General features: G+C 36.9%; 2 protein-coding genes and 1 long non-coding RNA gene across 20 annotated transcripts; 2 read left to right on the top strand and 1 right to left on the bottom strand.

Moving 5' to 3' along the window:
* Nucleotides 1–23,523: 23,523 nt before the first annotated feature.
* Nucleotides 23,524–30,664, top strand: LOC130739115 (uncharacterized). Of its 16 annotated transcripts, XR_009019783.1 has the most exons (15): nt 23,524–23,839; nt 23,931–23,976; nt 24,070–24,195; nt 24,804–25,002; nt 26,157–26,251; nt 26,392–26,556; nt 27,222–27,323; nt 27,461–27,508; nt 27,597–27,795; nt 28,248–28,384; nt 28,744–28,857; nt 28,969–29,207; nt 29,546–29,588; nt 30,046–30,121; nt 30,228–30,664. It is a non-coding gene; the product is annotated as an uncharacterized LOC130739115 (long non-coding RNA). The 16 variants fall into 16 exon arrangements; XR_009019782.1 differs by lacking the exon at nt 27,222–27,323 and having other exon boundaries at nt 23,526–23,839; XR_009019776.1 differs by lacking the exon at nt 27,222–27,323 and adding an exon at nt 25,718–25,833 and having other exon boundaries at nt 23,526–23,839; nt 27,461–27,795.
* Nucleotides 30,665–36,163: 5,499 nt separating this feature from the next.
* Nucleotides 36,164–39,057, top strand: LOC130739104 (glutathione S-transferase TCHQD). Its single transcript, XM_057591338.1, has 3 exons — nt 36,164–36,318; nt 37,123–37,448; nt 37,835–39,057. Exons 2-3 carry the CDS (start codon nt 37,240–37,242, stop codon nt 38,427–38,429), a joined length of 804 nt encoding a protein of 267 aa, XP_057447321.1. The 5' UTR covers nt 36,164–36,318; nt 37,123–37,239; the 3' UTR covers nt 38,430–39,057.
* Nucleotides 39,058–57,985: 18,928 nt separating this feature from the next.
* LOC130739068 (histone-lysine N-methyltransferase ASHH2) lies at nt 57,986–70,529 on the bottom strand. 3 transcript variants are annotated; one of them, XM_057591294.1, is made up of 18 exons: nt 70,327–70,523; nt 66,883–70,137; nt 66,471–66,693; nt 66,029–66,195; nt 65,807–65,886; nt 65,441–65,572; nt 65,225–65,341; nt 64,389–64,481; nt 63,984–64,061; nt 63,600–63,656; nt 61,927–62,731; nt 61,794–61,849; nt 61,410–61,489; nt 61,184–61,266; nt 60,991–61,070; nt 60,088–60,167; nt 59,426–59,471; nt 57,986–59,212 (listed from the first exon to the last, which is right to left on the bottom strand). In XM_057591294.1, the coding sequence occupies exons 2-18, from the start codon at nt 69,902–69,904 to the stop codon at nt 58,133–58,135; spliced, it is 6,279 nt and encodes a 2,092-aa protein (XP_057447277.1). In that variant the 5' UTR covers nt 69,905–70,137; nt 70,327–70,523; the 3' UTR covers nt 57,986–58,132. The 3 variants fall into 3 exon arrangements, 2 of the variants coding, with proteins under 2 accessions (XP_057447277.1, XP_057447286.1); XM_057591303.1 differs by having other exon boundaries at nt 66,471–66,690; XR_009019759.1 differs by lacking the exons at nt 57,986–59,212; nt 59,426–59,471 and having other exon boundaries at nt 60,101–60,167; nt 60,991–61,062; nt 70,327–70,529.
* Between the last annotated feature and the right edge of the window lie 1,560 nt (nt 70,530–72,089).

Raw genomic sequence — 72,089 nt, 5'->3', positions numbered from 1 at the left:
ATCTCTGTAATCAAAAGGAATGGCTTGGCTGTATCCAAGACAAAGGTCAGTTTGTTCCAAACCAAAATCAGATTTCTTGGTCACAACATCCACCAAGGAACCATCATTCCTATCAATAGAGCCATCGAGTTCACGGATAAATTCCCTGATCAAATCATTGACAAAACCCAACTACAAAGATTCCTGGGTTGTCTCAATTATGTTGCGGACTTCTGTCCTCAACTCAGTACCATAATCAAACCCCTTCATGATAGACTCAAGAAGGATCCTCCACCTTGGTCCGATATTCATACCAATGTGGTCAAACAAATCAAACTTCGTGTCAAGAATCTCCCTTGTCTTTATCTCCCTAATCCTCAAGCTTTCAAAATTATTGAAACTGATGCCTCTGATATTGGCTTTGGTGGTATTTTGAAACAAAAGGTTTTTGACAAGGAACAAATTATTGCTTTTACTTCAAAACATTGGAATCCTGCTCAACAGAATTATTCTACTGTCAAAAAAGAAGTTTTAGCAATCGTTTTATCTATTTCAAAATTTCAATCTGATTTGATTAATCAAAAATTCTTAGTCCGTGTAGACTGCAAATCTGCGAAAGAAATCTTACAAAAAGATGTCAAAAACTTAGCTTCAAAACATATCTTTGCCAGATGGCAAGCTATTTTAAGCGTTTTTGACTTCGATATTGAATATATAAAAGGATCTAACAATTCTCTCCCTGATTTCCTCACTCGTGAATATTTGCAGGGAAGATCATAAGATGTCCTCCAGAGGAGGATCCTCCTCCTCCCGAGGAAGAGGAAGAAACAAAGAAAAGAGCAAAGGTATTATAATCTCTGACTCTTTAATCTTATCTGGGCCCACTGCCCATCAATCTGGACCCACTGTCCAAAAATCTGAGCCCACTACTCAAAACCAATCTTCACAACCAAAACAAACCAAAGGATTATGAGAACAACCGTCTCATAAACAGGACAGATAAAAAAACATAACCCAACAAAACCACCCCAAAGACCACACCCAGGGAACGTGCCTTGTTAAAATTTTAGTAGGAAAAACTCATTAAGATAAAAAGTCTAGTGAAGGAAAAAGATTACAACATCCCCTAAAAGAGCTTTTGAGATACTCTAAGCAAAAGAGTAACCAATACAATAAAACATGAACAACTCAAATCTAACCGAAAGAAGTGTTGATTTCAACAATATAACAAGGAAAGCAATAAGATGAGTAAATAGTAAGATTAGTTAATAGTATTTAATAATTACTAGTCTTATCATTTTTCAATCATGAGTTTTAGCCACTCAAACAATATCGACATTATGGTTTTAATTAAAAAAAAGTCTATAATTTTTTGCCACATACATGACATCATATATCACTTTCCAATCTTATCTTACCTTCTCACTTAATTTTTTTTTGTTGTGTACACTCATTGATAGCGTAAGGGATTGTTTCACTCGAATATTCGCTCGTGGGGGCCTCTCCTCCCCATTAATAGCATATTATAGGCAACTTTCGGCTCACTTTATGAAAAAATAATTGATCTTAGAACTCATGCATCGGCGGAAAACATGGATTTTTTTACAAACAAGGAAAAAATTGACAAAGTTCAAGGACAAATTATGTGTTAGAATTTCCTCATGAATCCAGTTTTATTTACAAAGGATTCTCACACCGCACTTCTAGTGTGATAAAACGTGAAAGGAGTTTACATCCATTTTCTATTCCGCTTATCCCCTTTGATTTGTTTATGTATAAAACTTGGAATGTACTGACACCGGAAAAAAATGTGGGGGTGGGACCATAGGCAGAGGCACAGGGAGCCCATTGGTTCCACCCATCTCATTTCAAGGTTTTACCCAATATATTTGTGTATTTTTTGCCCCCCAAAGGGTAATTCTCGGCTCTAATGCCCTTTGGTGGGGTAAATAACGTGACAATGGAAAATTACCTTGCAAAACTCTATAAAATTAAAATTTTCCAACCACATTATTATGGAGATTACCTCTCTTGTCAATGATATTTTAGAAAATATAATCAAAATAAAAAAAATGGTTTCATTTTCGGTGAAAATGAAAACAATTGAAAGTAGCGAGACGAAAAACAATGGTGGTGGTGGGGTTGACGACAACGGTAGTCGGCCACGATGGTGGTGGAAGCGATGATGACAGTGATGGTGGTGGCTGTAGTGGAGGTTGGTTATTTGATAAGTGTCAATTTTATCCCTCAATTGATTAATTTGTTAAATACTTAATTTTAGTATAGATATTATGTAGAAATCATGTTTAATGGAGTTTCGCCATGTGTTGGGTGTTCAACACCAATTTTAGGGATCTCTGCCTCTTTGGCAGCAAGGAAACCTTTTTCATGAAGGAATGCCAAGCTTGAAGGTCATCCCAGATGTGGTATCATGTAGTAAAGTAGTGTGTAGCGATAGTATTGAGTGTTTAACGCCAGAAGGCAGTTACAAAACCGCCCCTTCGAGGAAAATGGGGCGTCGAGCGTCTAGAAGAAGAAGAATATGACCAACCAAAACATCATCATATGTGGGAAATCATATAAAAAAGGAAGATCTTGATTTCTTTTAGTTGGAGTCACTCATCGCTCGTCCTCCACCATTGTCACAGTCCCATTCACCTCCCTTCGCCACCTTGTTCCGCCCTCGTTCATCCTCCTTTACCATCCTTACCTTCTCCCTTGGCAACTAGATCTAACTTTTTTAACCTCTCCTTCCCCGGCCGCCACACCCATGTTGCTCCATTGCCGCATCGCCTCTTCGCCCCACTATTGTGTCGTTACTGTATGCTCTAAATTGTACCGGATTTTATGGTATACTCTATTCTCATATTATTTGTTATCTCTCATATTTGTGTGTTTTAACTTGCTGACATTTCTTAGTTATATTTTTCCAAAGTACAGATCAAGGGTGATTTGTAAATTGCTTATGAATTGGTCAGATTGTAGATTGTAGTCTGATTTATTTTGCTAGATTATAAATAAATTTGTTTGAGTCTAATTTTTTGTGTTTAATTTTATTAGGTTATGGCGGGATTATGAATTTATGTGTTTAAGTGTAACCAAGGCATTGAGCTCCGAATACCCGCATTTCATGGGAAGGGACGTTCCGTTGGACGCCACACAATATATGGCAAGGGATTGTCACAAAGCTACGACCAACTAGCTATGTGTTTCTCATTTACTTTTTTTTATCGGTTGTATGTAAAAGTCAGAAGCACTGTATAGAAATTATAGTATTCTCATGTTTGAATGTATTGTGTGTAAAGTAAGAAGCACTATGGGTGCAAGCTCTTTCCCAGAAATACTTGAAATCAGAACTCATTCTTAACAACACCTGTAAGAATGGGGACTCGTACATCTGGAGGAGTATTATTAGAGCCAAAGAGTATGTTGGAGGAAGTTTCAAACCACTGCTTGGGAATGGACACTCCTCTGTTTGGTATGATAACTGGCTTGGGACAGGAAGAATCTGTGATCGAGTACCCTTTGTCCACATTACAAACACTAAGCTGCAAGTTTCAGATTTATGGAGAGATGGGGCTTGGCAATTGGGCTCCTTGTTCACTGTTCTGCTCACAAGTAATGGAAGAGATTCGAGCTGTCTCAGTTCCGTCATCAAGGTTAGAAGTTGATACCTTGCGTTGGATTCACACACCAGATGGGTGGTATACGCCTAGTTCAGCATACCATAGTCTCACCCCTCATACTGATGATTCCCATGGACCATGGAGATTGATATGGAAACTTAAAGTTCCTGAACGTATCTGCTTCTTCCTACGGCTGGTAGGGAAAGAAGACCTGGCAACGAATGCGAAGAGGAACCATTGCCACCTAGCAGCTAATGCTAGTTGTACTAGGTGTGATGCGGACCTGGAAGATGTGGATTATATCTTCAGACAGTGCCCTGATTCATGCAGCCTATGGTCACACTTTCGCCGATCCTTACCATCTATTGATAATCACATCCCGTTTGATGCTTGGTTTCTTGGTCTGCTGCGTCACCGTGAGTGCATTTTGGGCGTAGCGGTGCTTTGGTGGATGTGGAGGTGGCAGAATCATCGAGCCTTTGATGACAACCGTTGGACACTAAATCAGATTCTGCGAAACATCCTTCGAGATGTTGATCTTTGGAAGAAGGTGTTATTGCATCAACCTACTCACCATTCAATCCCTGCTACGTCTTCCACTCCAAGTAGTACTGCTGGTGCTATACGCCTTACAACGGACGGAAGCTGGGATCCTTTGCTTAATCAGATGGGTTGTGCGGCGGTTCTATGGTCTAGTAATGGGGATTGGCAATCTGCTATTTCTACGAGTGCAGGGCCTGGGAGTGCTTTTATGGCAGAAATTGCAGCGTTGGAGTTGGGTTTGAAACATGCTCTGGATTTAAAAATCAGCATTTTAGAGAGTTATAGTGATTGCCTGAAAATGGTGACTATGTTACAATCTGGTAGCGACACTACTACTTATTGGGCGAGGGATAGCATTGCTCGTATTAGGAGCATGATGGCCAGGTATCAGAGCCTCAATGTATTGCATTTCCAGTGGGAGAAGAATAATACTGTTGATTGCTTATCTCGTGAAGCGGGGAAAAGTGGTACACCGATCCAAGTTTGGGCGAGACCGCCGTCTTTCGTTTATGATTGTTTGTATCTAGTTGCGGTTAGCTAGTTCTTCTATCTTTTAGTTACTTTTCCTCGTGTAACCAAAAAAAGTAAGAAGCACTATATATGAATTTTGTAAAAGATTGTATCGATGTATAAGTCCTATTGTAACCATATGAATGAACTATTGTAAAAAAATGAAATGACAACATTATATAATATTTTAGTTATTGTTTTTGTTAAATTCAATTAGCGGCAAATCTAGCCGATGTTAATTTGTAAAAAGTAGAGCCAGCCTACTTGGCAGAGTAGCGTCGACCACACTGGCTACTAATGATCATATTTTAGAAATGAAGCAAGCATTTCCCACAAATGCAAAATGACATCAAAATCACCTTAGCGGTAATTGTAAGACCCGGATTTGCAGAACTGGATTTAAAGTTTAATTTCCGACTCACGCGTAGAATCAGTGTAAGTGTGACAGGAGTTTACAGTTTGGGAAAGTTCAATGAAGAAGAAAGTTCAGGAATTGCTTGAGGATAGTACCATAGTTGTTTTAGGAGTTAGTGCGAGTCGTCTGCACACCCGCCTTATGGCGAGAGTGTCCAGAATAGGCTAATTCCGCTCTTAAAGCAATGTTTAAGCGATATTTCAAATCCTTGGAAAAATAAGAAGTTCTCTTTATTTTTCCTTCGACCAGTGTTTCATTTCGGAACCCTGGACTGTACGCACGATAGGATTCACTTCTCGGAAGTCCGACGACGCTAATTTCTTTGCTTCAAAAACCCTAAATTCAATCACTGAATGAAGACTTTTTCTATTCGGAGCTTTTAACGAAGTTTCCATCCGCGTTGCCAGATTTCTTTCGACGTTTCCAATCGTTCTTCAGAACGAAGTTTTGTCGTCTGACCTTCACAGCAAAAAGTAGTTTTTCGGGGCAAATTAACTTATACCACTTTTGAATCGTTTTTCCCAAATTCAAGAAACCTGTTTTGAGTTCTGGAATTTTGTCGCCAGAATCTCGCTTAGAATTCACCGATGAACGTGCTGCAAAAATCAGAATCGCGAAATTTTTATTTTCCCGCGATTTCACTCTCCTATAAATAGTAAGAAAATTAAAATATCTCCCACAACTTCCATTAGAGGCCGCGGGTTTGAAGGAGAGGAGAGGAGAGAAGAACTTCGCCGATTCTTGACCGATCTTCGAGCAGTTTGTCTCTATTTCACGACATCGAGGTAACTTGCTTGATTCTTACCTCTGATCATTCTTTTTGTCGCGTTTCTTTAGCTATTTCTGTGCTCAAAGTTTCGAGCTTTTCATAAAACTGTCCGATTTTCCTGATTTTTCTGTTGATATATCTTCTATGCTTGCCCAACAAACTAGAACACTCGCCGTTATTCGCCGATTTCGATCGAGTTGTCAAAGATCTGAAAAACTGTGTAAAAACCCTTTTTGCGCACATATTGATACTTTAATGTCGAAAAGTCATAATCCGACTTAGTGCCTTTAGGATTAGTTGCTACAAATGTCGTTGTGAACGTTCCCATCAAATTTGTTTTCTGAAGTTTTAACTTTGAGTTTTTGAGCTTTAATTTTGGACCAAAACGCCCCTGAGTAGTCGTATTTTGACCAGGTCGTTCTAAAATTTTTCCGACAGTTTCTTTACCTTAGTTTTACCCTAAAACTACCTAGGAATTAATTTAGATCGAAGAAAAAGCGTCGGCACCCTTTTTCTCTTAGGGCCGTGAGCATGTTTAGGGGGGGTTTCGTTTTTCGATAACTCGTCCTCTCGTGTTCGATTGTTGTACTCTAAAGCTTTAAATGCTTTGTCTATCGTTAATTAGTTGTGTGTGATCGAGCTAATCGATTTTGTATGGATTTCAGCTTTGTTTTCTCCGAGGTTCAGTTGAAGGAACTTTGGGATCTACGGAGCAATTGTGTGAGGAGAACCTATACCGCGAGGCTGGAACAACTCGAGGTTAGGGCAACTTACATATTAGCTAAGATTGCATGATAGGCGTCGATAAATTCGACTTATGTATGATTTTGATATTGGTTATGATGATGATTTATTGTTAAGTCGTTTTCATAACTTATGATATTGATGTTGTATTGAACTGTGCGTATTGACGCGATTTCGGAGCAATGAATCACTGAATTGATTCCTTTTGATCTTTCGGGTTGAATGAACAACCCTAGGCAAGTCCAAAACGGGGTTTGAGACTTAGTCATTCGTTTGTATACTTAGACTTTCCCCGGGATTTACGTTTGATGGATTTTCGGCAAACTTAGAAAGAAAATAGAATTTTGGAAACTAGAGACTTTAGGAAACTTAGACTTCGAGAATTAAACTCATAACTTGACTAATTCAATTTGAAACGTTTTCATTAACGAATAAACCATAGGGAATCTAAATGGGAAAATGATTTGCGAAAGACGGGGAAAAGTCGACTTTGTCGTGGGTTCGGGAGAATTGGTGGACATCACGGGGGTGAGCCACGGTGACGATTGAAAGTCACCGAGTACTTGGGTACTCTTGTTGTTGGAGTTATGTCGTAGGGTCGGCATTAAACTCTTGGGTTTTGAATTTGAGAATTAAAGCTAAACACTTGCGTTGGGAGGACGATTCGATGTTTGGCTAACCATATTGCATCATGCATACATTCGAGGTTTGTACGATCGAAAGATTGGGCCTCGGTGAAGTTGGGACGGCTTCACGAAGGTTGGGACGGCCTTTATCGAAGAGCACATGGATGTATCTTCGGCATAGCAGGCAGAGTGGCACGACCCAGGGTGGTTGGGGCTGATCTGACTATGCATGGGTTTGTAAGCGACACCCGAGCAGAGTTGTCGACACTAGGCCTGTGTCGGGCAGACTCGTGGTGCCCATCCCAATTGGACTATCCAGATCATATTGAATTGCATTTCACGCATACATTTACCCTGACTGGAATTGTATGCTATTTGAATTATCGAAACATTGTTAGAGCCGATAACATGCTAGGATTATTTATATATATATATATATATATATATATAATCATCATTCTGAATTTGATTTAGGTCTTCAGAGACCTCAGAATCCGAAGGATTAGATTCTTCTTCATCAGAAGTTTGAATGAGGAGATTGTTGATCTTGTCCTCGATCTCAGGTTCAAGATGAAGCTCAGAGATTCTCCTTTTGAGTCTGCAATACCTGCTAATATGGCCCGGCTTGCCGCATTTGTAGCAGGTAACATCTTTTCCTTGAGAGGGTCTAGTCTCAGGAGGGTTCTTTGGAATTTGCGAAGATTGGGGTTTTGATCTAGGCTTGGGTTTCCTATGATCATTCCTGCTAGATCTCTTTCTCCATTGTTGTTTGAAGATACTTATTGGTATAATTGGATTGTTCCATGAGGTCTTTGATATTGGTATATCCCTAAAGGATCAGATCTTGACCGCTGTCAAGACTGATGAAGAAGGTAATCCTATCATGGAAGATGGCAAATTCATCTCTGATGCTGTCAACTCCTTAATCTTTACCATAGCCCAACATTTTGTTGGAGATCCTTCCCTCATCAAGGACAGATCTGGTGATCTTTTGTCCAATCTGAAGTGCAAATCTTTGGGTGATTTCAGATGGTATAAGGATACCTTCCTGACCAGGGTTTACACCCGTGAAGACAGCCAACAAGCCTTCTGGAAAGAGAAATTCCTGGCCGGTCTTCCTAAATCTTTTGGCGACAAAGTTCGTGAGAAACTTAGAAGCCAAAATCCGGGGGGAGAAATCTCATATCACACCCTTAGTTATGGACAGCTCATAGCTATCATTCAAAGAGTTGCTCTCAAAATTTGTCAGGATGACAAAATCCAACAGCAACTCACTAAGGAGAAGTCTCAGAATCGCAGGGATTTGGGTACTTTCTGCGAACAATTCGGAATTCAAGGTTGTCCCAAGAAACCTAAACCCAGAAAGCAAGATCCTCCTCCCAAACAAGGCTGGTTATTAACTACAAACCTCTCAATCAAGCCCTTTGTTGGATTAGATATCCTATCCCCAACAAGAAAGATCTCTTAGCCAGACTGCATGATGCTAAGGTCTTTTCAAAATTCGACATGAAATCTGGATTCTGGCAAATCCAATTGCAAGAGAAGGATAGGTATAAAACTGCTTTTACTGTTCCTTTTGGGCAGTATGAGTGGAACGTTATGCCTTTTGGGCTAAAGAACGCCCCATCTGAATTCCAAAGGATTATGAACGAAATCTTCAATCCTTATTCCAAATTCACTATTGTCTACATTGACGATGTTCTAATATTTTCCCAAACTTTAGATCAACATTTCAAACATCTCAATACGTTCATCTCTGTAATCAAAAGGAATGGCTTGGTTGTATCCAAGACAAAGGTCAGTTTGTTCCAAACCAAAATCAGATTTCTTGGTCACAACATCCACCAAGGAACCATCATTCCTATCAATAGAGCCATCGAGTTCACGGATAAATTCCCTGATCAAATCATTGACAAAACCCAACTACAAAGATTCCTGGGTTGTCTCAATTATGTTGCGGACTTCTGTCCTCAACTCAGTACCATAATCAAACCCCTTCATGATAGACTCAAGAAGGATCCTCCACCTTGGTCCGATATTCATACCAATGTGGTCAAACAAATCAAACTTCGTGTCAAGAATCTCCCTTGTCTTTATCTCCCTAATCCTCAAGCTTTCAAAATTATTGAAACTGATGCCTCTGATATTGGCTTTGGTGGTATTTTGAAACAAAAGGTTTTTGACAAGGAACAAATTATTGCTTTTACTTCAAAACATTGGAATCCTGCTCAACAGAATTATTCTACTGTCAAAAAAGAAGTTTTAGCAATCGTTTTATCTATTTCAAAATTTCAATCTGATTTGATTAATCAAAAATTCTTAGTCCGTGTAGACTGCAAATCTGCGAAAGAAATCTTACAAAAAGATGTCAAAAACTTAGCTTCAAAACATATCTTTGCCAGATGGCAAGCTATTTTAAGCGTTTTTGACTTCGATATTGAATATATAAAAGGATCTAACAATTCTCTCCCTGATTTTCTTACTCGTGAATATTTGCAGGGAAGAACCTAACATGGCTTCCAGAGGCCCCTCCTCCTCCTCCTCACGAGGAAGAGGCAAAAGCAGAGAAAGGAATAAAGGTATTGTAATCTCTGATCCTTTAATCTTATCTGAGCCCACTGCTCACCAATCTGGACCCACTGTCCAAAAAATTGAGCCCACTGCTCAGACCCAATCTTCCCAACCAAAACAAACTAAAGCAGATTATGCTTTATCCATCCCAACACTCCTTGCCTTCAAACAAGCAGGCTTAGATGAAATACCTCAAGGCCTCACCAAACTTCCAAATAAATCTTGGGCCAGCATCGCCGACAAAGATGATGACCAAGAAATTCAATCCCTCCAAGCTTTTATTGATAGAACCAGAAGCTTAGCAACTTATGATGGGAAAATACCTGTTGTTGTTGCCCAACCTAGCCCAGTTGCCCGACCTAGCCCAAATTCAGGTTACTTGGCTAAAGCAGATATGAAATTCCAAACCTTCATCGAACCAGAATGGTGGGACAATTCTGGAGGAGTTAACCTGGCCAATAAAATTGGTACCAAGCTCTTCCCAAGTCATCTTGATCCCACTCACCCAATCAAAAACCAAAGATTCTATGAGTTTATTTTGGTTGACACAAACAGTGTGGAAATCAAACATTTTAGGGATAAAAATGATAATTCCCTAATTACCCATTCTACACTACAAATCCTCCGTGTCCTTCGTCCCAAGGACTTTGGACCAAATCCAAACAGTTACAAAAAGTTCTCCCAGAATTTCGACCCAGTTGGTTTTAATTATTGGGACTATATCAGGGCTTGGGATAATATAATCCTTGGTCTGCAAAACAAAAGTTTCAAACATTCTTGGCTCATTTATTTTAAATGGACCAACAAATATTCTTTTCCAAATTGGTTTCATTCATGGTGGAGCTTCTTTGGACCTACAGCTGAAATTTTCCCCTCTGAAGTTCTTGAGGGATACAATCACTTCATTAAACACTGGAACAAAGAGTTGAACAATTATCCAGATTGTTTAAACTTTTTTACAATCTTTTCCCTCTCTTGGGTGTTCTCTTGGCGTTATGGTCTTAAGACCAAAACCCAACCAATCCTTTACAAACAGGCTCTCATCAAATGGTGGAAAATCTTTGATGCGACAAAAGCCCACAAAGAAAATGTGAGCCAATGGTTCAAAACCAATCAGAAATATCTCAAGCATGCAAGTCCGCAAACCAGCCTCTTGCTAAATCAAAAGGCCCACATCACAGCGGCCCTTGCAGGAGCTTCAACAGAAGAAGACTTGCTAAGAAATCTTCAATCTGCTCTTCAATTATTGAAGGAGCCAATTGAGCAGGCCTCATCTTCAAAGGCCCCTCAACACAAAGTCTCCGAGCCATCCTCTCTTGGGTCGACAGATTTTGTCCAAACCACAGAATCAGATGATGATGACTTCTGCTAAGTTTGTCGTCTTGTAATCATTTTATTCTGTAATAATTCAATTTTTGTACTGTAGCAACAGTAAAATTGACTTTTTACTGTAGCAAATAGTGCCAGTCAAATAGTACCGTCTACCGGAACTATTCAACCGGAACTATTCAAACAGTGTCCAATCTTTTCTTTAAATAGGCTCATTCTGAACCTTGTTAATCAGAGTTTGGTAGAGCTTAGATAGAGAGTTTAGAGAGAGAAACACTGAGAGAATTCCTTCTGTAAGTTCTCCCTCAGTTTTCCTTTCTTTCAATCTTTTCTGTTTTTAAGTTTCAGTTTTTCAGTTTTTAAGTTTCAGTTTTGTAATCTATGTTTATGTAATATATATCTTGTTCAAGTTTTATTTTTCTGTTTATGGAAGGCTGAGCCTCCTGTTTTAATTATTCAAGTTTTATTTTTCTGTTTATGGAAGGCTGAGCCTCCTGTTTTAATTCCTGTTTTTAATTTCTGCAATTTAATTTTCTGCAAGAAGCCCCTCCGTGGTGGCGTCCTACTTCTCTTAATCCTCTTCTCATCCCCCTCCTTCTGCTTCCGACCCCCTCTTGGTATCAGAGCCTGATGGGGAAGTAGGAACATGCTAAATATGTTAGATATAAGTTGTTTCTCTGTTCTGTTCTTATATAATTAAGCACTATGGTCGGGATCTGGACTGGTAGTACACTTTTGAACTAAACTAAAATGAAAGCTCTTTTGAACATCTTCTAGGATTATTACTATTCAGACTTATGATCATCTCTGCAACGGAGGCGTTGAAGGCAGTAAGTCCCTGTGTGGCAGTAAGTCTATATTGGCCATACTACAGACATGTTATTAAGTTCTGAATATTTTTAATGTCCTTGTTTAGTTTCTTTTTGTGGTGGCTTAAGTCTGATCCAGATCTATACTGCTCAACTATTAAGAACAACGCAGAACCTAACTTATATTTCTAATTTATTTATCTGTTTCTATAGAACCAGGTGATGGCGATGATACTTACGGGTGAGGAAGATCTATCTTTCTTGATGCTTCGCTCTTTCTCTTCTAAGCTTTCTTTCAGATCTTCCCAACCCTCTTCTTCTTCTATCGATCATCCTCATCAATCCAATCAATTATCCAAAACTGTCTTCAAAGAAGAAATTCATTTTGAAGATATCAATCAAGATCTTGACAACTGGGAAATTCCAAAAATTTCTCATGCTGAGATCTACAAACCAAACGGATCCTTTTTCAAACGATCAGATTTCATTATCAAAACCGTTGAGCAAACCTACAAGCTCAGATCTGATGATGAAGAAATCCATCTGCTTTCCGAGAAAAGCATTAAAGAACATATCAGCAAGAACTTCAACTATCTTCATATAGGTAGTGTTCAAGTTGGTCTTAAACCCCTAACCAGGAAATCTCTTGACATCGCTGTACTCCTTTGTCTTAGGGATGTTAGACATAATCAATTCCATGACTCCCTCTTAGGAACGGTTGAAACCAGCCTGAGTAATGGACCAATCTTTTTCAATTGCTTCCCAGATCTAACTGTTAGTCTGGAAGATAAAAACATCCTTGATAGGAGGAGGAGGAGGAGGAGGAGGGGCCTCTGGAGGCCATGTTAGGTTCTTCCCTGCAAATATTCACGAGTAAGAAAATCAGGGAGAGAATTGTTAGATCCTTTTATATATTCAATATCGAAGTCAAAAACGCTTAAAATAGCTTGCCATCTGGCAAAGATATGTTTTGAAGCTAAGTTTTTGACATCTTTTTGTAAGATTTCTTTCGCAGATTTGCAGTCTACACGGACTAAGAATTTTTGATTAATCAAATCAGATTGAAATTTTGAAATAGATAAAACGATTGCTAAAACTTCTTTTTTGACAGTAGAATAATTCTGTTGAGCAGGATTCCAATGTTTTGAAGTAAAAGCAATAATTTGTTCCTTGTCAAAAACCTTTTGTTTCAAAATACCACCAAAGCCAATATCAGAGGCATCAGTTTCAATAATTTTGAAAGCTTGAGGATTAGGGAGATAAAGACAAGGGAGATTCTTGACACGAAGTTTGATTTGTTTGACCACATTGGTATGAATATCGGACCAAGGTGGAGGATCCTTCTTGAGTCTATCATGAAGGGGTTTGATTATGGTACTGAGTTGAGGACAGAAGTCCGCAACATAATTGAGACAACCTAGGAATCTTTGTAGTTGGGTTTTGTCAATGATTTGATCAGGGAATTTATCCGTGAACTCGATGGCTCTATTGATAGGAATGATGGTTCCTTGGTGGATGTTGTGACCAAGAAATCTGATTTTGGTTTGGAACAAACTGACCTTTGTCTTGGATACAGCCAAGCCATTCCTTTTGATTACAGAGATGAACGTATTGAGATGTTTGAAATGTTGATCTAAAGTTTGGGAAAAGATTAGAACATCGTCAATGTAGACAATAGTGAATTTGGAATAAGGATTGAAGATTTCGTTCATAATCCTTTGGAATTCAGATGGGGCGTTCTTTAGCCCAAAAGGCATAACGTTCCACTCATACTGCCCAAAAGGAACAGTAAAAGCAGTTTTATACCTATCCTTCTCTTGCAATTGGATTTGCCAGAATCCAGATTTCATGTCGAATTTTGAAAAGACCTTAGCATCATGCAGTCTGGCTAAGAGATCTTTCTTGTTGGGGATAGGATATCTAATCCAACAAAGGGCTTGATTGAGAGGTTTGTAGTTAATAACCAGCCTAGGGGTTCCCCATTCTATCTCAGCTTGTTTGTTGACATAGAAGGCTGCACAGGACCAAGGGCTCTTACTCCTGCGAATAAGTTTCTTTTCAAGGAGATCATTGATTTCCTTTTGGCAGAAATGAAGAAGTTCTTCATTCATTTGAATAGGCCTAGCCTTGGTTGGAATCTGTTTGTCTGAAAAATCTTTTTCATAAGGAAGTTCCACCATATGGCTCCTTCTTTCCCAAAAAGCGTTGGGTAGATCAGAACAGATGCTGGATTGAATATTTTCCAAAATATTCTCAATCCTTGATTTAACAGAAGGTTGTTGCAATTGATCCTCAATGGTTCTGTAAGAGATTTCTTCCCTGAGGAAGTTGATCTGCTTCTCCTTGTAGGATATGACGTTCAAAGTCTTATCTATGGGAGGTTCAGAGAATTTGAACAAGATAGGCTGTCCAAGATGCTGAACAGTGATGCCGTTTTCGTCAGTATTATAGGGGAAGAGCTTCTTAATGAAAGGGGTCCCTATAATGATTTTTTGACTCAAATTTCTGACTAACAGAAATGGAGTTTCGATTTCAAGACTACCATTTTTGATGATAGCTGAGGGGATTTTATACTTGATCTTTAGTCTAGATCCTTCAGCAGCGCTGAGCTTCTCAGTAGTTTTCTCAAAATATCTGGTGGGAATGAGTCCCTCCGAGATACAACTGGAATCTGCCCCTGTGTCAAAGAGGGCAGGGATTTCGAGAATAAAATCTCCTATGAGGATTTTGACATGGATGAAGAATTTCTGAATGGTGACCTGGTTAATATTCTCCAGAAAGTCTTCGCAATTGTTGTTAGGAGCAGGATTGGAATCAGGTACAGAAGAATCATCTTCCTCATAATTTCTAGTCAGTTTTTCTAAGATAAGCTGCTGACTATTTTGGATTTGTTTGAGACTTTTAACCTCAGTCTTGAGGGAATTGACTTCAGATTGAAGGTCTTGAATAGTGACGGGTTTGACCGTAGATTTCTCAAGACGCTTGAAAGTATCTCTAAGATTGAATTTATTGGTGGTTATAGGACTTTTGGGAGGCCTATCTTCAAGAGTAGACCTGAGGCGTTCCAAATAGATTTTCTTTTCCTCAGGATCAGGGATAGAATTAATGGCCCTGAAGAGAAGATCTTGTTCATTGGTCAAAGTGTTGGTGGACAAGGTATTGACGGAAGATGATGATTGAGAATCATCATTCTGAATTTGATTTAGGTCTTCAGAGACCTCAGAATCCGAAGGATTAGATTCTTCTTCATCAGAAGTTTGAATGAGGAGATTGTTGATCTTGTCCTCGATCTCAGGTTCAAGATGAAGCTCAGAGATTCTCCTTTTGAGTCTGCAATACCTGCTAATATGGCCCGGCTTGCCGCAGTTGTAGCAGGTAACATCTTTTCCTTGAGAGGGTCTAGTCTCAGGAGGGTTCTTTGGAATTTGCGAAGATTGGGGTTTTGATCTAGGCTTGGGTTTCCTATGATCATTCCTGCTAGATCTCTTTCTCCATTGTTGTTTGGGAGGAGGATCTTGCTTTCTGGGTTTAGGTTTCTTGGGACAACCTTGAATTCCGAATTGTTCGCAGAAAGTACCCAAATCCCTGCGATTCTGAGACTTCTCCTTAGTGAGTTGCTGTTGGATTTTGTCATCCTGACAGATTTTGAGAGCAACTCTTTGAATGATAGCTATGAGCTGTCCATAACTAAGGGTGTGATATGGGATTTCTCCCCCCGGATTTTGGCTTCTAAGTTTCTCACGAACTTTGTCGCCAAAAGATTTAGGAAGACCGGCCAGGAATTTCTCTTTCCAGAAGGCTTGTTGGCTGTCTTCACGGGTGTAAACCCTGGTCAGGAAGGTATCCTTATACCATCTGAAATCACCCAAAGATTTGCACTTCAGATTGGACAAAAGATCACCAGATCTGTCCTTGATGAGGGAAGGATCTCCAACAAAATGTTGGGCTATGGTAAAGATTAAGGAGTTGACAGCATCAGAGATGAATTTGCCATCTTCCATGATAGGATTACCTTCTTCATCAGTCTTGACAGCGGTCAAGATCTGATCCTTCTCGTCTTGAGTGAGATAATTATCCCACCAACCTTTGAGCTGGCCACAGAAACCAGCAACCAAGACTTCAACGATAAGAGATTCAGGACAATTGTTGGCGGTAACATAGGCAGTGGCTACCATAGTCATATTTTGGAGGATTTTGGTGATGCCATACTCGTTTTCACCATCAATATTCCATTCATAGACATTGTTGGCACTGAAGCTTTTGAAGTTTGAAGATTCTTCTAAAAGAAGATCAGGAGCAGTAGCTCTAGGATAGTAGAGCTTGGTTTCTTTTCTCCACTGATTCTTAGAATTGTGAATGACAGTATTGACCGGAATACTCTTGATAGATTGAACGTCAGACTTCATAGATTGAATATCAGAATCAGACTCAACCTTACCATCTTCAATATTATTTAAAGAAGTAGAGGTATTACGAGTAGAAGTACGAGTTTTTGGAGGAGGAGGAGCAGTAATAGTGGGATTAGAAACTGCTTCCGGAGTAGGTTCCGGAGTCTCAGGAGGTTCCGGAGTCTCAGGAATAACTTGTTTGAGAAGCTGAAGTTGCTCTACCACCTTTTGGAGGAGCTCATTGTCAGATTCCTTTTTTGCTCGAAGAGTTTGAGCCGAGTGTCTGGAACGGCTACTGATTTGAAAAGGTTTGAAAAGAGGTTTTTCAAGTTGACATCCTTTAGGGATATCAAGATTAGAAGAGGAAGGTTCAATCTTGACCTTTTCTTTTCCTTTCCTGGAAGAGGAATCCTGCACTTGGGATTCTCCAAGAATTTGAAGATACTTATTGGTATAATTGGATTGTTCCATGAGGTCTTTGATGTCTTTACCAGTGACATCACCTTCTTCTTTCCTAGTCTTGAAGGGAGAAGCTAGGACAGGTGTAGATTGAGCTCCTTTAAGAAGGAAAGGAGTTTTAGGTGGCAGGATAGAAAGGGTTTCTTTTCCATCCTTATGCTGCCATTTAACCATGTCAATTTGGAAGGGGTAAGATTTCCAATTCTTGTTGGCATAATCTTGAAACCATTCAAAAAAGAAGATGTTTTGCTGGGTTTTCTCAAGGAACCCATAGAATTTTTCTTGGATCTTCTTTCTCTTTTCACCCTGATACTTTGCAAAGAACCATTTTCTTTACTGAGTCCATCGGTCAGAGTAGAAATCTGCCTTGATACTTCCTTTGTCGATGACGAATTCAGTAGTGATTGCTCCAATGAAATCAGAAGTTTCTCCAGGGGTTTCTAGAGAAGAATACGTTGGAGATAAGGTGGATTGATGATCTTCATCACCCTTGTCATAGGTAGTCTTGACAGGAGTGGTATTGACATATCCAGCTAAATGGATAGTAGATCCGTCATGAGAGAGGGAAGGTCGAGCACTAGACTCAGGCTGGTTCCTTCTAGTCATAGAAAAAGATCTTCTAGACATGGCGGATTGGAAATCATTTGAGGACGTCCTAATAGATCTAGGGATAGAGAAGGAATTTCTCCTATCAAAGATGAGATCTACTTGGCCAGATTGGTGTTGGATGATTTCACGAAACTCAGGAGTTTCAGCAGGTTGGGCTGGAGTAGCCTTTTCCAAAGACCATTTTTCTGGAAGGGTGATATCACTCCATTGGATGGTTTTGGGCACAATAACATTGGCCTTATCATAATCTGTGAGGAAGAGGGTAGTTTCTCCAGATTTCTCACAATTGGTTCGCAAGAAATAAGATTTGATAGAGTTCATTACCTTGTATTGAACCCTGTAGATCAAAGAGATTGGAATGGAATCTTCTTTCATATCAAGGCCGTGAAGCTTGATATTTAGGAAGAGGACATCAAGGATGTTTTTATCTTCCAGACTAACAGTTAGATCTGGGAAGCAATTGAAAAAGATTGGTCCATTACTCAGGCTGGTTTCAACCGTTCCTAAGAGGGAGTCATGGAATTGATTATGTCTAACATCCCTAAGACAAAGGAGTACAGCGATGTCAAGAGATTTCCTGGTTAGGGGTTTAAGACCAACTTGAACACTACCTATATGAAGATAGTTGAAGTTCTTGCTGATATGTTCTTTGATGCTTTTCTCGGAAAGCAGATGGATTTCTTCATCATCAGATCTGAGCTTGTAGGTTTGCTCAACGGTTTTGATAATGAAATCTGATCGTTTGAAAAAGGATCCGTTTGGTTTGTAGATCTCAGCATGAGAAATTTTTGGAATTTCCCAGTTGTCAAGATCTTGATTGATATCTTCAAAATGAATTTCTTCTTTGAAGACAGATTTGGATAATTGATTGGATTGATGAGGATGATCGATAGAAGAAGAAGAGGGTTGGGAAGATCTGAAAGAAAGCTTAGAAGAGAAAGAGCGAAGCATCAAGAAAGATAGATCTTCCTCACCCGTAAGTATCATCGCCATCACCTGGTTCTATAGAAACAGATAAATAAATTATAAATATAAGTTAGGTTCTGCGTTGTTCTTAATAGTTGAGCAGTATAGATCTGGATCAGACTTAAGCCACCACAAAAAGAAACTAAACAAGGACATTAAAAATATTCAGAACTTAATAACATGTCTGTAGTATGGCCAATATAGACTTACTGCCACACAGGGACTTACTGCCTTCAACGCCTCCGCTGCAGAGATGATCATAAGTCTGAATAGTAATAATCCTAGAAGATGTTCAAAAGAGCTTTCATTTTAGTTTAGTTCAAAAGTGTACTACCAGTCCAGATCCCGACCATAGTGCTTAATTATATAAGAACAGAACAGAGAAACAACTTATATCTAACATATTTAGCATGTTCCTACTTCCCCATCAGGCTCTATTAAAAAGAAAAAAAAAATACCTGTTTTCCGCGTAAAGTTTATTTTTGAGTTACTAAAGTGACAGCTGAAAATCGGGGTGTTACAGTAATTCTATCTGTTCTCGCTATAATGCAGGGGAAAAAGATCTCCATCATGTGTTTCCCTTATGCCTGTAGTCGTTTAACCTCTAGTTTTATTTTGGGACGAGTCTTCCAGCTCTTGATGTTCAGAAGCCTTTTAGCATTGGTTACAAGGATTATACAACAACATAATATTTTAGCAGTGGTGGTTTTATGGTGGACATGAAATGGCGAAATGATAACATTTTCAGTGACAACCCTTGGAAGATTTTGTGTTGTAGCAGGTGCTCATGGATGTTACAACTTGGGAGATGCAGCCTGATGTTGCTGCACCTGCGAGTTTTCCAGCGTCGAAGATTGGTTCATCATCCGCACATGTTTGCTGTTCTGCTGCTAATCTTCATAAACGTTGACGAAAACTGGAACCTAGAGACAGCTCGCATGGGTTATAGCGCGATTTTTCAAGTTGCCACTGGTGCTTGTATCTTTGGGGTGTCAACTAGTGTTGGGGGAGGACTGTGTTCCTTCCTAAGCTCTTGGTAATCGAGATATATAGGCCTGCAACGAGCTTGGAAGCCATGTTTCAGGGAGAAGAATAATGCGACAGACTTCTTGGCTCAGCAGACATCCTGCTCCCGCCACCAAATGTGATTGAGTCTTTATGTTTTGACATTCTTCATTATTTGCTATGTTTTAACTTTTCTCTTGTAACCAAAAAATATATTTGAGAAGTCCTTTGTGTCATCATTTCAAATTAAGTAAAAGACAGAACATTGTTAAAATCTGATTGATTAACAATGTAATTATACTGTAGTTAAGTGTATAAAATAAAACTGTTGAAAATAAACGGAGGAAGTATTAAAAAGAAAGGAAGACATATGCTTAAAATCATTTGTGAAGTAAGATAAGACCATATGCAATGGTATGTTGAGAGAGATGTTAAGAGTTGTTGAGGGTTTGTAGTGGTTGTTGAGGTTTTGTTGAGGATGAGCTGGAGGAGAGAGATGTTGAGAGTGTTCAACAAAGTTGAGAGCAGGAGAGAGAAACTGAGTGGAGATTGGGTTGGGACGCGTGGCGACTTCTGATTCATCCGTCGGATTTTTTGTTTTTTAAAATTTTAAACTGAATTATCTTGTTGAAAAAAAAAATTGGAAATTTTTTTTAACTAAAATTCATAACTTTTTTTCCTCTATAAATAGAGACTTGGTTCGTTTGATTTGGACACGGAAAAAAATACCAAGTTTTTCACCATCTTATTATCTCTCTCACCATCTTATTATCTTTCTATTATTTTGAAATGGATCCCAACAATCACAATTTCAACACCCAGAATTCTTCTAACTACCCTTAGTTTGTTGTCTTGCATTTTAAGTTAAGAAAATAAAATAAATTATAGTCTATATTTAAAAAAAATTAAATTGTTAAGTGTTTTTTGTTTTAATTTAATTTAAATCAATAATTGTAATTTTATGTAAATAATAAAAAAAAAATTAAATCAGAATATGAAATAAAAAAGTGGTGGGGTAGGGTGAGTGATGGGGTAGGGTGTTGAATGAAAAACCATTGGAGTAGGTAAAAGTTGAATGAGTGTTGAATTGGAGAGAGAAGATGATGTGGAGTGTTAGGAAGAGAAAAAGTGGTGTTGAGAGGGTGTAAATTAAACAAACCATTGCACATGGTCTAACTGCAATGATATACTGGTACTTACTTACAGTTTGATGGGGGTTTGGAAAACCAAAACGACATACTAACCGAAAGGGAAATGGGAGAAAGCGGTAATGGCACCCAATTAAACCGTCACTTTCATTAAACAAACTTGCCAATTTTAATAGACAGTGAAACTTAGCTTGTCAGCTGTTGGGGTTACTCTCCTTGATAAGACACTAATCTAAGTTAATGATTTATGTTCTGCTTGAATTACATAATTAATTAATATGCTTTAACAAACCTGATCACTTCACAATCATATGGTGAATTTATACACAGCGAGAGAGAGGGAAAGGCATTGACTATTGAATAATGATCCCAAAAATTATTGTACAAAATCAAGTAAAAAAACATGTAACCAATCATGCATGTACACTCCAATGTATCTTGTTTGTATAATTAAGTGCACATGTCAAACAATTAATTACTTAAAAGGTTAAACGGTTGGATAAGAGTTCATGAATCGCTTTGGACTCCGTTTGGTAACAGAGACTCTAATATCATGTTAAATAATGAATTATTCTAAAATTTTAAGTTTTTTTTTTTTAAATATGGATCATATAAATAATTTTATATTATATTTTAATGCCCATTAATGCAAAAGCTCCTTAAACTTCAAACAAGAATAATGCACATACATAAAATTCAACTTTTAATTAAAAAAATTGGGGTTACATTGGTCGAACGCTAAATCACTTAATGGTAAAGACTCTAATATCATAACAAGCAATCAATTATTTGAAAGTATTTGAGATAGTTCGTTACTTTACTTTAATTTGAGCAAACTCAATTTGAAAATTAGGATGAAGCCAAAATGAAGCAAACAATTTTCTTTAATTTTTACTCCTATCTACTATCATTTTGATATTATTGTGAATTTCTGCATCATTCAACACGCGCGTTACAGTATTAATTATTTTTACTTATGTAGGCATGTAAAATGACAGTGTTTACAAATTAATTAATAAACAAAAACATTGAAAAATAAGAAAGACAATTACACGTTGTTTTAGAATATAGCAGTAGTAGTTCTCAGGTGCTGCTTCATGCCATTATAGTTGGTAGGACCAGTAAAGCCGTTTGAGAGACAAAATTGAAGGTCGGTGGCATTTATTAATTTATTGAGTCGTAGAATCAAGTACAAAAATTTGAACCACATGACATGAATCAAGTTCAAAAATCAACTTCACTGTGCAATGAATGATTAGAGCCTCCGCCCGGCCTACCAAATGACATGTACCCACCATGATGTATGGTGTTGAGAGCGCAAGTGTTCTTTGTTTTTTAACAATATATATGACATATATAAAATATGTATTTGATAAGAATGATGTTTTATGTGTTAATACTTTTTTTTTTGAAAAGGTGTTAATACTTAATATGGGATAAATTATGATTGTTAAATTTGATATTGAACGGTTCAGATTAAACATGAAGTCATGTGACGTTTTTAAATCTAGTGATTGTGATTTATTCTCATATTTTGACATAATATTATATTTCTCATCGAAGCGTTCTATTAGTTTCCCAACTTGTTGTTTCTAAAGGTTGCCCTCTCTGGACTAGATGTTGGTTCAGCCTATATATATATATTTCCACAATCGGCAACCATAAAATTAATCATCCGAGGCAAGACCATATTAAGTGGATAAGTTTTCCCTAATAAATCATTCTTCATACACACTCTCCAGGAATCAAATCATTTACTAAATGTTGAAGGAATCTAACTTTCTACCAAATACTGAATGAATCCAACTTTCTACCATATTTATTATATCTTATTGCTATATATATATATATATATAAATAGAGAGCGAGATTGTAGTGAACTTACTGTATGTCCTGTTTCGAGTACTATCGAATTTTATATTTTAAAAAAATTTAAAAATCAAAACAGGTTTTCAATTTTCTAAATTCAGTTGTAATTTTCAATTAGCAGCAATGATTGTGGTGGAGGGTGTTGCTAAATTTGGTGAAGGTGGTGTTGGAGGGTAAGTGGTGGCAGTGGTTGAGGCAATGGTGGAGATGGTGGTGGGGTTGACAACGTTTGTGGCAGAGGTAAAGATGTCGACCATGGAGGTGGTGGAGGGTCGTGGTGGTGATGATGTTACTTGTTATTGAGACACTTATAAAAAATATACTATTGAAACTAAAACCATAATCATAAATCATATTTTGTGATTCTAATAAAGGCAGATATTTCCTCTTCTCTCAATGGTATTAAGCTTGGTCAATTTTCTCCTATCATCCCATCTTTTTTGTTTACAGTTGGTTGCATGGTTTTTGCACGAGTAACGACTAATGAGGTGGTAACCATAAAAGAGTCTCTTACGAGCACACCTCGAGCCAAGTTGTCAACCTTAACAAGTCCATGGTATCATCTAACTAAAAAGTATCTGACAATGTTTTTAGGTGATTTTGTCTAGATTGAGGAAGTTCTTAAACGACTTGTTTTCTTCATCCAGCTTGATGTAATGACTTATGTGCGTATCATTTCTTCTTATCAAATTAAATCAGTTTAAAAAAACATATCTATAATCTATAATCTATCTATATCTATAATCTATAATCTATCTATAATCTATAATCTATCTATCTATCTATCTATAATCTATAATCTATCTATCTATCTATCTATCTATCTATCTATCTATCTATCTATCTATCTATCTATCTATCTATCTATAATCTATCTATAATCTATAATCTATAATCTATCTATCTATATCTATCTATAATCTATCTATCTATCTATCTATAATCTATAATCTATATAAAAGCAGAGTTTCTGCAGCTTGGAGGGCGACTTGGTCATTCAACATTTCATTGCACGTCACTCTCAAATTAAGCATGGGTATTTTTGTAAAAGTGGTGATTATTTCACCCAGAATCAATCTCAGCCGTTGGTTTTTTTATTGAGCATCTGAAACCGAAATCATAGATCTGCTCTTTGGGCTTTCCAATAGTTATTATCTTGCGGCTTTCATTCTTCCTTCACAACGTAAAACATTCACTCATGTTTACCGTAATTTAATTTTGTCGGTCTCTATTTCAACCCTTCTTTGTGGTTATAAATCTTCCATTTTGTGTTTTCGTTTGATGCAAATCTTGGGTTCAATTCATCAACTGATCCAATGGGAGTTTTTGCTGTTCTTCTGTTTGCTATTCTGTTTAATTTGTATGACCCTTTGAAGCTTTTTCTGAATCTGTCAATTCGTCTGCGCTGTCTGCTGTTGGCCTCCGTCGTCCTTGATGCTCCTCCAGTCTCCTTCTCCAGCCGCTCCACGTCGAGGTAATTAATGTGGTGGTGGATTCGTGCTATTATCATTGATCATCAATTCCCATCCCCAAAATTCTGACTGTGACACTCTGTGAAAGAACAGATAAAGAAGTTGGTGATGACATGGTATTAAGTAATGCCATAACAAGGTAGATGCTTAATAGCTAATAATTGCTTCTGATTTTTTTTGGGTACATTATAATAGCTTATGCTTGATTCTTCATTTTTCTTCATAATCTCAGGGTTTTGACTGCACAAAATCTTCAACTCTGCAACTCTTTGATTGTTCTTCTGAGATTATCTTCTTCCTCCTGATACATATTTTCGTTAGTTTTAGGGGGCGCAGGCTTCTCATTTTCACAGTGAAGGTAAAAAATTATAAGCTTTTTGGTTTGCTTTTTCACCTCTTTTCCCGTCTTTCATCTGTTCTTCTTAATCAACCTTACTAAGTGATTTAGGGTCTCATCTTCTCTTCCATTTTAATTTTCCTTCAGAGTCTGATCCCTTTGGAATGACTTCAACAAACCAGCAGGCAGAGCTTCTCTTTTCTGTTTATTTCTCAAAAACACTAGAGGCACAAGAATTCCTTAATTAGTACCAAAGCTTAGACGAAATTGATAATATTATTGATTTTTCATGAAATCTGATATTTGACTATATTAGAGACTGAAGTGTGTTGAAGTATACACGAATGAGAGATCAACCACAAAGAATAGAGTGGAAAAAAGTTGGTATAATATTGTTGCAGTTTATACGAAGAGTGGCATAATACAACTACATTGTGCCTTTTACAAGCCATAGTGCACAAACGACCCTTCAAACTTTCACTTTAGCTGTAATCTATAGATCCAGGTGTACCTCTCACGTCTCATTTTGTTGGTGCTCCTTACTTCAATGATGCTGACATAACTATTAGATTAGATATACTAAGTACTTATTTTTGAAGTTCTCTCATTCTTCCTCTCACTGCTTACAGGGTTTATCCCACAAGGGAAGAAGGTAGGATTCTTGAGTTCATATATGGCAGCAACCAGTTCAAAACAAAAGGAGGCTTAATAGTAGGAACAGCCACAACGCACTAATATGCAAGTGAGGAATTCAAAATCAAACAGGAGAAGCATGTTGTCTCTTCAAACTTTACCTTTATTGTTATGGTTGGCATTGCATCAATTAAGGTATGACTCGGTACTTCCATTTTGTAGGCACTAATGTTTGCTTTTATAAATGTTGCATATGATAAATTTAAGTCAAGGTTCATGTTTTCACTTGCTTCCCTTTGAAAAGATGACGCGTGCTGCAATAGTACTGATGAAATTTTAGGTTTAAGGGGGAAAAGAGAGAGAGAGAGAGATTATAGAAACTCTTAATATGATGCTATTATATTGATGAGATGTGATAGATGGAAAAAGCTTTTATACCCAAGTTAAATCCTGCTAAGCTTTATGCTTGGTACGAAAATATAGTGTAGCCTTCAAGAGTCATAGTTGGAAAGATAAGTCAAGGCTTCTAGCTTATTTGCAAGGTGAGCACTGCCATGAAGATAACTCAAGAAGATGGCTGGAATGAAGCATAGATAGAAGACTTTGGTTGGAATGTTGGCTAGATACATAATTCTTAACATAAAAACAACTCTAAAAGTGCATTTTTGTTTTGAAGTTTATGGACAGAACTTGAACCAGTGAAATTGCTTTGGGTGATAGTAAACTAATGATGATTTTTTGTGAAGAAGTTGATAAGTCCAATCATACATGGAGCTGGAATTGATGCCCAGTGTAGAGATGGATTTTTTTGTTCATTATGTACTCTTTTTGGTGATTGTCATCATTGATATGAATTTGTCTTTAATGGTCATAATTTGAATCTTTCAATAGCTATTGATTTCATTTTCAGTTTTCCTTTGATACTTCAGGTTTTCAATTTGTGCTGCTAAGTGCTAACAACTATTTTACAATCAAAGCATAGCATAAGAGAGGTTTAATAAAGGGAGAGTTTCTGCAGCTAGGAGGGTAAACCAATCATTCAATTTGACATTCCACATGATTGACTTTTTCTGAATGGTTATTTTTAGTAATTGTGTTATTGATTGAATAGAAAATTAATCTTGACCGTCCCTTAGTTTGATCATGGCCGTTGACATCCTGACTTTCACTCTTCCATTACATTCAAAACATCTCCTTTCGATTTCAAAAAAAAAACATCTCCTTTCACCTTCTCCCTTTTCTGCAGTTACGCTTTCTGAAACGTATCAATAGCTCTCGACTCCCCTTCTGATGAAACGTAACTATCTCTTTAATTTTTCACAAAAACTTCTGCAACTCTTGCGGCGCAGCTTTCTTTTCCACTAGGGTTTGGCCGCACAAAATCGTCAACTCCGCAACTCTTTGATTGTTCTTCTGAGATTATCTTCTTCCTCCTGATCCCAAGGTTCGTTTGCTCTCCCCTCTTCTTTCCGTCTTTCATTCGTTCATCTCAATCGACCTTACTATGTGATTAAGGTTCGACTACCGTCTTTCTGTTTGGTCTTCAATCTGTAATGAAAATATTGTGGTTTTGGTCTTTATCAGCGGCATGGATAAGATTTTGAAACCGGGGAAGGTTCGATCAGTATCGCAATTTCACTTTTTCTTCTTCAACTTCGCGATCATGCTTCAGTTCCACCTTTCACTTCATCCTTGCTGTCTCCGCTTCACCATCACCACTTCAAAGACGAAGCTTCCAGAACCCACCCAGTGAGTTTCCAAGCACTAATTTTCGCGCAAAATTTCATCTTTTCATTCTGGGTCCTTGAATTTTTCTTTATGCTCCCTCACATCCCCAATGTGAATTGTGTTTACTTCACTGTGTTACTTGAAGTTTGCTGCTTGAATTTTCCCATACTGTGTGATTTAATTTTTACTTTAATATTTTTTGTGTTCTTTTCTGTGTGTGAAAGTTGGGGATGTTTGATTTGTGAAAATTTTATCTGTATTCATTTCCTATTCTCATTTTTAATTACAAAATGTCATTTTGATTTTCCTACTGTTTCATATTTTCAAGTTGTTATCTTTGTTAGTAAAAGTGAAAACAGTAAGTGGATATAGGATTTTTTAATATTTTATTTTTGCAAATAAATCAGGCTTGGCATTGTATTATGATCAGAGTGAATGACTATCATGTCTGTTATATGCTTTTATTGGTATATGGTTAGGAAAAGTATGTTCCAGAGGCATGAATGGAAGATAGTGATGGGAATGGGAAAGAGAAGGAGTTAGCGGGAGAAAATGGTTTCCTGAAAGTGTCAGAGGCTTCTATCGTTATACTAAATCAGTATTACTGCTAGAATAATTTGTTCTCATTTTTCCTGAACTGTTTGTTCTCATGAACCTGTTTCTTTCTGAAATCTATTTTACGGTAGGGCTATGAAAAATCCTGATAGAATTTCTCAAGGACTGAGGCTGCTAATAGATCCATTAAGAATGACACTTGAAGAGGCTTTTGAAAAAACAACATGCAAAAGGTTACACTAAATTAAATTTTACTATAAAGTAAATGGAAGCATACACTATAAAGTTCATGAGCATACACTATAAAAAGTACATGATAGTAGTTTCTTGGTTTTAATTGAATATGTTTTGTTTATTTTTATTTTCGCAGTTCCAGGGATCAAGTCTCAAATATAAATTCTAACTTGACAGTTGCAAGGTTTTGGATTCTCTGCTTCATAGTCTCAATAGCTATCTGCTTGCTATTCCTCAAACACTTCAATTGGCTTCGTCCATGAATTCTGCAGCAGACCAACCCACGGTGGAGAGGAGCATTCACACGAGCCCTATGCAGCAGCTTCGGTGGCACCGCGCGGCATGTTCAGATACTCATAGAACTGGCTTCGGTTTGATTATCAGGGATGTCCAGGGGGATTTATTATTTGCTGCGTGCTACAAACCTCTAAGCAAATTCAATCCCACCTTGGCAGAAGCAAGCTGTTTTAGGTGGGCTTTTGAAACAGATTGCAGTATGCTTACTAAAATATGGCATTCCCCGGGTATTTCTTTATCATATCTGCATTCCATTCTGGAAGACTGTAAGATGATTATTTCTAATGTAGGCACATGCTCTTTTGTTCATGTAAAACGCCAGTCTAATATGGTTACTGATCTAATGGCAAAGTATGCCTTTGTTTTTCCTGATAATGTATGGGTTGAGGAAGGTCCAGTTGGTTTAGGATCAATATTGTTAGAGGACCAATCTTCCCTTTCCATTCCTAATCAATGATATATATGTGGTTAGCCCGTAAAAAAACCATATATGTTTTGTTTTTCATTAGTTTCTTATTTCATCACAAAAGGATTTATGACATATTTTGCGGTTCAGACATTTTTACTTTGCAATCGTTTTTCGGTGATTGCTTAGTGTTAATTCTTATTTGGTTTTCATTTTGCAGTTATCATCAGAGTCATCTTCTGCACGACCATCGCAGATTCTAGCTCCAATTTTAATGGGGACGTGACATCTACACCTGCGCTGAGCTTTGCCCTACCTGCTTTATTAAGTTGGTAGCAGCACAACAAGAAAGCTAAGGTAAAGGGCATGTAATATAATTCTTCATGTAATTGAAATGGTTGAAAAATAGATATCTTAATTAGATGGTGTTCTCTACATGAGTTCAATTTTGGGATGGTTATCTACAAAAGCTATATGCTTTTGCATTATGCAGACATTAAGATTTTTCTACAATGAGCAACTTCAAGTTAAATTAAGACTTAATTTGTATGGATCTTTGCTAGCATGATTCTTTATTTTGTTAATGGATTTGTTTCACATAATTCGTTTTTCAAATTTCATCTTACCAATTAACAAACACGCTTACACACTTCTGTTTGGCAACTGTTACATAGAATGCTTCACATCATACTTTTTTCTATTTTTCTCTGTTTCAGATTAGTTTCACCTTTGAAGGCTATAGAAGTAGAAGTACTTCAAGCATGAATCCAGAATTAAAGGAAACAACAGGGAGCAAGAGTTTTTGCCAGGTTTGGTGAAGCTTTTGCAGGGTAAGTAGGAGCAATAGCCTAGAGCAGTACAATTCAATTATATATATCCACAAACATAAGCATGGAAAATAAAGGAAAGTGCTACTTATTAAATGTAAAATCAAATTTCAGGGGTGGCAGAGAAAAAAACACTATCTCCTGAAGCATTCCACAAAAGCATAACTGTGGTGATGATCAGGAAGTGGGGTTTCCGGCAGCATAGACAACCATGTTCCTGCAAGAGCCTGCCAAATTTGGCGGTGAAAAGAAGAATGTTCGCTTTACTCTCTTTTTTTGTTTTTTATTTTTCTCCCTAAATGTTGAACAGCAGCTGGGTTGACATTTTCACTAAAGCTATCAGTTGTAATCAGGTTGGTTATATTTTTAGCAGATCACTATCATGGTTGTACATGTATGTAATTTTTAGCAGATTAAGTTTGCTACTGTTGTCTTATATATTGGCATCAATTCTTTATTATATGAAGTAATCTCCAACTAATCTTGAACGAACTGCAACTTAATTGTTTTTCCCTTTGAGATCACGTAATGGTTCTTATTATGGGTTCAATTATAATCACATAAGAAATTTTTAAATATGTAAGAGAAAAGCTTCCATATCACTGTTTGCTTGCTCAGTTTCTTGATTTTCTTTCTATTCTTCCCTCATTGTGTTTATTGTTCTTCCCTCACTGTGTTTTGTTCTTCGCAGGTATTATGTCTGAAGTCGCAGCTCTTTGCCGCTTCACAATTCTGTAAGTGCCTCCTTTATTTTTACCCCTTTTGTTCACTTTATAAATAGAACCCACCGACACATAACACATAGAACATATTCATCCACGCCCACACTCACACAACCATGTTTCTCTATGTTGTTGTTACATGTACTTTGTTGTTCTTTCCTTTGTGTTTTCTTCTTCAATCTTGGAATAAATAAATAGGCTTCTATATAGATTCTTCAATTGGTTTCTTGGCTACTTTCAAATTTTCAGTTAAGGTATTCCACAAAGAAAAAATTTGAAAATTCTGGGCACAATAGGTATACACTAATTCTCACAAGGCTACTGCCATCTTTCATGTTTAGAATTTTGTGGTGGTATGCGACAATTCTTTGATCATATCTTATTTTGGTTTGGTCATGGAATCTGCATAGCAATAATATATTAAGTTGTTTTAGTTGATCGGGACATTACATTTTTGTGCCATTTTCAGCGCTTCTGACAGGAACCTGAAAGTCTCATGAGGTGGAGTTTTGTGTCCTATAGAGAAAGAAGATGATGAATTTGAGGTGAGTTGTGAGACTTCAGTTTATCTTTGATTTTTTGTTTTTCAAGTTGCATCTTATAATTCTTTCTGGAAAAATAATGATTAATTCATCAACGTGCACTGTGTAGGCCGTAATGTTTTTAGTGTGACTCGGGATAATTCATTGGTTTTGCCATGACTTGAACATACATCGACCCCTTCAGGGAGGACTTCTTGGTTACAAAGTCCATTGCATGAAAACCTCAATTGTTCAAGAATACTTTTTCAGGTCATAGAGCATCCTTGAAAAAAGATGTCAGCTATAGATGGATGTAATGGGAGATGCTTGATTCATTTAGCATGCTGCAACTTTCCAAAGGAGCGTGCATGTTGCAGGGTGTGAGTTCATTTGTCAATGGACTGAAAGATCTTGAAAAGGCAATTTGTTGAAATATATTTAAGAAAATATGCAATGTTTGCATTCTGTGATTGATATTGTACTATTGTAGTTTGACAGTTTCCTATACTTGCATTTGATTTTGAGCTGGGCCTTTTCAACTACTTATTTTTAGACCAAATTGTTGAATGTGCGATCTCAGTAAGTTTAATCTTTTTGAATAATGATTTAAATAAGTGTTCTATTTGTTGAACATGAATGCACATAAAACTTTTATCGTTGAGTTTGATTAAATCTCAAACTCTTGAACTATTTATGTTTTTATGTTATCTTTGGCCATGTTTCTCTGTGTCATCTTCGCTGCTCTTCTCATCTTTTCTTATGGAACCTTGAAGATATGATCATGTTGGTGGCAATAGGGACTTCTGTTACTCTATCAAGTTGTCCGGGATACATAGATTAAGCCATTTCTATATTTAATTTTGATAAATGTCATCGTGAGGGGATTTCCATTCTTAGTAGTGTCGTTTTTGTTGTTTTCTAGGGTCTTATGCACATGTAAAAGTAAGTTTTAATAGAATTTCAATTAAAGAGGAAAATAAAATACACTTTAGTCCAATTATTGTGAGAATCTGAAAGATTGGTACTATGGTAAAAAATCATATTACATGGTTGTTGATTTTCGTGAACAAGTAAGTAAAACATTTTAATAACCTAAAAATATTAAAAATAATTATTGTACACTATTATTTACATGATGCTAGATCCAATATCTCAATTCAATTCGTGATCTTTTCTCCTTCATTCTAATAAGGGTTAAGCATTATATTAGTCCCTGTCTTTGTATCGCCGTCTGAACTAGATCCTCGCTGGAAAATTATTGGAAAAGCTCCTCTACTTTGTAAATCATCTGGAGCAGGTCCTCGCCGGAGCCCAGAGCTCCGGCAAGTGATGAAATGGCATGCTGAGTGGATTAATGATGCTTATGTGGAATAAATAAATTTCTTTAAATAAAAAACACATCAGAAAATTAAAAAAATTAAAGTCCAATCCTTTTCATAACTCACAAATTAACCCCAAATCAACGAAACCCTAAATCCCCATCTTCATCTTCACCATGTTCTTCATGCTAATCCTCATTTCCATCAAGCTCTTCACCATTTCCATAAAATCAAATCACTCAAAACAAGAACACCAACCCCAGAAATAACAAAACACCAGAAAACCAAACCCCCAAAAACCATTTCCTACCTCTTTACCCTCATCATTCAACGTATAAGACCTGGGTAAAAATTATGACAGGGCAAGATTAATAAAAGGGCACAAACCAGTTACATCTTAGAGAAAGAAAAAGAAGAATAAACACTGGCAATGGAAACAAATTGAAAACAGAGCAAGAAACAAAAAGAACAAAACAGCTCAAACATCCACTAGGCAAGACAAAGAGCCAAACACGTGATGCAATACCAAGCCCAGCGATGAAGAGTTGCGAGCCAACAATGCTTCCCACAAATCCCAGCAGGAAGAGCATCAACAGCACAAAACAGAGGGTTCAGCGCTCCTCCTCGCGTCCTGGCGTCTTTTACCGCCGTCGCCGCCGGTTGCTCTGAAATGCTTCTTCACCCTCCACAACGTTGTCGTCAAGGGCTCCTTCACGCTTCAAGGACACGCTCTCCTGCTACCCTTCCTACGGCGGCCGAAATTTCCTCAACCTCTCTGATTTCCGCGACGACACCGATTTAGAATCGCTTGAACTCAGCTCCTGGGTTCGGTGGTACACTGGTGTTGTAGAACAGAGCTTAACCGCTTCCAGAGTCTTAGGCTATTACCTTACCTCTTCAAATTCTTCTATCGAGAAAAAAATGGTACCCATGATTCGAAATCTTTGGTTTTGAAGATGTCAAACACTGATTTGTTGTACAAATTGGAAAATCTGGTGGTTTTCGTTATACAAATTGGTCGTGTTCCTGAATCGTTGCATCTTCAGAAGAACGAATTGGTCTACAAAGTGGTGATTTTGGGATTTATTGAATTTTGGGATTTAGGGTTTCTTTGATCTGGGGTTAATTTGTAAGTTTTGAAAAGGTTTGGGCTTTAATTTTTGTAATTTTCTGATGTGTTTTTTATTTTAAAAAATTATTTATTCCACATAAGCATCATTAATCCACTCAGCATGTCATTTCATCATTTGCCGGAGCTCTGGGCTCCGGCGAGGACCTGCTCCAGATGATTTACAAAGTAGAGGAGCTTTTCCAATAATTTTTCCGACAAGAGACCTAGTTCAGACGGCGACACAAAGACAAGGACTAATATAATGCTTAACCCTTCTAATAAGTAGTAAATTCATCATGTAAACAATTTATTAATGTTGAGAGTTGATAGTTTTAATTTTAACATAAATTTGGAATGAATGCCAAATAATTTATTAATGTTGATTTTCTAATTTAAAAATCAAACAACACATTCACGGTCATAATGGCAATATAAAAAACTCTTTTAATGATAAATTAATGGGAAAAAACTTTTGCACTACAACTATTTCAGTTACATGTGATTAATATCATAATATGTGTTTATTGAAAGATTTAATGGTTAATATGTGGATAATATCACTTAGAAATTTAAAAGAACATGATTAGTTAGATAGGATTTATAGAATATATTAATCCTAAAAAATGAAAGAGGATTGTTTTAACATTAAATTTGATGTTCACTTTAAAAAAAAAACGTTAAATTTGATATCAATGTCAAAAATTTATTAACGCTGAATTTCTAATTGAAAAACCATGTAGTATTTTTCATTGTTGTAAAAAAATAGGCTTAACTGGCTGGTCTAACAGAAAAAACCTAAAATCGGCCCACTGACAAGTTCGTTGGAAGGAAAAAACCAGAAAAACTAAAAATCGTTGAGAGGTATAACGCCAGCCATGAACCCTTCAAACCAGGCATAAACAAATGTTGAACAAGCTAGACCGATTTGAACCGGTATTATTTAAAAAATTATGAAAAAAAAAAACGAATTATGGTTCAAACATCTGATAAGAATTTTAGAGGTACTAAGCATAAATCCACTAATGACCACTACTTGATGGGTTAGTTCTAATTCAAAAACCACATTACATGTTTCATATATCTATTCATTACTAACTTTTTAATTATAAATGTTTCGACTAACTCATTCGCAATGTCATATTTGAACGTAATTATTCGAATTGCAAAGGAAACATTCAATTGTTATTTTTAGCACTTACATGTTACTTCAACTTCATGTATTAAATAATTCAATAAATATAAAAAACTACTAATCTAGCATTCATGAAAACAAGTACAAAAGATAAAAACAAATAGCAATTAAAAAAGCAAAAACAAACATTTAGTAAAAAAACATACAAAATTTATGATTTCATTCTAACATAAATTTAGTTCTTTTAATCCATCAAAAATCTTTTTAAAACACACATATTTAAATAAAAAAACAAAAAAAAAAAACAAATGTGAATATTCCCGTGCATCGCACGGGTAAAAGTTATAGTATCTACATAACAAGCTTGTTAGCAAATTTGTAATAAAAATAAAACATAACCATGCGAAACAAAAAGTGCTGAAATATAAAATAAATTCTACTAATCCACCTCAATATAAGCTTTTCTTTGATATTTTTTATCGTGATAATGTTTTTTTTTTGTCAAATATCGTGATAATGTTATATGAAAGGGCAAGAGCCCAAATAAACAGGCCCGAAGGCCCACTAACTAGAACGTGTGATATATTTTAAATGGATCTATCAGCTTTTAGAGGACGGTCCCAACCCAAAAGTTAACTCCAATGTCCAAAATCAGGCCTTTAAAATTAGGATTAATATATTGATTAAAAAAAAGGGATTGATTTTGACTCAAAAAAAAGGGATTGATTGAAATAGATATCGGATTGATTAGATAAGAGTTTAATTGATTTTCTAAATTATAATTATTTTTTTATTTTAAAAATTATTACTTATTTTCACGTCATTTAAAAAAAAATTACGGATGTCTCTCATAATTTATGGATATTATAAATAAAGGATAAATATGTTTTTGTCCCTAAAATAGCTAAGTATTGGTTTTAGTTCGCCTTTAACTTTTTTTCGTTGATTTTGATTCCCATAAAATAGCTCATTATTGATTTTGGTCCTCCATCCATTTTTGTGGTATTTTGTGGCGGTTTTTTAAACCGCCGCCACAAAATACCACAAAAATAGATTAATGAACTAAAATAAATAATGAGTTATATTATGGGGACCAAAATCAACGAAAAAAATTAAAATCAATAATTTACTCTTTTTAGGACAAAAACATATTTATTCCTTATTTAAAGTACCCCGCTGGTTCTGCCAGAGTCTCACCTTTCTTCGAGTTTGGTTCCTTTGGTTGGGGGTGCGGAAGATGCAAGTTCTTCACTTGAGGAGGGGCCTTCAACAGAGGTTCCAGTTCAGCAACCTCGCCGGCGGGGGGGTGTCCTAAAAAGGTTCCTCCTTGTCAGAGACCTATTGTTCTGCCTCCGGTACTTGAGGAGGTTCAGGAGGATCTTCTCGCCTCTACACCCTTGGCGTCGGAGGCTCCATATCAGTTTAGTGGAGGGCGTTACTTCACGCGATCGAAAAAGACTTGGCTTGTTGGTAAAGTTTTGGAGCTAGAGTTTGAGGGGAATGACATTGATGCTATTCGAGGTATGAAAAAGGTATTCGAGGAACACTTTATGTCTTGATTTATTCTATTCCTATAGGGTTATGCTTGTATAGTCTTAGGGTCTTCTTTTTGGCTTGTATCCCTTGGCTTGGTCTGAATTGCTCTTTTGTTTATTGTGAAGCTGCCTCATTTTTATTGGGGTTGTTCTTTCTCCTTAAGGGTTTTGTCCTTAAGGATTTTTTTGGATAATAATACATAATCCTTTATTTTTCAAAAATAAAATAAAATACATCTTTTAAATAACAAATAAAATATTTATAGGTTTAGATTTCCAAAATGTAAGTGAGAGATGTGCGACTAGGATGATTACCCTTACAAATTGACAATCATGTCCTACTAAATGATATTTTTCTCTTCTCTCTACACTTTAATAGTTTATAACCCAAAAAGTAAAATTAGCAAGTCAAAGGATTATTGCCATTCTTAGATACATGTTCAAATTTGGAATAAAAATCACATTACGGTATAAAATGATCCATATATTTATTAAATTGAAGAAGAAAAAAACCACAAGATCCAAATTTCGTAAGTAATTAGTTCAAAGTTCGATTCTTAAGCGACATATATACAAAAAAAATTAATTCAAAATTCGATTTTTATTCATTTAATGTTGTATTCAATCTTCAAAGATTATTCTATATCTTTCTACCATCAAATACCACCTTAAAAAAATTATCCAACAATCAAACAATCAATTCCTACTATATGATACTTTTTTTCTTCTCTCTATGCTTGAATAGTTTATAATCCAAAAAGAAAACTTTGCAAGTCAAAGGATTATTTGCTATATAAATACATGTATCCAAATTGGGGACAATAAACACATTCCTCCATTCCGGTATAAGATGATGCATATAAATATAATATTTGTTTCAAAAAAGAATAAAAACATTAGATGACAGGTGGACTTAGTTTGGCAAGAACGCGTAGTGTTTGTGTTTGTGTGAGTGAGTGACCCTATTTTTGTTGTAAATTCTTTTGATCGCTGCCTGATTCCATATATTATGACACCAACTTTTGCCGTCACTTTTTGCTCATTCATTGCATTCTCTCTCTGTAAACGCAAAAAGCTTTCTTTCCTTCTTCTTGTTCTTTCCAACTCTTATGCTTCTCTTCTAGGTATCTCTCTCTCACTCTCTTTCAATGGCTTCTTATACTTATGTTATGCTTTTACTTGGGTTTGTCTTTCTATTTTCCACATAATAACTGAATTCACTGTTTTACTGTTTAATGTTTTGTTTCTGAATCTTCCAGACACCCTTGTCCCTATTATTACAACATCTCTGAAAACCCCCCATCAGAAAAAGATTGGTTCTTTTTTTGCTTAACTGTCTGTTTATTGAAATTTTTTGAACTGGGTTTATGTGAAATCATAAATTTTACAGGGTTTCATTAATAGTTCAGTTTCTTGTTGAATGTTCCCATATTCGCCATAGTTACTGTTGAATTTAGACGTTTCTTTAGTCTAGATTACTTATGTGGGGTCCTAACATTGGGTAATAAACCTTTATTTGTGGTAGTTAGAAATTAGGATGATAATTTATAGAGAGACGGTAATTCAGAACTGTAAAACTTAGTTAACAGTCAATAATTCTGGTATTTTGAATGGATAGCAATCCATATTTCAATTTATGGCTTTGACTTTGCTACACAATACATCAATTATGAATTGTGACTTATGTACCTGGAGGCTTCTGATGCAAGTTGGTTCTTTTAACATTGGTACCAAGTTGCTATGTAATTAGAGTCAGTGACAAGTGAAAGACGGTTATGCATTTTCTTGACCCTATCCTATTTGCCTCTTGAATATTGATTCTCTATCTGGCCTTTTAATGATTTTTGTAATTTGAGTTTCTATTTCAAGAATTTTAGTGATAGTTTGATTTGTTGCTTGATGACAACTTGTATATTGCTGTTTCGCAGGCGTCATTGTTTTGAGCGATTTCTGGTGTCGCACATTGTTTTGAGTGATTTCTGGTGTTGGTGCGACGATATTTAACTTTTAGCATTACCTGCAACTTGCAAAGAGGCGATAAGAAAATGCAGTTATATCATCATCCATTTGATTTGGACAGCCAGAAGGTGAGACTTGCATTGGAAGAGAGAGGCATTGATTATACATCTTACCATGTCAATCCTGTAACCGGCAAGAATTTGGATTCCTCATTCTTCAAGATGAATCCCAGTGGAAGGCTACCTGTTTTCCAAAACGGCTCTCACATCATATACAAGACTATTGATATAATCCAGTATGCTCTCTTCACAACTTTTTCATCATTCTGTAATCACTGCCTTGAATAGATGAATATATAAGAAACTCCGTTTTGAAAATTTATGCAGCATTAGATTTTAACCGAAGAAGTTATAAAAAAAAATGAAAATTTGATTGCTGTCAAATCAAAACTACTTTCTGCGTATCTAATTATATATCATTACTCTCCTAACCAATTCCCTTTAAGCTGCCTATTATATATGCTTCTTTGGATAGAGGAGTTGTTTTCAATTTTCATGACTTCTTGGTTGCATAATCACTGAGCAATCTGCCAACTAATAATGAAATATTGAATTGCAATTTACTTTCAACTTCAAGTGCTTTTGTTATGAGCAGACGTTTTATATTGCAATGGATTTTTAGGTACATTGAAAGAATTGCTGAAGTATCCTCAGGGTTTGAGAATATCAGTACCAGCAGCACAGAAGTGATTGAATGGATGCAGAAGATACAAGAGTGGGATCCAAAGTATTTTTCCCTTTCCTATATTCCGGAGAAAAATCGGATTTATGTTTCCAAGTTCATTAGGCGGGTGGTGATAGCTCGAATGTCTGAGTGTCCTGAATTAGCAGGTGCATACCATAAGAAGTTAAGAGAGGTCTATCAGACTGAAGAAAAATTGCAAGACCCAGATGTTTTGAGAAGGAGCAAGGAACATTTGGTTAGATTGCTCGATGAAGCAGAGAGGCAACTAAATGAAACCCCTTATTTAGTAGGTCAGGAGTTTAGCATGGCTGATGTGATGCTCATTCCGGTGTTGGCTCGTTTAGTTCTCTTGGGTTTAGAGAATGAGTATATAACTTGCAGGCCAAACATTGTTGAGTATTGGGTTATGGTTCAGCAGAGACCTAGTTATAGAAAGGTGATTGGTAGGTATTTTGATGGTTGGAGAAAGCACAAAACATTGTTCAAAACTTGGTGCTTTGTTTGTGTTAGAAGTTTTCTGAAGAGGTTCTAGTGAAGTAAATATATATAACTCATGGCTGCCAAAAGGAGGTTTAATAACTGAACATATGAAAGTTTTTTGTGTGTTCTAGATAAGGAGGATTTATATTAGACCTTTTTTTTGTTTTTATTTTCGTCTTCTGTTTTCACTTTTTTTTTTACTTGATAGAGAAGAGGGATTTTTTTTCTTTCTCCCTTACTGAATGATGATGTTTGCATGTTTGGAAGTGTTTTTACAATTGATTCTAAAGTCAAAATCAATTCTGGGAGTAGCTTGAGAGTGTCGAAATTGATTATGAGGAAATAGAAATTGATCCACATATACTATGACCTTGGATTTGTTCCAGGATGAGATGTGAGGGAAATTCAGGAATGCATGTGGTCACTGGTCAGTCTTCAAAGCATCTTTTGACTGTACTAATTTAAGTTTACTCTTGCTATCTTCCTTCATTGTCCAAAGAAGAGACAAATTTTTGTTTCTTCAATCAATCACCAGGTTCTTCACAATGTTGTATACTGATATTGGAACAACGCCTTCCTGGGGTGATTGAGCTTGTTATGTGTACACTAATTTTTGTATTTTGTAAATGTAATCACAACAATAAAGTGCTTATATGAAACACAAGATTCATGTCTTCATACCTTGGATTCTTATTGGTAGAAATTAATAACTACTAAGGCTATCTTTGTACATGTGTTAATAGTAATACTAGTGCAAATTGACATTAGCCTGCATTTTGAGATAAAAAATGGGCAAGACTCTTGTGCAATCTAGCATACACACATTGTTTTAGAATTTTTTAAACAAGTACTTTTAGAATAATAATTAAGAAAATAAAATTAAAAATATTAATGGATGTCTTAACATTATTTCCTAAGGACAAAAAAAAAAATGTAAACAATATTCTTAAGATACTTTTAATTGCTCTTTTGTTTACTGTCAAACTGCCTCGTTTTTATTGGGGTTGTACTCTCTCCTTAAGAGTTTTGTCCTTAAGGGTTTTTTTGTGGATAATAATAGATAATCCTTTATTTTTCAAAAAAAAAAATACTCTTAGATAACAAGATTCTCTAAATAATTGTAAACGTTTTCTTGTCTTAACTAACATATTTTCACTAATTTATCGTTACACAGTCAGCGCATAAAGCAGTAGAGAGCTGGCTAATGAATATTTTTCATTCACAAGAGTTGACATTCGAATCTCAAACTACTAATATTTAAGAGATGAAATGTTGAACCACTACATCAACCAACCAACTTCGTTATATAAATACTCTTTAATACTAAGACATTATTAGTAAGACTTATAAAGATATAAAAAAACTACAGTATAAGAACTCAAAACCTTCACTTTTCATTAAATGATTTTATTCTCTTAATCAACGTATTCTCACAGCCTCACAGCCAGTAGCCGTGAGACTAATTCATCGGCATATGGTCAGTGCATTAAGCAGTAGAGGATTGACCAATGAGTTTTTCCGTTTACAAAACTTGGAAATCAATCGCCCAACCACTTGTCTTAGGGATGAAGTGTTGAATCATTACGCTAACCTACTTGATCTTAAATAATTTACTTTTGGTTGCTGAGATTAATATTTTTTATTTTTTAAAGGAGCATTTAATTAAGATAAAGTTTATATTGAAGAAAATAGGGGAATTTTTTTTTTGGAAGGCAAGAAAAATAGTGGAATAAAATGAAATGCCAGAGAATTTTAGTAGATTTCATGGTTCTTCATTTACAATATAATGAAATGAAATAAAGTATTATAAACCAAGTGGGTTGGTGTAGTGGTTCAGCACTTCATCCTTTAAGCAAGTGGTTGGAGGCCCGAATCCCAACTCTTGCGAATAGAAAAAACTCCTTGGCCAGTCCCCTACCGCTAAGTGCGCTAACCGTGGGGATTAGTCTCACGGCTGTGAGGATACCTTGGTGAAGACCAAGAAATAAAGTATTATAGAATTGCATTCCATTTTATTTAATCAAATGCTACATTTTTTCCTAGTCTTAAATTTGGTATGCGAAACCAATATGTGGTAGATTCAAATTGTACATGCTTGAAGAGTTAGTCTCATTGGGATGTTAATATTTTTGACCCAAACAAGAAAAACATCATGTGTAGTATACTTCTATTACATTGCACCAACAAAATTTGGGATACGAAATAAACCCAACTTCCTTGTTCATATCATAACATATCTAAACATGATCTTAACTCTTTTTTTCCATTCGAATTCGTTTTATTTCATCTAATTCTATTCCAAACATATCCTTGACTAGTGCCCCTTGTAAGCATTCACCTTTTTAGTCTAGAAATCTTAACAAGCTCTAGAAGACCATCATTGACATTTTCTCAACAGAAAGTAAGTGGACATGTACATTGATCATCCTTCAAACCGAAAAAGTTATTGCTTGAAAAACATTCATGAAATATCTTAAACTCCTAAAGAATCAGTGTCTGTTTGGATTTTACACCAAACAGACTTTCACCTGCCTCATAAAGAGATAACGAGTTCCAAAGTGCCGAACGTGGAAGCGTTGACATTGCGCTCAACCAAACACCAAATGCAAAAGCAAACACACCCTTAGTCACTGAGACAATTGTATCTCTCAAGTCTGGAAAGTCAATAAACAAAAATCTAGGCAATTGTTATCAACACAACATGGTCGTTATTCAGATTGAACCATTATAATTCAAATCATCAGACCAAGCATCAAATCATGGATAAAGTAAGTTTGCCATGGAAGGATAGCAGAACACACAACTCTCTACCAAAAATAAAATTTTCAACCAACAAACCCATCACTTATCTAAAAAGGGACCCCAAAAAACCAACGGAAAATTATTCATACATGGCTCCATTTGAACTTCTGAACCATATAAACACCTGGTCTCTAAAATGTAAGGAATAACATAAAAGAAAAAGAATGATGTTGATCCTCTTGATTCAAATGATAAATAAGACAAATTATAGCATGGAATTGCTTAATTACATTTATTACAAATAAAGATAACGAATATTATATCTCAGTTTACACCAGTAGGCACAATATTCATATCCTGATTTATTTAATCACGAAACAACTATTCAGCTTTAATCCACTCATGATAAAAGGTCAGGAGAAATGTTGAATCAAATATTATAATGTCTCATCCATATCCCTGTGAGATTATATCTCTTACGGGAAAGTTTCTTTCATTCCACATGAAACAAAAAATAAAAATCTATATGAAAATTACCTAAATGCACATCAAATTTACCTCACATAATTTACCTTGCTTAAAACTCTCATGTATTGTCATTTTTTCTCTTTTTTGTATTCTCTTTTATTTTTTAGATTTCTTTTCATATGTTTATTGTTTGACATAAATAAGGATGAAAAGACACACACACACACAGAGATATATATAATAAATTCTTTTCTGCAAGAGAAAAACAAACACATTTATCATGAAAAAAATACTTACAAACTAATATTTTCTTATATCCAAAATTAAATTCTATCATTTATTAATGGGTAAATTATCTTTGGCCACTGTTAAAAAGTACTACACACACCCTTATTAATACCAACCACCCTAATATGTAGTGGTAGTGAAAATGTAACACACTTTCAAGTGTGGTACACACTGGGGGATGATAATGATAGGTGTGGGTGATATTAATATCAATGTCCATTATCTTTTAATACATATAAAAAAAATAACACGGATTTTAAAATTTTACACAATAAAAAAAATGAAAATCCCCCCGTGCAATGCACGGGTAAAAAATACTAGTAATATATATAAGAGATGTATCATGTTTTATGTATTAGTTCTTTTTCAAAAGGTGTTAATACTTAATACTTAAGAGGGGGTCGGAAGCAGAAGGAGGGGGATGAGAGAAGGATTAAGAGAAGTAGGACGCCACCACGGAGGGGCTTCTTGCAGAAAATTAAATTGCAGAAATTAAAAACAGGAATTAAAACAGGAGGCTCAGCCTTCCATAAACAGAAAAATAAAACTTGAATAATTAAAACAGGAATTAAAACAGGAGGCTCAGCCTTCCATAAACAGAAAAATAAAACTTGAACAAGATATATATTATATAAACATAGATTACAAAACTGAAACTTAAAAACTGAAAAACTGAAACTTAAAAACAGAAAAGATTGAAAGAAAGGAAAACTGAAGGAGAACTTACAGAAGGAATTCTCTCAGTGTTTCTCTCTCTAAACTCTCTATCTAAGCTCTACCAAACTCTGCTTAACAAGGTTCAGAATGAGCCTATTTAAAGAAAAGATTGGACACTGTTTGAATAGTTCCGGTTGAATAGTTCCGGTAGACGGTACTATTTGACTGGCACTATTTGCTACAGTAAAAAGTCAATTTTACTGTTGCTACAGTACAAAAATTGAATTATTACAGAATAAAATGATTACAAGACGACAAACTTAGCAGAAGTCATCATCATCTGATTCTGTGGTTTGGACAAAATCTGACGACCCAAGAGAGGATGGCTCGGAGACTTTGTGTTGGGGGGCCTTTGAAGATGAGGCCTGCTCAATTGGCTCCTTCAATAATTGAAGAGCAGATTGAAGATTCCTTAGCAAGTCTTCTTCTGTTGAAGCTCCTGCAAGGGCCGCTGTGATGTGGGCCTTTTGATTTAGCAAGAGGCTGGTTTGCGGACTTGCATGCTTGAGATATTTCTGATTGGTTTTGAACCATTGGCTCACATTTTCTTTGTGGGCTTTTGTCGCATCAAAGATTTTCCACCATTTGATGAGAGCCTGTTTGTAAAGGATTGGTTGGGTTTTGGTCTTAAGACCATAACGCCAAGAGAACACCCAAGAGAGGGAAAAGATTGTAAAAAAGTTTAAACAATCTGGATAATTGTTCAACTCTTTGTTCCAGTGTTTAATGAAGTGATTGTATCCCTCAAGAACTTCAGAGGGGAAAATTTCAGCTGTAGGTCCAAAGAAGCTCCACCATGAATGAAACCAATTTGGAAAAGAATATTTGTTGGTCCATTTAAAATAAATGAGCCAAGAATGTTTGAAACTTTTATTTTGCAGACCAAGGATTATATTATCCCAAGCCCTGATATAGTCCCAATAATTAAAACCAACTGGGTCGAAATTCTGGGAGAACTTTTTGTAACTGTTTGGATTTGGTCCAAAGTCCTTGGGACGAAGGACACGGAGGATTTGTAGTGTAGAATGGGTAATCAGGGAATTATCATTTTTATCCCTGAAATGTTTGATTTCCACACTGTTTGTGTCAACCAAAATAAACTCATAGAATCTTTGGTTTTTGATTGGGTGAGTGGGATCAAGATGACTTGGGAAGAGCTTGGTACCAATTTTATTGGCCAGGTTAACTCCTCCAGAATTGTCCCACCATTCTGGTTCGATGAAGGTTTGGAATTTCATATCTGCTTTAGCCAAGTAACCTGAATTTGGGCTAGGTCGGGCAACTGGGCTAGGTTGGGCAACAACAACAGGTTTTTTCCCATCATAAGTTGCTAAGCTTCTGGTTCTATCAATAAAAGCTTGGAGGGATTGAATTTCTTGGTCATCATCTTTGTCTGCGATGCTGGCCCAAGATTTATTTGGAAGTTTGGTGAGGCCTTGAGGTATTTCATCTAAGCCTGCTTGTTTGAAGGCAAGGAGTGTTGGGATGGATAAAGCATAATCTGCTTTAGTTTGTTTTGGTTGGGAAGATTGGGTCTGAGCAGTGGGCTCAATTTTTTGGACAGTGGGTCCAGATTGGTGAGCAGTGGGCTCAGATAAGATTAAAGGATCAGAGATTACAATACCTTTATTCCTGCTTTTGCCTCTTCCTCGTGAGGAGGAGGAGGAGGGGCCTCTGGAGGCCATGTTAGGTTCTTCCCTGCAAATATTCACGAGTAAGAAAATCAGGGAGAGAATTGTTAGATCCTTTTATATATTCAATATCGAAGTCAAAAACGCTTAAAATAGCTTGCCATCTGGCAAAGATATGTTTTGAAGCTAAGTTTTTGACATCTTTTTGTAAGATTTCTTTCGCAGATTTGCAGTCCACACGGACTAAGAATTTTTGATTAATCAAATTAGATTGAAATTTTGAAATAGATAAAACGATTGCTAAAACTTCTTTTTTGACAGTAGAATAATTCTGTTGAGCAGGATTCCAATGTTTTGAAGTAAAAGCAATAATTTGTTCCTTGTCAAAAACCTTTTGTTTCAAAATACCACCAAAGCCAATATCAGAGGCATCAGTTTCAATAATTTTGAAAGCTTGAGGATTAGGGAGATAAAGACAAGGGAGATTCTTGACACGAAGTTTGATTTGTTTGACCACATTGGTATGAATATCGGACCAAGGTGGAGGATCCTTCTTGAGTCTATCATGAAGGGGTTTGATTATGGTACTGAGTTGAGGACAGAAGTCCGCAACATAATTGAGACAACCCAGGAATCTTTGTAGTTGGGTTTTGTCAATGATTTGATCAGGGAATTTATCCGTGAACTCGATGGCTCTATTGATAGGAATGATGGTTCCTTGGTGGATGTTGTGACCAAGGAATCTGATTTTGGTTTGGAACAAACTGACCTTTGTCTTGGATACAGCCAAGCCATTCCTTTTGATTACAGAGATGAACGTATTGAGATGTCTGAAATGTTGATCTAAAGTTTGGGAAAAGATTAGAACATCGTCAATGTAGACAATAGTGAATTTGGAATAAGGATTGAAGATTTCGTTCATAATCCTTTGGAATTCAGATGGGGCGTTCTTTAGCCCAAAAGGCATAACGTTCCACTCATACTGCCCAAAAGGAACAGTAAAAGCAGTTTTATACCTATCCTTCTCTTGCAATTGGATTTGCCAGAATCCAGATTTCATGTCGAATTTTGAAAAGACCTTAGCATCATGCAGTCTGGCTAAGAGATCTTTCTTGTTGGGGATAGGATATCTAATCCAACAAAGGGCTTGATTGAGAGGTTTGTAGTTAATAACCAGCCTAGGGGTTCCCCGTTCTATCTCAGCTTGTTTGTTGACATAGAAGGCTGCACAGGACCAAGGGCTCTTACTCCTGCGAATAAGTTTCTTTTCAAGGAGATCATTGATTTCCTTTTGGCAGAAATGAAGAAGTTCTTCATTCATTTGAATAGGCCTAGCCTTAGTTGGAATCTGTTTGTCCGAAAAATCTTTTTCATAAGGAAGTTCCACCATATGGCTCCTCCTTTCCCAAAAAGCGTTGGGTAGATCAGAACAGATACTGGATTGAATATTTTCCAAAATATTCTCAATCCTTGATTTAACAGAAGGTTGTTGCAATTGATCCTCAATGGTTATGTAAGAGATTTCTTCCTTGAGGAAGTTGATCTGCTTCTCCTTGTAGGATATGACGTTCAAAGTCTTATCTATGGGAGGTTCAGAGAATTTGAACAAGATAGGCTGTCCAAGATGCTGAACAGTGATGCCGTTTTCGTCAGTATTATAGGGGAAGAGCTTCTTAATGAAAGGGGTCCCTATAATGATTTTTTGACTCAAATTTCTGACTAACAGAAATGGAGTTTCGATTTCAAGACTACCATTTTTGATGATAGCTGAGGGGATTTTATACTTGATCTTTAGTCTAGATCCTTCAGCAGCGCTGAGCTTCTCAGTAGTTTTCTCAAAATATCTGGTGGGAATGAGTCCCTCCGAGATACAACTGGAATCTGCCCCTGTGTCAAAGAGGGCAGGGATTTCGAGAATAAAATCTCCTATGAGGATTTTGACATGGATGAAGAATTTCTGAATGGTGACCTGGTTAATATTCTCCAGAAAGTCTTCGCAATTGTTGTTAGGAGCAGGATTGGAATCAGGTACAGAAGAATCATCTTCCTCATAATTTCTAGTCAGTTTTTCTAAGATAAGCTGCTGACTATTTTGGATTTGTTTGAGACTTTTAACCTCAGTCTTGAGGGAATTGACTTCAGATTGAAGGTCTTGAATAGTGACGGGTTTGACCGTAGATTTCTCAAGACGCTTGAAAGTATCTCTAAGATTGAACTTATTGGTGGTTATAGGACTTTTGGGAGGCCTATCTTCAAGAGTAGATCTGAGGCGTTCCAAATAGATTTTCTTTTCCTCAGGATCAGGGATAGAATTAATGGCCCTGAAGAGAAGATCTTGTTCATTGGTCAAAGTGTTGATGGACAAGGTATTGACGGAAGATGATGATTGGGAATCATCATTCTGAATTTGATTTAGGTCTTCAGAGACCTCAGAATCCGAAGGATTAGATTCTTCTTCATCAGAAGTTTGAATGAGGAGATTGTTGATCTTGTCCTCGATCTCAGGTTCAAGATGAAGCTCAGAGATTCTCCTTTTGAGTCTGCAATACCTGCTAATATGGCCTGGCTTGCCGCAGTTGTAGCAGATAACATCTTTTCCTTGAGAGGGTCTAGTCTCAGAAGGGTTCTTTGGAATTTGCGAAAATTGGGGTTTTGATCTAGGCTTGGGTTTCCTATGATCATTCCTACTAGATCTCTTTCTCCATTGTTGTTTGGGAGGAGGATCTTGCTTTCTGGGTTTAGGTTTCTTGGGACAACCTTGAATTCCGAATTGTTCGCAGAAAGTACCCAAATCCCTGCGATTCTGAGACTTCTCCTTAGTGAGTTGCTGTTGGATTTTGTCATCCTGACAGATTTTGAGAGCAACTCTTTGAATGATAGCTATGAGCTGTCCATAACTAAGGGTGTGATATGGGATTTCTCCCCCCGGATTTTGGCTTCTAAGTTTCTCACGAACTTTGTCGCCAAAAGATTTAGGAAGACCGGCCTGGAATTTCTCTTTCCAGAAGGCTTGTTGGCTGTCTTCACGGGTGTAAACCCTGGTCAGGAAGGTATCCTTATACCATCTGAAATCACCCAAAGATTTGCACTTAAGATTGGACAAAAGATCACCAGATCTGTCCTTGATGAGGGAAGGATCTCCAACAAAATGTTGGGCTATGGTAAAGATTAAGGAGTTGACAACATCAGAGATGAACTTGCCATCTTCCATGATAGGATTACCTTCTTCATCAGTCTTGACAGCGGTCAAGATCTGATCCTTCTCGTCTTGAGTGAGATAATTATCCCACCAACCTTTGAGCTGGCCACAGAAACCAGCAACCAAGACTTCAACGATAAGAGATTCAGGACAATTGTTGGCGGTAACATAGGCAGTGGCTACCATAGTCATATTTTGGAGGATTTTGGTGATGCCATACTCGTTTTCACCATCAATATTCCATTCATAGACATTGTTGGCACTGAAGCTTTTGAAGTTTGAAGATTCTTCTAAAAGAAGATCAGGAGCAGTAGCTCTAGGATAGTAGAGCTTGGTTTCTTTTCTCCACTGATTCTTAGAATTGTGAATGATAGTATTGACCGGAATACTTTTGATAGATTGAACGTCAGACTTCATAGATTGAATATCAGAATCAGACTCAACCTTACCATCTTCAATATTATTTAAAGAAGTAGAGGTATTACGAGTAGAAGTACGAGTTTTTGGAGGAGGAGGAGCAGTAATAGTGGGATTAGAAACTGCTTCCGAAGTAGGTTCCGGAGTCTCAGGAGGTTCCGGTGTCTCAGGAATAACTTGTTTGAGAAGCTGAAGTTGCTCTACCACCTTTTGGAGGAGCTCATTGTCAGATTCCTTTTTTGCTCGAAGAGTTTGAGCCGAGTGTTTGGAACGGCTACTGATTTGAAAAGGTTTGAAAAGAGGTTTTTCAAGTTGACATCCTTTAGGGATATCAAGATTAGAAGAGGAAGGTTCAATCTTGACCTTTTCTTTTCCTTTCCTGGAAGAGGAATCCTGCACTTGGGATTCTCCAAGAATTTGAAGATACTTATTGGTATAATTGGATTGTTCCATGAGGTCTTTGATGTCTTTACCAGTGACATCACCTTCTTCTTTCCTAGTCTTGAAGGGAGAAGCTAGGACAGGTGTAGATTGAGCTCCTTTAAGAAGGAAAGGAGTTTTAGGTGGCAGGTTAGAAAGGGTTTCTTTTCCATCCTTATGCTGCCATTTAACCATGTCAATTTGGAAGGGGTAAGATTTCCAATTCTTGTTGGCATAATCTTGAAACCATTCAAAAAAGAAGATGTTTTGCTGGGTTTTCTCAAGGAACCCATAGAATTTTTCTTGGATCTTCTTTCTCTTTTCACCCTGATACTTTGCAAAGAACCATTTTCTTTGCTGAGTCCATCGGTCAGAGTAGAAATCTGCCTTGATACTTCCTTTGTCGATGACGAATTCAGTAGTGATTGCTCCAATGAAATCAGAAGTTTCTCCAGGGGTTTCTAGAGAAGAATACGTTGGAGATAAGGTAGATTGATGATCTTCATCACCCTTGTCATAGGTAGTCTTGACAGGAGTGGTATTGACATATCCAGCCAAATGGATAGTAGATCCGTCATGAGAGAGGGAAGGTCGAGCGCTAGACTCGGGTTGGTTCCTTCTAGTCATAGAAAAAGATCTTCTAGACATGGCGGATTGGAAATCATTTGAGGATGTCCTAATAGATCTAGGGATAGAGAAGGAATTTCTCCTATCAAAGATGAGATCTACTTGGCCAGATTGGTGTTGGATGATTTCACGAAACTCAGGAGTTTCAACAGGTTGGGCTGGAGTAGCCTTTTCCAAAGACCATTTTTCTAGAAGGGTGATATCACTCCATTGGATGGTTTTGGGCACAATAACGTTAGCCTTATCATAATCTGTAAGGAAGAGGGTTGTTTCTCCAGATTTCTCACAATTGGTTCGCAAGAAATAAGATTTGATAGAGTTCATTACCTTGTATTGAACCCTGTAGATCAAAGAGATAGGAATGGAATCCTCTTTCATATCAAGGCCGTGAAGCTTGATATTTAGGAAGAGGACATCAAGGATGTTTTTATCTTCCAGACTAACAGTTAGATCTGGGAAGCAATTGAAAAAGATTGGTCCATTACTCAGGCTGGTTTCAACCGTTCCTAAGAGGGAGTCATGGAATTGATTATGTCTAACATCCCTAAGACAAAGGAGTACAGCGATGTCAAGAGATTTCCTGGTTAGGGGTTTAAGACCAACTTGAACACTACCTATATGAAGATAGTTGAAGTTCTTGCTGATATGTTCTTTGATGCTTTTCTCGGAAAGCAGATGGATTTCTTCATCATCAGATCTGAGCTTATAGGTTTGCTCAACGGTTTCGATAATGAAATATGATCGTTTGAAAAAGGATCCGTTTGGTTTGTAGATCTCAGCATGAGAAATTTTTGGAATTTCCCAGTTGTCAAGATCTTGATTGATATCTTCAAAATGAATTTCTTCTTTGAAGACAGATTTGGATAATTGATTGGATTGATGAGGATGATCGATAGAAGAAGAAGAGGGTTGGGAAGATCTGAAAGAAAGCTTAGAAGAGAAAGAGCGAAGCATCAAGAAAGATAGATCTTCCTCACCCGTAAGTATCATCGCCATCACCTGGTTCTATAGAAACAGATAAATAAATTAGAAATATAAGTTAGGTTCTGCGTTGTTCTTAATAGTTGAGCAGTATATATATATATATATATATATATATATGGTTTACGATTGCACAGACGAAACGGCCCACAGCATGATTGCAGCTCAAATCATGGCGCGTAAGTAGTTTTAGTTTTAGCAAAGGAGTTTCCTGGGTGCTGGCGGTAGCTTGGGATTTGTTTGGCTTGTGGTGGGTTTTTCTAGTGTTTGTAAGGGCTTTTAGTTGGTTTGTCTAGGCTTTGGGTAGATTGGGTTGGGTGCTATATTTTTTGGAGCTGTTTTTTCTTTTGCTAACTGGTGTATTTCATGCCTATTTCCTCTTTAATATAATTTCTTCTTTCGAAAATATATATATATATATATATATATATATATATATATATATATAGATCTTTGACGCTTCCAAAGCTTACAAAGAGAATGTTAATCAATGGTTTAAATCCAATCAGAATTGTCTCAAGCACGCCAGCCCACAATCCAGTCTCTTGCTCAATCAAAAGGCCCACATCACAGCGGCCCTTGCAGGAGCTTCAACAGAAGAAGATTTGCTGAAGAATCTCCAGATAGCCCTTCAATTATTGAAAGAGCCAAAGGAGCAGGTCTCAAAGGCCCCTCAGCAGAAAATCTCCTCACAATCTTCTTTCGGGTCAGATTTTGTCCTGGAAACCACAGAATCAAGTGATGATGACCTTTGCTGAGCTTTGTCATCTTGTAATAATTCGGTTTTGTAATAATTCAATCTCAATTATTGTAATTCACTGTAGCAACAGTAGACTTTTTACTGTAGCAAATAGTACCCGTCAAATAGTACCGGCCACCGGAACTATTCAACTGGAACTATTTAAACAGTGTTCAATCCTTTTCTTTAAATAGGCTCACTCTGAACCTTGTTAATCAGAGTTTAGATACACCAAGATAGAGAAACACTTTGAGAGCTGAGCGTCTGTAAGCTACTTCTCTCTATTTTTTTTTCTTTCAATCTTTCTTTAAAAGTTTTCCTTCAGTTTTTGTAATCTTTCAATCAGTTTATATAATATCAAGTTTTATTATTCTGTTCATGGAAGGCTGAGCCTCCTGTTTTAATTTATTTACTTTCTGCACATTTTTTATTTCTGTGTTAAGCCCCTGCAAGGTGGCGTCCTACTTCTCTTAATCCTCTTCTTTCCCCTCTACTTCTGCTTCCGAACCCCTCTTGGTATCAGAGCCTGATGGGGAAGTAGGAATATGTTAATTAAGTTAGATATAAGTTGTTTATCTGCTTTGTTCTTACATAATTAAGCACTATGGAAACGGATCTAGACTGGTAGTACACTTTTGAACTAAACTAAAATGAAAACCTTTCTTGAAGATCTTCTAGGATTATTACTATTCAGACTTATGATCATATCTGCAGCGGAGGCATTAAGGCAGTAAGTCCCTGTGTGGCGGTAAGTCTATATTTGGGCCATACTACAGATATGATATGTTATTTCTGAATATTCTTAATGTCCTTGTTTAGTTTCTTTTTGTGGTGGCTTAAGTCTGATCCAGATCTATACTGCTCAACTATTAAGAACAACGCAGAGCGTAACTTATATTTCTAATTTATTTATCTGTTTCTATAGAACCAGGTGATGGCGATGATACTTACGGGTGAGGAAGATTTGTCTTTCTTGATGCTTCGCTCTTTTTCCTCCAAGCTTTCATTCAAATCTTCTCAACCCTCTTCTTCTTCCATCGATCATCATCATCATCAATCCAATCAATTGAAATCCAAAAATATTTTCAAAGAAGAAATTCATTTTGAAGACATCAATCAAGATCTCGATAACTGGGAAATTCCAAAAATTTCTCATACTGAGATCTATAAACCAAATGGATCTTTCTTCAAAAGATCCGATTTCATCATCAAAACGGTTGAACAAACCTACAAACTCAGAACAGATGACGAGGAAATTCACCTGCTTTCTGAAAGATCTATCAAAGATCATATCAATAAGAATTTCAACTATCTTCATATAGGAAGTGTTCAAGTTGGCCTAAAACCCATGACTAGAAAGTCTCTTGACATTGCTGTACTTCTTTGTCTTAGAGATGTTAGGCATAATCGTTTCCATGATTCCCTCTTAGGCACGGTTGAAACCAGCCTAAGCAATGGACCAATCTTTTTCAATTGTTTCCCTGACCTAACGGTTAGCCTAGATGATAAAAACATCCTAGACGTTCTCTTCCTGAATATCATGCTTCACGGCCTTGATATGAAGGACGATTTTGTCCCCATCTCTTTAATCTATAGGGTTCAATACAAAGTAATGAACTCTATCAAATCTTATTTCTTACGAACTAATTGTGAGAAATCTGGAGAAACAACTCTTTTCCTTACAGATTATGATAAGGCCAATGTTATCGTTCCCAAAACTATCCAATGGAGCGATATCACCCTTCCGGAAAAATGGTCTTTGGAAAAGGCTGCTCCAGCCCAACCTGTTGAAACCCTTGAATTTCGTGAAATCATCCAACACCAATCTGGTCAAGTTGACCTTATCTTTGATAGAAGAAATTCTTTCTCTATCCCTATATCTATTAGGACATCCTCAAATGATTTCCAATCAGCCATGTCCAAAAGATCCTTGTCCATGTCTAGAACTACTTCTATCAGAAGAAACCAACCCGAGTCTAGTGCTCGACCTTCACTCTCGCATGATGGATCAACAATTCATCTTGCAGGATATGTCAATTCTACTCCTGTCAAGACAACCTATGACAAGGATGAAGATCATCAATCCACTTTGTCTCCAACGTATTCTTCTCTAGAAACCTCTGGAGAAACTTCTGATTTCATTGGAGCTATCACTACTGAATTTGTCATTGACAAAGAAGGCATCCGAACTGACTTTTACTCTGATCGTTGGACTAAGCAAAGAGAATGGTTCTTTGTCAATTACCAAGGTAAGAGGAGAAAGAAAATCCAAGATAAATTTTATGGGTTCCTTGAACTCGCTCAACAAAACATCTTCTTCTTTGACTGGTTTCATGCGTATACCATTAAGAAGAAAATCCCTTACCCTTACCAAGTCGACGTTATTAGTTGGCAGCTTAAGGATGGAAAAGAAACTCTCTCAAACTTACCTCCTAAAACTCCTTTCTTCCTTAAAGGAGCTCAATCTGCACCTGTTTTGGCTTCTCCCTTCAAAACCAGAGAAGGAGAAGGTGATGTCACCAGCAAAGACATTAAAGACCTCATGGAACAGGCCAATTATACCAACAAGTATCTTCAAACCCTTGGAGAGTCTCAAACAAATGATTCTTCTTCTGGAAAAGGGAAAGGAAAGGTCAAGATTGAACCTTCCTCTTCCTCTGCTCCTCCTGATATCCCTAAAGGATGCCAACTGGAAAAGCCTCTATTCAAGCCTTTCCAAATCAGTAGCCGTTCTAGGCACTCGGCTCAATCTCTTCGTGCCAAAAATGAATCTGATAATGAACTTCTCCAAAAGGTTGTTGAGCAACTTAAGCTCCTCAATCAAGTGGTTCCTGAATCTCCTGCTACTACCCCAGTAGCAGTCTCTGCCCCTGCTCCTCCAACAGCAGCTCCTGAGCCAATAATTCGTCGAAGTTCTACGCAGAATACCTCTGCTTCTTCATTGAACAACATCGAAGAAAGAGAATCCGATGATCAATCTGTCAGGAGTATTCCTGTCGTCAACCCAGTCATTCACAATTCTAGGAATCAGTGGAGGAGGGAAACCAAACTCTATTACCCTAGAGCCACCGCTCCTGATCTCCTACTAGAAGAAAAGGATTCTTCAAATTTCAAAAGCTTTAGTGCCAACAATGTCTATGAATGGAACATTGATGGTGAAAATGAGTATGGCATCACCAAAATCCTCCAAAATATGACCATGGTTGCCACTGCTTATGAAACCTCCAACAATTGTCCTGAATCTCTTATTGTCGAAATCTTGGTCGCTGGATTCTGTGGCCAACTCAAAGGTTGGTGGGATAATTATCTCACTGAAGATGAAAAAAATCAAATCTTGACGGCAGTCAAAACTGATGAAGAAGGTAATCCCATTATTGAAGATGGCAAGTTCATTTCTGATGCCGTCAATTCTTTAATCTTTACCATAGCCCAACATTTTGTTGGAGATCCTTCCCTCATCAAAGATAGATCTGGTGATCTTCTGTCCAATCTCAAATGCAAATCTCTAGGTGATTTCAGATGGTATAAAGATACCTTCTTGACTAGAGTCTATACCCGAGAAGACAGTCAACAAGCCTTCTGGAAAGAGAAATTCCTAGCAGGTCTTCCTAAATCTTTTGGCGACAAAGTTCGTGAAAAACTTAGGAGCCAAAATCCTGGGGGAGAAATCCCTTATCAAACTCTTAGTTATGGCCAGCTCATAGCTATCATCCAAAGAGTTGCTCTTAAAATCTGTCAAGATGACAAAATCCAACAGCAACTCACCAAGGAGAAATCTCAAGATCGCAGAGATTTGGGTACCTTCTGTGAACAGTTTGGTATTCAGGGTTGCCCTAAGAAACCTAAACCTAGAAAGCATGATCCTCCTCCTAAACAACAGTGGAGAAGGAAATCTAGCAGAAATCATGACCACAGGAAACCCAAACCTAGGTCTAAACCTCATACCACACAAGTTGCAAAGAACCCTCCTGAGAATAGACCCTCTCAAGGAAAAGATGTCACCTGCTATAACTGTGGTAAGCCAGGCCATATTAGCAGGTATTGCAGACTCAAAAGGAGAATCTCTGAGCTTCATCTTGAACCCGAGATTGAAGACAAAATCAATAATCTTCTCATCCAAACTTCTGATGAAGAAGAATCTGCCCCCTCTGACTCTGAGGTCTCTGAAGACCTAAATCAAATCCAGAATGATGATGATCCCCTATCATCATCTTCGCTCAATGTCCTGACCAATGAGCAAGATTTACTCTTTAGGGCCATTAATTCTATTCCTGACCCTGATGAGAAGAAGATTTACTTGGAACGCCTCAAATTTACTCTTGAGGATAGACCTCCCAAAAATCCTATTACTACCAATAAATTCAATCTAAAAGATACCTTCAGACGTCTTGAAAAATCTACCATCAAACCTGTTACTATTCAAGACCTTCAATCTGAAGTCCATACCCTTAAGGCTGAAGTTAAAAGCCTTAAACAAATCCAAACTAGTCAGCAACTTATCTTAGATAAACTGACTGAAGAAAATTCTGAAGGATCCTCAAGTTCTTCATCAACTCCGAATTCCGCTTCTAACAACAATGTTGGTGATTTCCTAGAAATTATTAACAATATCATCATCCAGAAATTCTATATCTATATCACAATCATTATAGGAGATTTTATTTTAGAAACTCCAGCACTTTTTGACACTGGTGCTGATTCCAGTTGTATTTCTGAGGGACTCATTCCCACCAGATATTTTGAAAAAACAACTGAGAAACTCAGTGCTGCTGAAGGTTCTAAATTAATAATCAAATATAAGATCCCCTCGGCTATTATAAAAAATGATAGTCTTGAAATTGAAACTCCCTTTCTGTTAGTCAGAAATCTAACCCATAAGGTTATTATTGGAACGCCTTTCATAAAAAAGCTCTTCCCTTACAACACTGATGAGAAAGGCATCACTGTCCAACATCTGGGAAAGCCTATTCTTTTTAAATTCTCTAAACCTCCCTTTAGTAAGACTCTGAATATTATATCTTACAAAGAGAAGCAAATCAATTTCCTCAAGGAAGAAATCTCTCACAAAAATATTGAAGTTCAATTACAACAACCCTCTGTCAAATCAAGGATTGAACATATTTTAGAAAATATCCAATCCAACATTTGTTCTGATCTACCTAATGCTTTTTGGGAAAGAAAAAGCCATATGGTTGAACTTCCTTATGAAAAGGATTTTTCTGACAAACAAATCCCAACTAAAGCTAGGCCTATCCAAATGAATGAAGAACTCCTTCAATTTTGCCAAAAAGAAATCAACGATCTTCTGCATAAAAGGTTGATTCGTAGAAGTAAGAGTCCCTGGTCCTGCGCAGCCTTCTATGTCAACAAACAGGCTGAGATAGAACGAGGAACCCCTAGGCTTGTTATCAACTACAAGCCTCTCAATCAAGCTCTTTGTTGGATCAGGTATCCTATCCCCAACAAAAAAGATCTCCTAGCCAGATTACATGACGCTAAGATTTTTTCAAAGTTCGACATGAAGTCTGGATTCTGGCAAATCCAATTACAGGAAAAGGATAAGTATAAAACCGCTTTTACTGTCCCCTTCGGACAATATGAGTGGAATGTCATGCCATTTGGTTTGAAAAATGCCCCTTCAGAATTTCAGAGGATCATGAATGAAATCTTCAATCCTTATTCTAAGTTCACAATTGTTTATATTGATGATGTTCTGATCTTTTCTCAATCCATAGATCAACATTTCAAACATATATATATTTCCACAATCGGCAACCATAAAATTAATCATCTGAGGCAAGACCATGTTAAGTGGATAAGTCTTCCCTAATAAATCATTCTTCATACACACTGTCAAGGAATCAAATCATTTACTAAATGCTGAAGGAATCTAACTTTCTACCAAATACTGAATGAATCCAACTTTCTACCATATTTATTATATCTTATTGCTATATATATATATATATATAGAGAGAGAGAGAGCGAGATTGTAGTGAACTTACTGTATGCCCTGTTTCAAGTACTATTGAATTTTATATTTTAAAAAAATTTAAAAATCAAAACAGGTTTTCAATTTTCTAAATTCAGTTGTAATTTTCAATTAGCAGCAATGATTGTGGTGGAGGGTGTTGCTAAATTTGGTGAAGGGGGCGTTGGAGGGTAAGTGGTGGCTTTGGTTGAGGCAATGGTGGAGATGGTGGTGGGGTTGACAACGTTTGTGGCAGAGGTAAAGGTGTCGACCATGGAGGTGGTGGAGGGTCGTGGTGGTGATGATGTTACTTGTTATTGAGACACTTATAAAAAATATACTATTGAAACTAAAATCATAATCATAAATCATATTTTGTGATTCTAATAAAGGCAGATATTTCCTCTTCTCTCAATGGTATTAAGCTTGGCCAATTTGCTCCTATCATCACATCTACATTGACATTTTCTCAACAGAAAGTAAATGGACATGTACATTGATCATCCTTCAAACCGAAAAAGTTATTGCTTGAAAAACATTCATGAAATATCTTAAACTCCTAAAGAATCAGTGTCTGTTTGGATTTTACACCAAACAGACTTTCACCTGCCTCATAAAGAGATAACGAGTTCCAAAGTGCCGAACGTGGAAGCGTTGACATTGCGCTCAACCAAACACCAAATGCAAAAGCAAACACACCCTTAGTCACTGAGACAATTGTATCTCTCAAGTCTGGAAAGTCAATAAACAAAAATCTAGGCAATTGTTATCAACACAACATGGTCGTTATTCAGATTGAACCATTATAATTCAAATCATCAGACCAAGCATCAAATCATGGATAAAGTAAGTTTGCCATGGAAGGATAGCAGAACACACAACTCTCTACCAAAAATAAAATTTTCAACCAACAAACCCATCACTTATCTAAAAAGGGACCCCAAAAAACCAACGGAAAATTATTCATACATGGCTCCATTTGAACTTCTGAACCATATAAACACCTGGTCTCTAAAATGTAAGGAATAACATAAAAGAAAAAGAATGATGTTGATCCTCTTGATTCAAATGATAAATAAGACAAATTATAGCATGGAATTGCTTAATTACATTTATTACAAATAAAGATAACGAATATTATATCTCAGTTTACACCAGTAGGCACAATATTCATATCCTGATTTATTTAATCACAAAACAACTATTCAGCTTTAATCCACTCATGATAAAAGATCAGGAGAAATGTTGAATCAAATATTATAATGTCTCATCAATGCTGTGCATTACCATCACAGATTTTCCATTCTCAGAGGATAATAAATCAAGAGAAGCACCTACCTCATGAAGGTTTGGGCAGATCATATCCAGAAAATCAGGATCGCCCAGGGGGTGTAAAGTGAGGCAGGAATGCTGAAAATTGAATGAACTTTTCATTGAATAATAGATTCAGGAACAAATGAATTAGCAGTACATTAATGTATATGGAAGAAAAAGGAAAACAAAATTAAATTCTTTTTCCTGTAAACAGTATTGAGTTTGCTGCTGTGCATTGCTATTAAATATTATTGGCCCCTTTCTCATCTCTACAGATTGCATCCTCCGACGAAGAAGTTCCTTTTGACTCCTTCGTTACATCTACGCCTACACTGCACAAATCACCACTAGAGTTGTTCCCACTACTTCTCAATGCATCCCTCTTGAACCATGGTCGATGTATTTTTGAATTATTCCATTTCTGCTGCCTGAAGTACCTCTTTCCCAAATCGTTGGAGCCATCAGCCTTCAACCGCTTCGTATCAGGTTGGTTGCCCTCACCAGGAAGGTTCACGTCATCAGGGTTAGAGCCAGTTGTGCTGGGAATCATATCATCTAAGCAACGATTAACCAGGCCACCGGTATCCCCCTTCTGAACTTCGGCAGGCTGATCAATTGCCATAGCAGTAGTAGTATCAGAAGGTTGAGAGCCTCTGTCAACCCGTGGATATGGGGGTAGTGGAGGAAATGGGTTGAAAGGCAGGCCTGGTGCTGTGAACCAAAACCCTATGGTTTCAGCATGAGGTGTTCCATATTGCTGGGCAACGGACAATGGCATTCCATATGAGACAGGCAAGCGAGAGTTGAATCTCTCTTTTGGACGACCAATAATGAAATCAGACAGAAATCCAGAATGGCTAGCATTTTGCAAAGCAGGATCACCAGAGTTTAATGAAGCATTTAATGGGCGCATTGGATGTGAAAACCCTGGCGGAACATCATCATGAATGCTCTGGCTTTCACTAGTAGAAATAGTACCCGTATCAAAATTTGAATTTGTTTCGGCAGGTTGATCCCATCGGCTTTTGCGCTTGCGTTTTTTTGCCCCATTGTTTTCAACCGTATGTGGAGACACTGTAGAGCTGCCCTCCTGGGCAATACCATCTACTGAAGTTGTCACAAGCATCGACTGCTGACCACAATCATTTGCCTCTGAAGGTCTTGAATCCTGCTCGTGCCTATGATTGTTTGATGCTGAAAATCTGTTACAGTTTAAGCTTCTGTGAGATTCCAACCTGTTATCATCCCTGTCCATATAGCCTGGTTTTCTGACAGATCTGCGAATCCATCTGTCACGGAAGCTTCGAGCAATTTGATGGACCTATATGTGCAAGAAAAAAATGAAAATATTCAAATGCTTAGCAACATAAAACAACAACCGCAGTAGCATTTTCCCACTAGGCCAAAATACAGATATACCCATGGGGTAAAAAAGTCATCTAGTTCTCAACAGCATATTCTGGGAGGTGGTATACACATGACCTAACTATACCAAGATCAATTTACAATGGAAGTGAAGCTAGCACAGTAATACCTGTTTGTCATCATGCTCAGTCAGAGACAGCATTGATTTCCTAAAGCTGAACATAAACCAATTATTAGTAAAGGAATAGAAACTTAAGGGCAACAGCATAAATTTATTAAATTTATACAGAAGAATAGCTAATTAATTAACAGGGAAAAATAATTACATCATCTCTTCAAGTCAGGAAAAAAATGCAACCAATTTAAACAATGGCAGAAAGAAAATACTTGATTTCACCCTCAAGATTTACGACATAAATAAACCACACAAGTAAAAAAAAAAACCTTTCAAGTTAGATCCAACAATAAACAAGCGACATGACTGTGTCTGTGAAAAACATCCCTTCTAATATAGGACGAGCGCATCCACAAGACTGACATCCTCAAACATTTCAAGCACAAGAAGAATACTACATAATTATAGATAATGGCTGAAAAGTGCCACATCAATATACTGCTTCGGAAAAATATGGAATGGGAAAACGTAAGATATAATTTGCATGCTTCCAAGCACTTGAAAAGGTATTATTTTGTAGCTTGTGTCATTCATAGCAAACCAGAAACGTGATGGGGAGAAGTTCGTAATTTAAAGACAAAAATTTACTGCATGATTTTTTTTTACAATTGCTTCAGTAAATTTCGGGAGAAGGTAATACTTTGAAATTTTCTAACCTCTCCATTCCATGACAAGGAGGACCACTATAGATATGTTCAGACGTCAATATATTGTTTGCTGCTAGGAACTCTAAGACCTGTAAAAGAAAATGTGTCAATATTCTCTTAATACTCAGTTCACTTGAAGAAAGAGAGGACAAAGGAAGGAGGAAACCAAAGAAAAGATTAGAATCTACCAAGCTATCAACTTATTGAAGAGTATATGGGGGTAATTTATGCACCTAATCCATAATTATCATATTAAAACTCTTGTATTCTAACATTCAAAATGAATGACTACAAAATTGACCAACATAAATGGAGGGTAAGAAAATGCATTAACATCATGCAAGTGTCAACATACCGCACAAAAGTTACAAAATATATTTTCAAGTTTTAGGTGAACAGTACAAACAGCACCATACCCAAGGCCAAATCATATAATATACAGTGAATTTAATACAAAATTAATGAAAGAATTCCTAATCTTCAGCAAGAGCAATAGTAGCATGTGATGATTAATATTGTTTCCAATGGCTCAGCAAAGCCTCCCCACTTTAGTATAAAAGGAAAGCACACACGTTCCTTTAGATGTAAAAATATACATGAAGTGTCTTCGAAATTAGAGTATTAGACAGTAGGTTACAACGCTTTGGGCGCTCTTCTCCGCTAAAAAAATAAAGAAACATGCCCTATTGTTGTTCCATATGTTTTACTTCAGAACCAAAGTGACCATAGAATCAATGTCTAGAGTACGATCTCACTTAAAGATGGAAAAAATGACAAAATGCAGCTTAGTACAGGGAACAAATTATTGATTCAATGACATGCAGTAATTTAAAATGGACTCAAATAAACATAACCTCTTAGGAATAGTGCAGATAATAAAGAACTAAAACGAGGAATTTCACATCTAAGCACCTTAAGAAGCTTTCGTAGTATTGGAATTTTTTTGAAGTCCAGCCTGTACTGCTTCATTATGTTATGCAACATCTGCAGACCTGAAAGACAATGCTATAGTTACTTTCAGATACAGAAAAAGGTGTCATGAGTTTGCATATCCCATAAATATGTGGGACAAAATTGAATTACATACAAAGCAGATATAGATTACCGTTTTTGTTAATTATATCATTGAGCACGGCTCTAGATTTTGTTTTCAGAAGGGCATCAAGAATCATTGAAAGATCTCGATTGCTGCAATCATAAATTAAATATCCTTTACAAAGTATATACAGGTCCATATCATACGAAAAAGTCCAGTGAAAGCATTGATAACATGTGGTTAATGAAGAAAAATTAAACTAGTGGAGAAACAAATAAGGAAAAGAGAAGCGCACCTTTGAATTCCTTCACCATTGCTTCTATTGCCTGATGCCACAGTGAGAAGCAAAAGCTTCAAGTAGCCTTTAGTGGCATCCTGTAAGAAGAAAAAGATTGAAAGTCAAATGGTGAAAACTGAAAACACGTAACCCATTTAGGCATTTAGGAACAAGTAACGAAGTTGAAGAAATAAAATATGACAGAAGACAAACTATTTCTGATGATTATGCAACAACCATAAAATTAAGATATTGCAGCAGTAGAGATTGACACTTTGCTTTGTTATGTAACAGATATAAACTGTGAGAAAGAACATTAGAGCACCCATTTACACCCAACTTTCCATATAAATGTACCTATTTTGAATATTATTTTGATTGGCTCCAATATAAAGTACTTACTTTTCTTTTGCTTATTCCTCCATCCCCATCTAGCAACTCATTAAGTTTCGCCTGAACTGCAGGAAAGGAAAAGGCTTATCCATTATAAACGGTTTCAATAAACATGACACCAAAATAAATGAAGATAGCCAACCTGCTTCAAACCGTCCATTGGAAGAACCTTCTACAACTTTTTTGTGCTTGGATGACACCTGCAATCGGGTGGCTGTCAGCTCAGCTTTATGACCATTTGCAGGATTAGCACGAACTTTCCCCTTTTTAACTGATCCATTTAGTTGAGGAGTGTCCACAGGCAGGGGTGATTGTGAAAAATCATTCCTGCCTTCGACTATTTCAGACTTGGATTCTCGATTACTACCAGAAGAATCCGATAACACTTTGCTGACAGTTGTATGGGAAGAAGTAGTCTCTAATTTTTTAATGGAAGAAGTTTTGTCTGCACACTCAGATTCAATTGCACAACCTTCTTGTACAGCAGGCAAGGGTTTGCTTGCTGTATCCTCCATTTGTTGAGAAATTTCTTCCATTTGAACAGAAGATGATAACTTGACCTTCAAGTCTTTCACATCAACTGAGCTGTGCAACACGGCAGAAGAGGCAGGGTTCGTAGAACTTTCTTTCTCGGGAGAACCATTTGCATCTTCAGCAGTTGTAGACTTGTCCAATAAATCGCTATCTTTTAACAAATGTCTAGAAGACTTTGTATCCACATTATCAAAGTACCTGGGATCAGGTTCACTCTCCTCAATTTCACCATCTTCAGTGAGCATCACAGGTTCTGGAAATTCTTCATCTGAATCACCTTGAACTATCATTTCATCATCGAGTGGATCACCACCACCTATATAACCACGACAACGAGGAGAACCACAGTAACATTTTTTGGCAGCGGCACCAAAAACCCTTACATAGTTGTAATCAAATGTCAATTCTTCACCCTGGCAAGGTGGTGGGAAAAAAAATCAGTTTGGGAGAGAATAATAGTTGTACAAGCTTACAGCTCAAAGAACACATTTAGCATATATGTTGCATTCCAAATTCATGAGGTAAGCAAATAGGACCTCTAAGTCCTCCATACTGACAACACAAGCCTTCTAAACCACCCCTTCTCTAATAACAGTGTAAAATTATTTCATCAATAATCTCACAAGTATAAAGAAATAAACATATCTAGAGAATTCAAAATGATCCATTTCATAAATTCCATGAAGTGTTCGCGACAATGTTCACAAATGATTCTAGACAGGCAATGATTTTAAATAAATTTGCAAAACAAGCATTAAGCAAATACTGTTTATTTCTTTTGAAGAAAAAATTAAGAATAATATAACAAAGCATAACATGGGTACTAATTAGCATGGGTCTAGGACTCCAGGACAAAAAAAACTACATATCCAATTTGTCAGAACGAGGAATGCGCAAACAACTTGACTCTACAAGCAAAAAACGAGATATGTCTCACAACCCTTAATCACCCAGCCTTCTGTTCAATTAAGCATTTCTATGAATAAGCCTGGCTCAAATGGCCAAATATTCATGCATTTCATCTGTGTAGTCTAGTCGCAAAATTAAATTAAACAGATTCCCATTTTTCTGCAGTTAATAATCATAGTAATCATAATAATCAAAATACATAACAGACATGCAAAGAGGAAAATAAATTGATGTTGCTGTTTCATAAAGTCAAAATCACAATCAATTTGAAACAGAGCAGCAAAATAATTCCACAATACAAAACTACTAGATTTGGTGAAATCAATAAATAAATATACACATGAAAGTAATAAGTGGAGGCTGAAAGCACACCTTCTTAATTTTCTTCAATGCAAACAGTCCAATACAGATTTCCCCATTCACCATCCACTGTTCATGAAAAAGGATAGAACAGAAGGTCAGTGTCAGTGAGGTGAAAACAAGAGAATAATTCAGTGCTCCAGTCACTAACATGTACAAAATATTAAAATGGCATAAACAATATGTTCTGGAAAAGCAAACACTCACATTTCCTATTATAAGGAAGCTAATACACATAGTTATACCATATGTTCAGATACATGCGATGTGTAATTGTTGTAATATATATACCAATGGCAAGAATATAGCTCCCAACAAAAATGCCAAAAAAATGCTTCTTTAATATCATCACCTTACTTTATAAACCACAAAAAATGGAGGCAATAATATGTTCACCTTTTCTGTCCGGCAGTTAGGTTCACAACTATGATTGATGAAACGCCCCAAGTTTCCTTTTGCACTTGCATCTATCACCTGTAAGTAAAGAGATGTGAATGGAAAACAGAAGTGAATTCCTATCACAATATAAATTTTTTCCATTTACTATTTTCTTTGAAGGAAAGGGAAGAGGAGAGAATTTCCATTGCATATGCACTTTAAGAAGTGGCTACATTACAACTACTCTATTAATGAAAATATTATGCGATGTAATCCACAACATAAGATAAGTAAATCCCTGCAGTTTCCAGGCAACAAAGGTGCTCAACACCACTAAAAGTAACAAATTGAAGATTTTTTCTTTGATCAAAAACAAATATAGTTGTTCCTATTTAAGCATGCAGACATAGGTTTAAGTTATACCTCACTGCCATTCAAGGTCATAAAATAGAAATGTCTATGGCCCTTCAAAGCATACTCTCTTTGCCGTGCCTCATAAGCATGCATATCAAGCACCTGTTTGAAACATAAATAAGGTATTACGTACATAATCCAATAGATACAGGACCCAACCTACTAAGAGTCTAAGACTACTCCTTGTTCTAGATTGAGTGGTTTTACGAGGACCAAACCCAACTTAGGCTATATCCACTATTACTATATGTCTATATGTTAAATTTAATAATCAAAACCATGTTGTTAGTCCATAATGGAGCCCAAGCCTGGAATTTCACATGTGGAACTGCATTAGAGATCAACACAACATTTACTATTCAGCTAAAAGCTTAATATTTTTTTCACGGCTCTTTGCCACTATTTAGCCAGCAATTCCAAAATAGGTAGGTCAAACATATGGCAGTGGTCAACTCAAACTAAATCAGTCCACTCCTAACTTATTGCAAATAAGTCAATTGGTTAGCAGCATTACGCCAGATTGTATTTTCTTTTTCTGTAGTAAGAAGAAAATATAAGAGGATGAGGATCCAAAAACAATATCATAGGGTTACAAAATGAGGAAGAATAGAGTTGACCAATGCAATTCTAACTTGTTTAGATTGACTTTGTTAAAGATAATGTTAATTCTTCCTTCCCCTAAAATTTCAGCTAAACTTCAGAACCAAACCACATAAATGATTACAAAATTTTGGGATTTAGGCTGCAAAGGTCAATAATTCATGTCGTAAATCATAATAAAATAGTAAGTAAAATTGTGAAATCAGAATAGGGATAAAAACGAAGAATAGCATAGTCCGTGTCACCTCTCCCACATATTCAATAAGAAACTGGCCTTTAGATACATCCTCAACTGCCTTCAGTCCATAACCTTTTCTCCCACTTTTAAACCACCTCAGGCTGGCATACTTGCGTTTTTGGAACTGAAATCAAACATGTGAATTTGAATTACAACCATGCCCTTTCGTAAAAAGACCTGATACTAGTATAGTTTAAATATTAAAATTAATTAGCGCATAAACCTGCTGATTGGAACAACGCCCCCCACATGGGCAGGTTCCTTGCACACATTCAATGTTAAGCATCCGGTTTAGACATTCATCCCCACAGCCCGACTTGCCTTCTTGAGATGGCTTGCAATGGCAGACCATTATCTACAAGTCCAGAGGTACAATGAATAAGGGACATAAAATTGATGTGCAAATTCGTAAATTCCCAAAGCTGAATCCATCATGATTATATGTAAAACTTCACCCAAATTTAAAAAAAAAAAAATCAATGACTGTGTATACTACAAACAACATGGAACTCAATCAAAATATCAAATAATGTACTATAACAATTATATGTGATAATGTAACAAGCATAAAGTTAGAACAATCCAGAACCTCGTCAATAGTCTGAGTTTTACGGCTACGATGCAGAAACTCATTGGTGAAAATACGGGTAAAGGTTGATTGCTGGGGAACTGCGAGGTGTGAAGAAAAGTAAACATCACAAATAAGGAAGATTAAATGTCAGTCCTAAATGGCTGAAAAAGTTTAGCTTCAAGGATAGGTTTTTATTTAATTTGAATGAGAAGAAAAAACTTTCTAGCTAGAATTACATACCCAGAGGCGGTCGATATTCCAATTCCTTATAGTTTTTAGAGCGTTCATACACATCTTCTTCACCAGAGCCCTCTGATAATCCCAACTCTGCATTAATCTCTGCATTTGACTTTTCTTGTGGGATAGCACAGTCAGCAAAGGCTTTATCACTGCTGTCTTTACATGTCCTTGAAAAGAAAATCACCCACGACAAGATGCAAATCATTAAAATATGGACAGGGCATTTGCTTTAGATACCTTTGTATGTACGGACTTAATAAGATTGATATAATTAACTACAATCAATTAATTACTAAGTCTATTATGAAAAACATCTGTCTTTAAACAAACCCCGAGTCCTAACATATGTGTGCATGCTTATATCATATTCTGCCTATTCAGCTTCTAATCAAGAATTATATGGAAATGATAACAATATGAGAAGAAAAAAAACATTGTATACCAGGTGCAGTTAGTTGCATCTATCTGGTCAGCTAGCGCAGCTGGAATACGCCGCCACTTGTGACAATTATCACAACTCACCCATGCATTACGCGGTGATAGGGGCTGCTCTCCCAAACCACCACCATGCAGCATGTCCAAATTAGATAAATTGACTGATGAGATATTGTCACTGGCATCAATGTTTCCAGCAGCATCCATCTTGTGATTTCCAACTACATCTGCTGTTGTAATATCAAAAATGTTAATAAATCCCATTTCTTTTTAATTGCAACCAAGTAAGATTAAGAAATAATACTACAAGCAAGATTTATAGTCATGAAGGACACAAGGTCTGTAAGAGTTGAATCCAAAATGCAAATAATAGTAACACATTATGGTGCAGTCTATTTGACATTAAACAAAAACACTACCTGGATGTGGGTGATCTTCCGCTTCACACTTAACTTTGAGAGAGAGACCTTCTCCTTTAACTTCACTCTTACAAATTGGCTTGTTCTGTTTCTCCTTGCAGCTAGAAGTTGTCCTTTTCCTGCTCGTCGACTCAGAAGCTTTAGATTTGGCCTTGCCAACTTTACTAGTCAGACTTTTTGGTAGTTTCCGCCGCATGGATTTTGCAGAAGACAGCAAATTCTCAGAACCATGGGGTTCTGAAAATCCATGATCAATAGATGGTATCCAAGCTGCCTTGACTTCCATTTGACCTTCAACTTTCAAAGCCTCAGTGGAGCCTCCAAGTTCAATCACTCCAGCAAGGGGCAATGATTCTGTGGACAATTCCCTATTGTTCAAAGATTTGCTTATCTCAGTGGAAGTAGGCAATTCCAAAGAGTTAACTGCATCACTGCAATTCTTCTTACATCTGTGATTCTTAGAATGCTTAGCTCTATTTTTTCCTGGTGGATCTTGTGATCCGTCTTCAGTGATACAATTACCCAAACGAATAAGCTTGTCTTTCTTCTTCCTTCTCTTACTGATGGTAACATCTAAATTAGAATTGAACTCCTTTGAAGAACCTAAATCAGAGTGATGTACATCTTCTTCATGTCTTTCCCCAACCTGAACTTCCAGAACTGAATTGATAACTTCTGAATCAGGTGAAGTTCCCGGATCCATAACCTTAATATCGATTGGCTTAACCAATGCTTCAACCAACTTTTCAGGAAGAACTGTGAGACATGGTTCCTCCGCACCTCCATCTGACTTCTCCATTCTTTCTGTATTTTCTAAGTGGCCATTTGCAATTTGTCCATCTAGAACAAGACCATTTTTATCCTGGTCATTTGTTAAAGATTCTAGATTGCTCAAAGCTACCACTTCAGAAAATTTATCTTCAGCATTGCTGGCTACTCTCTGTGAACCGGAATCAGACCCCAAGTAGGCAGCAGAAGCCAAGCCACCAACAGCCTCTGGAGTCAAGACATTTGAGCAACTTAAATCAATTTCTTTTCCAAACTTTATCTTTAGACGAACGCGAGTAGATGAAGTTGATACAGGTTGCTTCTGCACTAAACTCAATGAACTGGAACTTGCACCGCTCTTAATCGCTCTGCCATTTTGACGTTTGCTTCTAGGCTTCCCCAATTCCCGGCACATGGCTTCACTGACCTCAAGCTCATTATCTTTCTGAAAAAATTGTTTGATGTTCCCAAGCAATCCCCAGATAGAAGAACGAGCTGGTTTGGATAAACAACTTCTTTTCTTTCTAGCAGAATCTAAGTTTATCTTCATGCCCTCGCCTGGATGTATAACACTGACTTTGTTCTTGCATTTTCTTGAAGCCTTTTTGGTTGGTGTCTTACGACCAGATTTGGTCCTCCGAGTGTTCCCTAGAGAAGGTAACTGTTCACTTTCAATGATACAATCAACTTCAACAGCTTCTTTTCCTACACTATTTGTCTGTCCAGGATTGTCTACAACACGATTATCATTGATGTAAACATCATCACTTTTAGAAAGAAGATCAGGCACATCCTTCGAAGAGATATTAGTGATTAAAACAGCAGAGGGCTGACCTGACTCTGGATAAAATGTTTTCTTACAGGTAGAGTCAGCAGCTCCCTCTGCAGAATAGTTATTCAATTCACAAGAATTATCTTCTATTTGCAGTATACCATTCTTCATTTCACTCCCCGGACCCAGCAAGGTAGGCTCACAAAGTGAATGAACTACAGGTGAGCTCCCTAAGGTCCTTTGCGAATTAACGGTGATTTCATTATCAATAGCAGCTTCAATCTTTTCCTCACAGGTACTATTCCAATCCGCTCCATCGTTCTGAGCACATAGCTCATCACTTGTGCTCTCTACTTCTGTATCTCTATGTAATACACCTGACGGAACTTCCATACCCTCCTGTGAAGGAGATATCTTCCAGCAAGCATCGACTTCTATTCCATCTAAAGCATCACAAAGCGAATCAACCACAGGTGAGCCCCCTAAGGTCCTATACGAATCAACAGTGGTTTCATTATCAATAACAGCTTCAATCTTTTCCTCACAGGTACTATTCAAATCCACTCCATCTTTCTGAGCACATAGCTCATCACTAGTGCTCTCTACTTTTGTATTTCTATATGATACACCTGACAGAACTTCCATACCCTGTGAAGGAGACATCTGCCTGCAAGCATCAATTTCCATTCCGTCTGAAGCATCACATTTTTCCACAACCATTGACAAGGTATCTTCATTTCTCATAACTTCCCCTGGCTCATTTTTCTGGTTGCAATCAACTAGTATGTCAGCCATGGATTCTGATTCCAAAGACACTTCAGAATGCCTGAAATCAAACACACCATTGAAAGCATCAGCGAGTAAATCAGCAACATCGTTGTTCCCTTCCATTACTGCTGAATCATCTACAGCTGAGGGTAAAATGCTGCTCATATCATCCCTCTCATCACCCTGTTGAGTGCACTCCTTCTGCAAATTATTTGTGGTCATGGACTCAGATGGCAGCTCAAAGTTGACTTCATCTCCAAAATCATCTTCTGAGCACAGCTCACCACCTTTTAGACAGGAAACTTCAACATCCCCATTCTCCAAGCAATTCTGACAACCATCTTCAGCGGTTTTATCTGACCTCAACACATCAGCATTTTCACATCCATCTGCCAAAGCATCCCTGGACCCCTCAGCAGCAGCGCTTTTCTCTGACCTCAACACATCAGCATTCTCACATCCATCAGCCAAAGCATCCCTGGACCCCTCAGCAGCATCAACAAGACTCGCAGAACCCACATGCTCCCCTCCCACACAACCATCAGTCATACCAGGTAAGTCAACATTCGACCCCAACACATCACAAGCTTCTTCCGAACACGACTCCTGCACAGAACAACCTAACGGCGTCGGAACCTCCGGACACAAACTCTTTGCAATACCAGACCCGCCTGAGGGATCATCACCGATCGCAGATTCCCCACACGAGCCCATCTCAATCACAACAAACAAACCATTCAAAAATCAAGCACACTGCAACTAACCCTTCACTCTCTGATTACCAAAACCAAATAATCACCCCCACAAAAAACAACAAAATCCACCACCAAAGCTAGCACAATGTATCACCCAATACCTCACAATTAAAACAAACCAAACAACACTACCTCATCATAGCCCAGAAAAAAAAAAAACCCTAGAAAGTTGCAGCATTATCCAGAGACCCTCTGCACAGAAAGAGAAGACAAAAAAAAAATTCAACGATTGAAAAAAACAAAAAAACAAAACCCTACTTTGAGAAATTACACACAATAATGCAGAAGAAAACACGGGTTCCTAGATGAAAATAAATATAATAATATGGAGAAAATTGAAAACAAAAATGAAAAGTTGAAGAGCGAGTAGATTGAAGATACCTGTGTTGGTTCGGATGCGTGAGATTGAGGATAAGGAGAAGCAACAATGGTGTTCTCGATAGTGAAAATTACAATAAAAATTATTCCTTTCTCTCTGGGTCGATGAGAGAGAGAGAGAGAGAGAGAGAGAGATGGTTGGTGAAGTTGTCAACGAAAACAAAAATAAAATCGAAGAAGAAATCAGAAAAACAAACAAACACGATTTGATTTATTAAGAAAAGGAAGAGGAATTGTATCAGACTTCAACGAAGGAGGTTTTTTTATAAATAAAAATAATTGAGTTTTTTTTTAAGTTTTTAACTAGACTTTACTGTGACCTAAATTCAATGTGGATTAGGATCAGATTAGAACTTTTTTACTTTTTTACCCTTCAAAGGTTTTCTCACTTTTTTTACTTGTACTCTTGTAGTCCTCAAAACACCTCAGGCGTCAGGTATTTTTTTGGGCATTAGTTTTAACATTTCCCTTATTAATCTTACACCCTCATTTTTTCCTAAATTTTCTTAATACTCCCTCTTATAAACCAATAATGCTAACCTAATAATCAGATATGCATCTCTCACTCACTCCTTCTCTCACAAACTTTGATCTCTCTCACCCACACCCACCACTCAAGAGCAACGTAACCACCCACCACGCTGCTGACCCACCATGTCGCCGACTCAAGGGTGTGAAACCCAATTCATTTTCACACTCAAGAGTGTGAAACCGTTACCCAGTTGTTTTTATGTCCAGGAAAGTAGAACGACCTTCTGTAAATCACTTGTAATTCATACTCAAGAGTTTGAAACACAGTTAGGTTTCACACTCCAAGGGGGTGAAACACAATTCAGGTTCACACTCAAGGGTGTGAAGCTGTTGCTCAGGTTCTTTTGTGTCCAGGAAAGTAGAACATGACCTTCTGTAAATCACTTGTAATTCATCATCCTTCAATATGTGACCTCATTCTTTCATGGCATCCACTTCATTATCTACTTCTTTCACATTATCCACCTTGATATGAACCCCTTCAGCCACATTATTGACTTCCTCAATGAGCATATGAGACATGCTATCTTGAAATGAAAAAGAGTAAGAAACTAAAAATAAAAATTCGCAAACAAGTAAATTTCACACTTTAGAGTGAGAATGGAACAACTATTTCCCACTCCAAAGTGTGAACTACGAACCAAATTCACACTCTAAAGTGTAAAATGCGAACAACAATGATAAAATGAAATTTTCACACTTACAAACTGTGAAACATTTTCACACTCACTAATGGGAAAATGTTTCACACTCACTAAGTGTGAAACGCTTAAAACGAAAGGATCGGAAGAAGATGAAGAGAGAATGAACATACCTCGGTTCACACTTACAAAGTATGAAATGTTTTCACATATATTAAGTGTGAAACGTGACAACGAAGGAAAACCATGAGATGAGTGTGAAAGTGAAGGGTGGTGAAACAAACAAAGATGATGGTGGTGATAAGGTAAGGAAAATAAATATGTTTGGAATGAAATTAAATTTTAAGGGTATTTGAGACATTTTGGTACATAAAGGAGGGTGGGGAATTAATTGAGGGGGTGTTAAAACTAATGCCCATTTCTTTGGCATCAAAATTCTGCAACACAAGTGTGGCGTAGACTAGTGGTGTTCATAATCAAACTAATTCAAATAAAATTGATAAAAAAGTTGAAATCCTATCAAACCAAACAGATTGAAACTCAAAATAATCAAAATTATTTATTAAATTAGATTGGATTTCGAATTCGACGTGT

The sequence above is a fragment of the Lotus japonicus genome, chromosome 1 (genome assembly GCF_012489685.1).
Source record: "Lotus japonicus ecotype B-129 chromosome 1, LjGifu_v1.2".
Taxonomy (NCBI): Eukaryota; Viridiplantae; Streptophyta; class Magnoliopsida; order Fabales; family Fabaceae; genus Lotus; species Lotus japonicus.
This window is presented reverse-complemented; position numbering and strand designations above follow the sequence as displayed.

Bases quoted from the DNA above. Each gene is read 5' to 3' on its own strand.
- LOC130739104 (XM_057591338.1), top strand. From the start codon at position 37,240: ATGCAGTTATATCATCATCCATTTGATTTGGACAGCCAGAAGGTGAGA. The intron at 37,449-37,834 runs GTATGCTCTCTT...ATGGATTTTTAG, and splicing joins AAGACTATTGATATAATCCA to GTACATTGAAAGAATTGCTG.
- LOC130739068 (XM_057591294.1), bottom strand. From the start codon at position 69,904: ATGGGCTCGTGTGGGGAATCTGCGATCGGTGATGATCCCTCAGGCGGG. The intron at 63,657-63,983 runs GTGAACATATTA...TTTCATGAACAG, and splicing joins CTAACTGCCGGACAGAAAAG to TGGATGGTGAATGGGGAAAT. The intron at 60,168-60,990 runs GTGCTTAGATGT...TTTCTTTTACAG, and splicing joins TACTACGAAAGCTTCTTAAG to GTCTTAGAGTTCCTAGCAGC.